The following is a 70,180-nucleotide window of genomic DNA, read 5'->3' as shown; positions in this document are numbered from 1 at the left end:
TCATGGGACGTGTTGTTTAAAGGGACGCTCCTCTTGTTGATTTGGGGATTTAGGATGCAGACTGTTCTCCAAACAGCCTGGCTGTGTCCGTACCTCCTGTTGTTGACGTGATTGAGTAATGTGTGTGACACACACGTAACCTGTGGACCAGCTGGATGGCTACGTTTGTGTCCCAAATGGCCCCCCAGAGGGAGACTGGGGGGAGAGGGAGACTGGGGGGAGAGGGAGACTGGGGGAGAGGGAGACTGGGGGGAGAGGGAGACTGGGGGAAGAGAGAGACTGGGGAAGAAAGAAAGAGACGGGGGAAGAGAGACGGCTCACCTCACCACCGTCTCCTCTAGCACCTCACACTCTTGAGTGTGGATCTCATTTCCATTGAACACACACATTCCTTAGTGTAGGCCATTTCATTGATCTGATTGGAAATGGCTGGATGCCTGACACTAACCACCCCTCATCACGCTGAGACACCCCTTCAACCCTCTAACTTATGTTCCTGTATAAATACTGTTCCTCTCTTCATTCTCTCACTGTAGCTTGGTGAATAACTTTTAGAATTTGGTGAAGAACTTTTAGAACTTGGTGAAGACCTATTTAGAACTTGGTGAAGACCCTTTTAGAACTTGGTGATGAACTTTTATCCCCCAGTTGTGGAAAGTAAGTTCCCTCTGATAGCCAGCCAGCTACAGATACATGGCCTTAGTGTTTAGTGCTGACTTTACCCACCTAGCTGACGGCGTTATGCCTGGGACAGTGTCAAACTGTAAACAAAGCGGGCCTCCCGAATGGTGCAGCAGTCTAAGGCACTGCATCACAGTGCTTGAGGCATCACTACAGACCCGGTTTCGATCCCAGGCTGTGTCGCAGCCGGCCGCGACCGGGAGACCCATGAGGCGGCGCTTAATTGGCCCAGCGTCGTCCGGGTTAGGGGAGGGTTTGGCCGGCCGGGATATCCTTGTCCCATCGCGCTCTAGCGACTCCTGTGGCAGGCCGGGCGCATACACGCTGACACGTTATACGGTGTTTCTTCCGACACATTGGTGCTTCCGGGTTAGGCGAGCAGTGTGTCAAGAAGTAGTGCGGCTTGGCAGGGTCGTGTTTCGGAGGACGCATGGCTCTCGACCTCCGCCTCTCCTGAGTCTGTACGGGAGTTGCAGCGATGGGACCAGACTGTAACTACCAACTGGGGAGAAAAAGGGGTAACGAGTACAAAAAAATGAACTGTAAACAAAGGCCAGATAACCACCCTCAGGCCGGGTGACGCACTCCGTGCTTTGACCCCCATAGAGATGACCCAAACCCAGCCCACACACACACACACGCACACACGGCCACATAAAACAGAAATAACACCACTAATCACATTAATACACTATCGCCCAAACTCCACAGAAAATAAAATCCCAGTGTTCTCTTCAGAAGGCCTGCTACGTTGGGTCAAGATTTTAATCTTGATCCAAATCCCCCCCCCCCCCCTCTAATTTACAGAGTATTTACTTGTGAATTTGAACCAGCCCTGGAGTCAGTCTCTAGCTAGCTTCTTTCAATAAAAGACAGAGAGAGGAGGAAGTCTTCATCCGGTTAAAAGACGGAGCCTCTGTGGTTAGGGCTGAGGAGGGTTTGATCTCTGGGTGTGTGTAATGCCTACAGCCTCGTAGCCACACTCTTTGTCTTGCAGGGCCACTTTTATCCCTGACAAACGCTTATCAGATGAGCTCTCCTCTAAGCCCCTGTTTTCAGACTAAGCGCCGTTCCGCCGGCCCGCTGCAAAGTGTGTGGCCCGGCCCTGTGGTGCTCTCCGTGTGTGTGTCTGTCTGTCTGTCTTTGCATGTGGGGCTATTACCATTTTATCCTATAATCTCCACAAGTCCGCATATCTCAATCAGACCATGAAGGCTGTATTGTAGATCTGTGATGGTGATTGAGCAATTGTTCTATTCCCTTTTTTCAGTCTGCTGTTAAGCCAGGTGTTCAGTATTCGCTCTGTCGTTAAGCCAGGTGTTCAGTATTCTCTCTGTCGTTAAGCCAGGTGTTCAGTATTCTCTCTGTCGTTAAGCCAGGTGTTCAGTATTCTCTCTGTCGTTAAGCCAGGTGTTCAGTATTCTCTCTGTCGTTAAGCCAGGTGTTCAGTATTCTCTCTGTCGTTAAGCCAGGTGTTCAGTATTCTCTCTGTCGTTAAGCCAGGTGTTCAGTATTCTCTCTGTCGTTAAGCCAGGTGTTCAGGATTCTCTCTGTCGTTAAGCCAGGTGTTTTGGATTCTCTCTGTCGTTAAGCCAGGTGTTCAGGATTCTCTCTGTCGTTAAGCCAGGTGTTCAGTATTCTCTTTGTCGTTAAGCCAGGTGTTCAGTATTCGCTCTGTCGTTAAGCCAGGTGTTCAGTATTCTCTTTGTCGTTAAGCCAGGTGTTCAGTATTCTCTCTGTCGTTAAGCCAGGTGTTCAGTATTCTCTCTGTCGTTAAGCCAGGTGTTCAGTATTCTCTCTGTCGTTAAGCCAGGTGTTCAGGATTCGCTCTGCTTAGCTCACTATATTGCTTGTTGAATTTGTTGGTGGTGAAATACAAATGTGGGGAAGTTGGATTAAGATTGTCTTTCTTTGCCTCCTTCCCTCTCTATCCTTTTTCTTTCTCCCCCCCATCTTCCCCCTCTTCCCTCCCTCCCTGTGTCCCTCCCTGTGTCCTTCAGTCCTCTCCATGCGGTGGGCTTTGCCTTAGCCTGTGGGGTCCCTGGTATCACCCTGTTGACCCTGGCTGTGAACCCTCTAACAGGGGCCTTGGGGGCCCTCAACATCTTCCTCTACACCTGCTGTTACACCCCCCTGAAGAGGCTCAGCATCACCAACACCTGGGTGGGGGCTGTGGTGGGGGCCATTCCCCCCGTCATGGGCTGGACGGCTGCTACAGGTGCTCTGGATCCAGGTACTGAACTGGAGGACACGCTGTACGCACACACACACACACACTAACCACCTCTGTCTGCTGGATCCTATGGTCCTCTCCAACACACATAGTCATGATACTAGGTCCTATGGGTCTCTATCTCTCTCACACACACTGATACACCCACTCTTATATTTCACGATGAAGCAGTGGGTTTATGACAAGCTGTTCAAACAGAATGTTGTTAAATGTGGGATTGAGGAGACAATATAAGGATACACCCACACTTGTTCTTCCAACTTTGTGCTTAAGAGCAGCTATGGTCTGTTAGAAAGTTAATATGGCCATGTTAGGCTCTGTGTAATACATTGGCATTTGTTCCTACAGTTACTTATGTTAAACTCTGATAAACTGGATCAAATCTGACTCTTCAGAGCGAATCAGACGTGGATTATTGTTTTCCAAACTAGATATCCAGCTAGTGAGAAAGATGGTGTTTATCACAACCTGAAGTAACATGCTGTGTGGTCACTCCCAGGAGAGTTAGGAGCTAGGCTGTAGTTTAGGTTTTAAAATGCCCTCAAGTCTGTCTCCACTGAACTGAAGCTATTATATAGGTAGAATGATGTTTCTACAGTTTGTCTTGTCATAACACTTTGTCTCTGTTTGACTCCCTGAGACCTCTTTCACAACTGACATTCAACACAACAGAGTGCATGTCTTTCACTGGGTTGACGAGGACCTCTATGACCAGGCCTGACCCCCCCCCACTACGACCAGCCTTTTATTTACATACTCAACCACCGAGAGTATCACACTGATAACACATGCATACAGCGTCAAGGCTTTGTGCGTGTGTGTGTCTGTGTTTGTGCGCTTGCGTGTGTGTGTGCGGAAGAACAAGCGGGCGGGCAGACATGTTTGGCAGACATGTTAAGTGTTCTGTTATGGCAACTGGGAACTGTGTTGCAGCTTGTCACCGGGGTCTCTCACTACGGAACACACTAGTTTACACTCTCCAAGCCAATATCTTGGGACTTGCTCTCAACAACATGTTAATCATGAATCTTTGGGCTTTTCATGTGGGAGTGAATGCATTTTATTGCAGTTTAACACTTCCGCTGGGGGATTTTTGTTGATGGCCTTTGCATTTAACGACGGCTCTCACGTTATACAATACCATTCATACCCTTTACGGAAAACATACCCCCTCAGCTGTAAGTTGGCCTGTGACTTGGAAATTGGTCAATTGGACCTGTCAAGACAATATAATGAATACAAGTCTAAACTGACAATAGTTACTATCATCAGTCAAGAAAATACTCTGCCCTGTGTGTTGCTACAATATGCTACACGCTAGTCCTGTTAGATCACTGTGTTTAGGTGGGACAGGAGAGGTTTGCAGTACAGCAGCGCTACAGATTCCAATTCCCATAGCTCTGTCTGTCGCTGCTGCAAGGCCCTGTGTTGTCCTCAGGGATTTAGCCCTGTGTGCTACACGCATGTTTACAAAACGCAAGACGACCCGAGTAAAACACAAGGAAACCCTGTACATGACACTCTGCAGCGCTGTCTTTGTGCCGTGGCGGCCGGGCGGTTCTCCTGTTTCTGTCTCTGGTTGCGTGTTTACAGATTATACACAACGCCTCATCGTGACCCCCAGGCTGTCTGTTGCCCCACCCAACACACACACACCACACACTACACACACACACACACACACGATTTGAAAGGCGAGCCGATGGATGGATGGATCTCCTCTCTGTTAACTACAGGTCTAAGAGGAACAGAGAGTGACTGGGAGATTCCTTCTCTCTGTCTGGTGTCCACATCCATGTTCTCGTATTCAGTCACCCATTCATTCACCTCACAACCTATCCTGTACAAAGACCATGTCATAGGCTCAGGACAGTGACATGTCCACAATGGAGAAGTTGATTGTTGATGCAGTCAGATGAAGTGCAACACCATGAGTTTTGTGAATTCCTTATTTAGTCATTAACAATGTTTCTTTTTCTATTCTTCATCTTATTTTCCTTCTGTCTCTCTCTCTCTCTCTCTCTCTCTCTCTCTCTCTCTCTCTCTCTCTCTCTCTCTCTCTCTCTCTGTCTCTGTCTCTGTCTCTGTCTCTGTCTCTCTCTCTGTCTCTCTCTCTGTCTCTCTCTCTCTCTGTCTCTCTCGCTCTGTCTCTGTGGCTCTCTCTCGCTCTCTCTCTGTCTCTCTCTCTGTCTCTCTCTCTGTCTGTCTCTCTGTCTGTCTCTCTCTGTCTGTCTCTCTGTCTGTCTCTCTCTGTCTAGGTGCTCTGTTGCTTGGTGGCTTCCTGTACTGCTGGCAGTTCCCCCACTTCAACGCTCTGAGCTGGAACCTGCGTGAGGACTATTCCCGGGGGGGCTACCGCATGATGTCTGTCACCCACCCGGGCATGTGTAAGAGGGTGGCCCTGCGCCACAGTTTGGGTCTGATCGGTCTCTCGGCCATGGGCCCCGTGCTGGACGTCACCACCTGGACCTTCCCTCTGGTCTCCCTGCCCATCAACCTCTACATCAGTTATCTGGCTTTCTGCTTCTACCAGAAGGGAGACCGCAGCTCCGCCCGCAAGCTCTTCTTCTGCAGTCTGTGGCACCTGCCTATGTTGTTGCTGCTGGCGCTCACCTGTAAGAAGTCCTGGACTGACCCAGAGGGCGTGGCTAAGACCTCAACCCTGCCCCTCACCCTGCAGCACTAAAGTAGCCCCTCAGACCCCCACCACCACGTGCAACCTCCAACTCCCAACACACTGGCCGTTACTTTTTCCAACCTCCCCTCGTACAATTGGAGGTAATCTCTTACGTTGTCTCCCTCCCTCTGCCTCTATCCTGAGAGGGAGACTAGGGACACACATTTAATCTGCGTCTGAGTGTGTACATATGTCTGTCGACTTATGGTGGTCACTAACTGCAACTCTCCAAGACAAAGGGACGGGGTGGAAGCAACATGGCTGAAATGGTTGATCAACAAAAACCACACACAAATTGTGAATTCCTGAAATGACTTCAGGGTGTAATTAATCATTTCAGTGTGTGTGTGTGTATATATAATGTATTTATATTGGAAGGCTGCCCTCTAGTCCCTGTCCATGTTGTACATGACTGTTGTTAATAAGGTTGTATAAATTTAAAATAAGGTACAGTATCAATTGCTCCTATGGGTTCGCAATAGGGCAACAATCTGCAAAGAAACCCATGCATTATATCAAACCAAGATGATGTAAACAAAGAAACCCATGCATTATATCAAACCAAGATGATGTAAACAAAGAAACCCATGCATTATATCAAACCAAGATGATGTAAACAAAGAAACCCATGCATTATATCAAACCAAGATGATGTAAACAAAGAAAAGCTAGAAAACTTTAATGGCCACAACGACGTGTAAGATAAATGAGGGACAACAGTAAAGATTTGTTCATCAATCTTTGAAATAAACGAATAAGGAAAGCAACCAAGCCACTGAAATGCAATTAGAACTTGTTTCTTGATTTTAGCTATTGCTAATGTTACTTGACTGTAACGATTGTCTATATGCCTCTTGGTTTTTGCTGTTCAGCAAACTCATTGGAGGGTATTATTCTGTCTGCTACATACTGCTCAAACTCTACACGGTTCACCTGCACCAAAACACAAGAGAACAGTTGACCTTTTAAGAGAGACAAAATGGTTACGAATGTTCTCTTACAATAAACGTCTTATGATTTAGCCAGTTGATTTGATTGACTTTTGAGTTGAGCCCATTTCAATTCATTGTCTGATTGTTCCGTACAGTATCATGGTGTTGTGTGTAATAGGTGTGTTGTGAGTCACATTCAAGCATAGAAATCATTGTGTTATCCCTATTTTCATATGGATAACACAATGCTTTCTAGGCTTGAATGTGACTCACAAATCAAATGAAATTGTATTTGCCACAAGCGCCAAATACAACAGGTGTAGACATTACAGTGAAATGCTTACTTACAAGCCCTTAACCAACAATGCCATTTTTAAAGTTTTTTTTTTTTTTTAAGTGTTAAGTTAAAGAAAATAACGCAAACAACTAAAGAGCAGCAGTAAAACAGTAGGGAGGCTATATACAGGGGGGTACCGTTGCAGAGTCAATGTGCGGGGGCACCGGCTAGTCGAGGTATTTGAGGTAATATGTACATGTGGGTAGAGTTAAAGTGACTATGCATAAATAATAGACAGAGTCGCAGCAGCGTAAAAGGTGGGGGTGCAGTGCAAATAGTCCGGGTAGCAATGATTAGCTGTTCAGGAGTCTTAGCCTTTTGGACCTAGACTTGGCACTCCGGTACCGCTTGCCATGCGGTAGCAGAGAGAAGTCTATGACTAGGGTGGCTGGAGTCTTTGACAATTTTGAGGGCCTTCCTCTGACACCGCCTGGTATAGAGGTTCTGGATGGCAGGAAGCTTGGCCCCAGTGACGTACTGGGCCGTACGCACTACCCTCTGTAGTGCCTTGCGGTCGGAGGCCGAGCAGTTGCCATACTAGGCGGTGATGCAACCAGTCAGGATGCTCTCGATGGTGCAGCTGTAGAACTTTTTGAGGAAAAGAGGGGCTTTCATGATTGAAATCAAATCTTGATATTGATTTGAGTGGGAGGGCATTGTCTTCCAACAGGTGGCGTTGTTCCTACGCGACGGGCAGTCCTCAGCGCAACGACTGTCGTTTTTTTTTTTTTTTTTTAGCAGACGCTCTTATCCAGAGCGACTTACAGTTAGTGAGTGCATACATTTTTCATACTGGCTTTCAGTTGAGGACTGCCCCTTCGCGTAGGAACAACGCCACCTGTCGGAAGACAATGCCCTCCCCCCATTGTCTTATGTCAGATAGCGCAACGACTGTACTTTAAGTTATCTGACATAAGAGAATGGGGGTAGGGAGGAGTCTTACAGATTTGTGTAGATACAGTGCATTCAGAAAGTATTCAGACCTCTTCACTTTTTCCACATTTTGTTACATTGTTTTTTTTCCCTCAATCTACACACCAGTACCCCATAATGACAAAGAAAAAACAGGTTTTTAGAAATTTTAATTTACATAACTGTTCAGACCCTTTATTCAGTTGAATCACCTTTGGCAGCAATTACAGCCTTGAGTCTTGGGTATGACGCTACAAGCTTGACACACCTGTTGCCAGTCCTACGTTGTCTTGGCTGTGTGCTTAGGGTCATTGTCCTGTTGGATGGTGAACCTTCACCCAAGTCTGAGGTCCTGATCGCTCTGGAGCAGGTTTTCATCAAGGATCTCTCTGTACTTTGCTCTGTTAATCTTTCCCTCGATCCTGACTAGTCTCCCAGTCCCTGCCGCTGAAAAATTGTTTTGGTACCCTTCCCCAGGTCTGTGCCTCGACACAATCCTGTCTCGGCGCTCTACAGACAATTCCTTCGTCCACATGGCTTGGTTTTTGCTCTGACATGCACTGTCAACTGTTGGACGTTATATAGACAGGTGTGTGCCTTTCCAAATCATGTCCAATCAATTGAATTTACCCCACAGGTAGACTCCAATCAAGTTGTAGCAACATCTCAATGATGATCAATGGAAACAGGATGCACCTGAGCTCAATTTCGAGTCTCATAGCAAAGGGTCTGAATACTTAAGGTATTTCTGTTTTTTATTTTTAATAAATTTGCAAAAAAAATCTAAAAACCTATTTTCTCTTTGTCATTATGGGATATTGTGTGTAGATTGATTCGGGAAAATTTATTTAATCAATTTTAAAATGTGGAAAAAGTGAAGGAGTCTGAATACTTTCTGAATGCACTGTATAACACACACACCACCAACACGTTCCACTAGCTAGATAGTTGTGTTGACATGGGCATAGACGTTGGTAATGTCCAGATGAAGGTCAACATAGCCTTAGTGGACTACTGTCCTGTTAGATCATCACATCAATATCACCCAATACCTTCTATTTAGCAACAACTAACCTGCACCTGTCACTTAGTCCAACACATTGTCCCCTTCCGCTCTTTTCCCTTAGTTTTGGTTCTTGTTTACATTTTACATCGCCCACTTCCATCAAACAATGGATTTGTCCCAAATGGCATCCTACATTGAGGGAAAAAAGTATTTGATCCCCTGCTGATTTTGTACGTTTGCCCACTGACAAATAAATGATCAGTCTATAATTTTAATGGTAGGTTTATTTGAACAGTGAGAGACAGAATAACAACAACAAAATCCAGAAAAAAGCATGTCAAACATTTTATAAATTGATTTGCATTTTAATGAGGTAAATAAGAATTTGACCCCCTCTCAATCAGAAAGATTTCTGGCTCCCAGGTGTCTTTTAAACAGGTAACAAGCTGAGATTAGGAGCACACTCTTAAAGGGAGTGATCCTAATCTCAGTTTGTTACCTGTATAAAAGACACCTGTCCACAGAAGCAATCAATCAATCAATCAGATTCCAAACTCTCCACCATGGCCAAGACCAAAGAGCTCTCCAAGGATGTCAGGGACAAGATTGTAGACCTACACAAGGCTGGAATGGGCTACAAGACCATCGCCAAGCAGCTTGGTGAGAAGGTGACAACAGTTGGTGCGATTTATTCGCAAATGGAAGAAACACAAAATAACTGTCAATCTCCCTCGGCCTGGGGCTCCATGCAAGATCTCACCTCGTGGAGTTGCAATGATCATGAGAACGGTTAGGAATCAGCCCAGAACTACACGGGAAGATCTTCTCAATGATCTCAAGGCAGCTGGGACCATAGTCACCAAGAAAACAATTGGCAACACACTACGCCGTGAAGGACTGAAATCCTGCAGCGCCCGCAAGGTCCCCCTGCTCAAGAAAGCACATATACATACCCGTCTGAAGTTTGCCAATGAACATCTGAATGATTCAGAGGAGAACTGGGTGAACGTGTTGTGGTCAGATGAGACCAAAATCGAGCTCTTTGGCATCAACTCAACTCGCCATGTTTGGAGGAGGAGGAATGCTGCCTATGACCCCAAGAACACCATCCCCACCGTCAAACATGGAGGTGGAAACATTATGCTTTTGCCGTGTTTTTCTGCTAAGGGGACAGAACAACTTCACTGTATCAAAGGAAAGATGGACGGGGCCATGTACCATCAAATCTTGGGTGAGAACCTCCTTCCCTCAGCCAGGGCATTGAAAATGGGTCGTGGATGGGTATCCCAGCATAACAATGACCCAAAACAGATGGCCAAGGCTACAAAGGAGTGGCTCAAGAAGAAGCACATTAAGGTCCTGAAGTGGCCTAGCCAGTCTCCAGACCTTAATCCCATAGAAAATCTGTGGAGGGAGCTGAAGGTTCGAGTTGCCAAACGTCAGCCTCGAAACCTTAATGACTTGGAAAAGATCTGCAAAGAGGAGTGGGACAAAATCCCTCCTGAGATGTGTGCAAACCTGGTGGCCAACTACAAGAAACGTCTGACCTCTGATTGCCAACAAGGGTTTTGCCACCAAGTACTAAGTCATGTTTTGCAGAGGGGTCAAATACTTATTTCCCTCATTAAAATGCAAATCAATTTATAACATTTTTGACATGCATTTTTCTGGACTTTTTTGTTGTTATTCTGTCTGACTGTTCAAATAAACCTACCATTAAAATTATAGACTGATTATTTCTTTGTCAGTGGGCAAACGTACAAAATCAGCAGGGGATCAAATACTTTTTTCCCTCACTGTATTTCCTATATAGTGCACTACTTTTGACCCGGGCCCATAGGTCTCTGATCAAAAGTAGTGACTATATAGGGAATAGGGTGCTATTTGGGACACATCTTCTCTTTCTCTCCCCTTCCTTAACAAAGGGGGCTGTGGGATTTGTCCCATGCAGGTTGCTAGAGGAACACAATGGGGTAGTATCCTCCTAAAGGGTTCAGACCGGACACAGTTTTTCATATCAGAGATGGGCCACAGCTGTTACAGTACAGGCTGAAAAAACACCCCCCCAACCTGTGTTTTTCTCGGTCTCTCTCTTGCTCTCGCTGCATGTCTGTGTACAGTCGTGGTCAAACGTTTTGAGAATGACACAAGTATTGCTCTTCACAAAGATTGCTGCTTCAGTGTTTTTAAATATTTTTGTCAGATGTTACTATGGTATACTGAAGTATAATTACAAGCATTCCATAAGTGTCAAAGGCTTTTATTGACAATTACATTAAGTTTATTCAAAGAGTCAATATTTGCAGTGTTGACCCTTCTTTTTCAAGACCTCTGCAATCCGCCCTGGCATGCTGTCAATTAACTTCTAGGCCACATCCTGACTGATGGCAGCCCATTCTTGCATAATCAATGCTTGGAGTTTGTCAGAATTTGTGGGTTTTTGTTTGTCCACCCGCCTCTTGAGGATCGACCACAAGTTCTCAATGGGATTAAGGTCTGGAGAGTTTCCTGGCCATGGACCCAACATTTCGATGTTTTGTTCCCCGAGCCACTTAGTTATCACTTTTGCCTTATGGCAAGGTGCTCCATCATGCTGGAAAAGGCATTGTTCGTCACCAAACTGTTCTTGGATGGTTGGGAGAAGTTGCTAGTTGCTCTCGGAGGATGTGTTGGTACCATTCTTTATTCATGGCTGTGTTCTTAGGCAAAATTGTGAGTGAGCCCACTCCCTTGGCTGAGAAGCAACCCCACACGTGAATGGTCTCAGGATGCTTTACTGTTGGCATGACACAGGATTGATGGTAGCGCTCACCTTGTCTTCTCCGGACAAGCTTTTTTCCGGATGCCCCAAACAATTGGAAAGGGGATTCATCAGAAAAAATGACTTTACCCCAGACCTCAGCAGACCAATCCCTGTACCTTTTGCAGAATATCAGTCTGTCCCTGATGTTTTTCCTGGAGAGAAGTGGCTTCCTTGCTGCCCTTCTTGACACCAGGCCATCCTCCAAAAGTCTTCGCCTCACTGTGCGTGCAGATGCACTCACACCTGCCTGCTGCCATTCCTGAGCAAGCTCTGCACTGGTGGTGCCCCGATCCCGCAGCTGAATCAACTTTAGGAGACAGTCCTGGCGCTTGCTTGACTTTCTTGGGTGCCCTGAAGCCTTCTTCACAACAATTGAACCTCTCTCCTTGAAGTTCTTGATGATCCGATAAATGGTTGATTTAGGTGCAATCTTACTAGCAGCAATATCCTTGCCTGTGAAGCCCTTTTTGAGCAAAGCAATGATGAAGGCACATGTTTCCTTGCAGGTAACCATGGTTAACAGAGGAAGAACAATGATTTCAAGCACCACCCTCCTTTTAAAGCTTACAGTCTGTTACTCTAATTCAATCAGCATGACAGAGTGCTCTCCAGCCTTGTCCTCGTCAACACTCTCACCTGTGTTAACGAGAGAATCACTGACATGTCAGCTGGTCCTTTTGTGGCAGGTCTGAAATGCAGTGGAAATGTTTTTTTGAGATTAAGTTCATTTTCATGGCAAAGAGGGACTTTGCAATTGATTGCAATTAATCTGATCACTCTTCATAACATTCTGGAGTATATGCAAATTGCCATCATAAAAACTGAGGGAGCAGACTTTGTGAAAATTAATATTTGTGTCATTCTCAAGACTTTAGACCACGACTGTAGATGAAATGTCAGTTGCCAACCTTCTCGCGATTCCGTCCATGGTGAGGTAAGGGGGTCTGCCCTGCCCTCCCCTCTCTCCTTTCCCCTGCTTGGGTTTCCCCTCACCCCTGTATTGCTCCACAATGGCACCCTATTCCTTACATAGTGCACTACTTTTCACCAGAACCCTATGGCCCTGGATAAAAGGTAGTGCAATAATTAGGGAATGTGGTGCCATTTGGCATGCAGACATAGACCTCTACTTCACTCTCCCTTACCAGCTCAGATGCCGTCTCACCCGTTGCCTCTGACAAGTGTATAGCTATGAGTCCTATTACCAGACCCACCCCCCCCCCTCCTCTCTGAGATGCCTACAGTCCTGTTACCTGGAGCTCCCTTCGCTGATAGATCTGGTCACACCAGGACCTGTGGTCTTTTTTAACAGGTAAATTACATCCTCCTTTGAGGATAACAATGTTTCATCTTTAGTAGGCTAGTCTGGATTCTGGAATAAACAGGATAATGGTCTTCTAAAAATGAATAGCTCTGAGTTATTGTCTTACAATAAAGTATATTTATCTTATTGTCTTCCATATTGTCCTTATGTTTTATTGCATATAAGTATTTCAGCACTATTTGTTCCCTTTATTTGGAATCAGGCATGTGGGAGATGTATCGAAATGTGGTTTGGTATGATTTCATGAAATAGCAGTATTTCATCATCAGAAGAATACCCTTATTTCATCCCGAAGTTATGCATGCATAATAACTCATTTGAAGGGAGTCGCTCCTATTATGCATCCCAAATGGCACTATTTAGTACACTACATAGGGAATAATGTGCAATTTGGGACTTAAAAACCCTATTCAGCAAAGTGACATCACCCTTTAAATCACATTTATTCCTCTCATAACTGGGCTGGAGGCACCAGAGATTCAGGTAGCAGGCCCGTTCCCAGAGAATGCAGAAGGAACTCACAATCCACAGTGAACCCATGCTGGCTTTTACGTCCATAATGACCCGACATCTGGGCTTTCTGATCTCAGGGAATTAAATGACAAATGGCTCACATTCCAGGACAACCTACTGTCGCTGGGTGTAGCCTATAGTAAAATACTTTATAGTCTTTGTCTTCTACTTTACTATCGGAGGACATCGAGGCTTTTCGTGTTCTGTACATTTCTAACTGGGATGGGATCGATCCTTCAATGTTATTTGGTCGATGATGTTCACTAGTAGGTTATTTTGTGTGGTATCGATGAAGGTATTTGATTGGAGAATGGGGATTATTATAATACAGACCATAATACACACACACACACTTACACACATATACACACACTCACTTTGTTTACTCATGTTATAGCCAACTCTTGACTTTTGAATGAATTATTTTTAATAAAATATTTGTATCTAGTTGTCAGGTATTCATTATCTTTTAACTGGTTAAATGTTTGCATGTTTCAGTAATGATTAACATGACTAAATAGTCATAAATCTCTGCTTGATTTAGCTTTTGGTATATTTTGCATTTTTATATAAATTCTGTATTGCCACTGAAGAAAGCAATAATTAATCAACACTACTATAAATAAATGGACACTACCTGTTATAAAACGGAAATTGCTCTCCGTTAATAAATGGTGAGAAATGTTCAGTCTGAAGCTATTCGGCTATGGGTTTCACAGCCCTGTAATGTAATGATACAAGTTATATCACCTTAAAAATGATTTATTTACAACCTCTGGGGTTGTAAAAATATTAAATCCATCTCATTAGATCAGAACAGGATGGATCAACAGTGATTCATATTACTGGATTGCATTACTGGAAAACAAGGGTAGTTGTGCTTTGCTGTATAACACACATTATTTGTCTATCCATATGATGTGGATCATTGTCAGGTTATTTGATATATAAGCTTCAGTAACAAAAGAAAACCATGGTTGTAATAACACTTTAAACAGGTAGTTTATAAATGTGTAGAATGTGTTTGTTTTGAGTCCACACTGGTCAGTTAACTTATGCATTCGGAAAGTATTCAGACCCCTTGACTTTTTCCACATTTTGTTAAGTTACAACCTTATTCTAGAATAGATTAAATGAAATGTGTTCCTCAACAATCTACACACAATACCCCATAATGACAAAGTGAAAACAGGTTTTTATAAGTTTTTGCAAATGTATTACAAATAAAAAATAAAACGTATTTACTTAAGTATTCAGACCCTTTGCTATGAGACTCATAATTGAGCTCAGGTGCATCCTGTTTCCATTGATCATCCTTGATGTTTCTACAACTTGATTGGAGACCACCTGTGGTAAATTCAATTGATTTGAAAAATTTTGGAAAGGACACACCTGTCTATATAAGGTCCCACAGTTGACAGTGCATGTTAGAGCAAAAACCAAGCCATGAGGTCGAAGGAATTGTCCGTAGAGCTCCGAGACAGGATTGTGTGGAGGCACAGATATGGGGAAGGGTACCAAATAATTTCTGCAGCATTGAATGTCCCCAAGAACACAGTGGCCTCCATCATTCTTAAATGGAAGAAGTTTGGAACCACCAAGACTCTTCCTAGAACTGACTGCCCAGCCAAACTGAACAATTGGGGAGAAGGGCTTTGGTCATGGAGGTGACCGAGAACATGATGGAGAACCTTCCAGAAGGACAACCATCTCTCCAAGCGGGCCTTTATTGTAGAGTGGCCAGATGGAAGCCACTCCTCAGTAAAAGGCACATGACTGCCTGCTTGGAGTTTGCCAAGAGGTACCTAAAGGACTCTGAGACCATTAGAAACAACATTCTCTGGTCTGATGAAACCAAGATTGAACTCTTTGGCCTGAATGCCAAGCGTCATGCCTGGAGGAAACCTGGCACCATCCCTACAGTGAAGCATCATGCTGTGGGGATGTTTTTCAGCGGCAGGGACCGGGAGACTAGTCATGATCGAGGGAAAGATGAACGGAACAAAGTACAGAGAGATCCTTGATGAAAACCTGCTCCAGAGCGCTCAGGACCTCAGACTGGGGGCAAAGGTTCACCTTCCAACAGGACAACAACCATAAGCACACAGCCAAGACAATGCATGAGTGGCTTTGGGACAAGTCTCTGAATGTCCTTGAGTGGCCCAGTCAGAGCCCTGACTTGAACCTGATCGAACATCTCTGGAGAGACCTGAAAATAGCTGTTCAGCGAAACTCCCCAACCAACCTGACAGAGCTTGAGAGGATCTGCAGAGAAGAATTGGATAAACTCCACAAATACAGGTGTGCCAAGCTATTAGCATCATACTCAAGGCTGTAATCGCTGCCAAATGTGTTTCAACAAAGTACTGAGTAAAGGGTCTGAATACTTATGTAAATGTAATATTTTTATTTTTTATACATTTGCTAACATTTCTAAACCGGTTTTTGCACTGTCATGGGGTATTGTGTGTAGATTGATAAGGCTGTAATGTAACAAAATGTGGAAAAAGTCAAGGGATCTGAATACTGTCCGAATGCACAGTACACGACCGTAATAATCATCATGAAACAGCCTTGGATGTGCCATAAGTGTAAGCCAACATAATTCATTATTTTACATTAACCTGTTTAACTGCATTGATAGTCCAGCCCCGTTATAGATGCAAATACCATGCAGTTGCACCAGGGGAATTTAAACCAAACAGATTTTTTTTTGCAGGTCTTCTGTTTTCCCACATTTATTGACAAATTCATTTCCCATCATGAAAATGTATCCCCATTCCCCAATCAAATACCTTCATTGATACCACAAAAAAACTGACAAATACAGATATTTTACTCCAATCTGGCAACCCTCATAAATTCTGACATAGCACCAGTATCCCAAAGTATTAAGCGAAAACAAGCATCGAAAACAGCATTTGAAATAATAAATAAAAAATGTAAGACTAATATTATAAGTGTTTCGTTGACAACCTGGCTGATTAACAATATTGGGTTGATAACACGTTTGTTTTTTAATGTAAATAAAAGTGGGACACAAAAAAAGGCAATGTAGAACACGATTGCCCAAAATGCATTGCTCTAATAACTTTTAAAAAGTATGTTCCTGAAGTTTGCCCAAAAAAACTGTATTTTCCTGTGAATGAAGTTGCACAATATTTTTTGTATTTTCCTACAAATTAATTAGCACCATTTTTTTTTTTTTTCACATTAAGCCACACAGAAATGCACGAAATCTGCTGAAATATTTTTTGTACATATTTGCAGGAATTGAGTGTGAGATTGTGTTGCTATAGGCTACCACCAACAGAAGATATACTGAGTGTACAAAACATTAGGAACACCTGCTCTTTCCATGAGATAGACTGACCAGGTGAATCCAGGTGAACGCTATGATCCCTTATTGATGTCACTTGTTAAATCCACTTCAATCAGTGTAGATGAAGGGGAGGATTTTTAATCCTTGAGACAATTGAGACATGGATTGTGTATGTGTGGCATTGAGGGTGAATGTGCAAGACAAAATACTTAAGTGCCTTTGAACAGAGTATGGTAGTAGGTGCCAGGTACACCGGTTTGTGTGTCAAGAACTGCAACGCTGCTGTGTTTTTCACGCTCAACAGTTTCCGGTGTGTATCAAGAATGGTCCAACACCCAAAGGACATCCAGCCAACTTCACACAACGGTGGGAAACATTGGAGCCAACATGGGCCAGCCTCCCTGTGGAACGCTTTCGACACCTTGTAGAGTCCATGCCCTGACGACTTGAGGCCGTTCTGAAGGTGTTCTTAATGTATTGTACACTCAGTGTATAGTCCTACTCCCCGGACTCCCGAACGAGGACCGAGTTTGTTCTTCACGGTAACATCTGGCAGAGTCTCCCCGCGCGGCCGTATTGTGTCTGGCCAGTCATGTAAAGTGGCTTACTCTTGGTATCATGGACCTCCAATCCCTCAGTAAGGTAGCAAACTTTTAAAAGTCACTTTGTGGCCTTTAAACAGATCATGGCCGATTTTACTTGGTCTTGTACGAAATGTATTTAGGACTTGTGAGATATTCAGGCTCAAGATACAAAAACACTAAGTATTGCAAAGATTTAATTGACTCGAAAGGATTGAATTGTATCCTAGACTGTCTTTTTCATGGTGGCCTGTAAATTATGTAGCATAAACATTACTGAAATATTTGCAATGTGAAGTGTCTTTGTCAAATGTTCAGGCTAAAGTAGGCTCTTTGTTTTATCATTTGATTTATCAGTTATTCATTTGAAGAAGAAGAAGAAGAAGAAGAAGAAGAAGAAACTCCTACAATAACAGTATGGTTTCCAGTACCTTCGGTGCTAGGACCCCTAATTAATGTGATTTTACATAGAATTTAGATGTCCTTTGAAGTTAAATTAAACTATTTTAGGGTTGTCATTGAGTTATGTCTGCCTTGCAAAGTTGTGTTAAAATATTGCTAAACACATATCTATCTTTATGAATGAGTATTCATATGTTGCTCCAAAAACTTAAATAATGTTTAATCCACATTATAACATTCATATCCATGTGAGAGTGAAAAAGTTCTCAACAGCTATACAAATGCGTTTATTTAATCATGAATAGCCACCTTGTCAGCGCGAGCAGAAAGTCTGGGGACTTGTTGGCAAACTGGATCGAAAGTTCCAGCACACACAGTTTTCGTTTAAAGTCGACATTTCTCTGTGTATTTACATTGAATTTAGGCCAACATGTGGTATTTACCGTTGACATAAAAGTAGTTTAACATTAACAAATAACAAACGGATAGGCCAAAGTCCTCAACGAATGAAGACGTTTTTTTCTTACAACTTACATAACTCAAAATTAATTACCGTGTTGTCGTTTTCGATTACAATAATAATAATAATAATAATAATAATAATAATAAATACTAATACTAATAATAGCCTAATATATATATATATATATATATATATATATATATATATATATATTTATTGTTATTGTTGTTATCAATAATAAAGGTATGAACCATTGTTATTAATAATTAATTAATGGATATTTATGTTCACTGTAAAGAAAATACAAAAATAATCAAGTGGCTAAGGATACTAACTATTCCTGTGATAACAACCGCACATTTCTTCATCTAAAATGACTTGCAAGTTGATTTCACAAAGGTTTCATCTTCATTATTGTCAAGCATATAGCTACTATTTTCTCCAAGTTCTCTGCTAAAACAATTGGGTATAGACATTGTCATGACTACTTTTTGTTATGAATACTAATTTGTGGCCTATATCTCGATGTAACTTTCTTTAAAAAACACAATAATCGAAGTGTTTTTCTAATCGAAAATATGGAAGAAAATATTTAACGTATAATGCAGCCTATATACTGTGCTTCGCACAACCGATGGCCTATATGTTTGGCAATGCAGAAGATCTGTGCCAGCAACAATTATATCAGTTGATATTGAGTTTGAGATGACAAGATGGATCATAACTGTAACAGAGTTATGCATAATAAATCATGTGTTGTCGTAGGCCTGTTGGCTATATGACACAGAACCAGAGCAGACTACCCTATCCAGTCCAATGTGTTAATATACCATGGTATATCAGACAGGTATACGTTGGTAACCCGTTTATAATAGCAATAAGGCACCTCGGGGGGTTGTGGTATATGGCCAATGTGGTATATTATTACCAATGCTAAGGGCTGTATCCAGGCACTCTGCGTTGCGTCTTGCATATAACACACCCCGTCGGGCATTATTGTTTAATTATACCATGGCATTGTTGAATACTTGTTTCTGATTGGCTTGAAGCTTCTGATTGGCATTATAGAGCGTGCATTATTTCCCTATAAGGCACAGTATATTTGCACAGTAGAATTCAATGGCTATAGTTACTTTTTACATGTTTTGTTTGAGCTGCTTTTGGCATTGTTGAATTTGATGTTCATCATAGCAAGCTAGGACTGATGGGTTGGTTAGCTAAACTAGCAAGTCTGTTTGTTTGGTTACCACGAAAACTACGGTCGTTATCTAGTAAACTTTCTAGCTACTTCAGTGGATGTTGAACACATTTCTACCGGCAAATGAACACATTTGTAGCAGCAAATGTGTTCAATTATAGCCATGGTATAAAAGGGATTATCAACTCGGGGCTCTATGCGTTCTCTGGAAAATAATGCAACTCCGTGGAAGGTCAGTTCCACGTCGTTCATTATTTTCCACAGAACGCAAAGCCCCTCGTTGACGGACAGTTACTTAATCATCTCTACCAGGATTCCACGCGAGCGCCCTCCCGCAATCTCCTGTGATAGGTCAGTTTAGCTTGTTATTTCGCTTGCGTGCGTCAATTGGCCATGGTGACTGTCAATCAGACGTATAGATACGCCCCTCGCGGTGTAAAAGGTCTAGTCCTCCGCAGAAGCCTCTGACTCTAGCAGTTGCTTGATGGGTTGGTGACGGTGGTGCGTGTGGAGAGAGACGGCTGGGGCTTGGAGTAGCACCACTGAAATGCACCAGTCGTTCGTATCAATTTCGGAATTCTTTCCCGAGGCTCTTGTGAATAACAATTACAGCATGCAATGACTTTACAATTACAGCATGCAATGACTTTTCACCCGTGGATACATCATCCGCTTTAGTTTATTTGCTTGCTTTATTTAGTTTTTCGTTTTAGGTGAATGGCGAGGATACTTGAGGTACCATCGAGAGTGAGTGGTTTTGGCAATATGTGTTGCTGCAATATGGTATGCAACCGCAAGGCTTATGGAATATAGCCTGATTTGTCACAATCTGTATGCGTTCTCATTCAGCCCGGTGAAAAATAAACTCTTTCTGCTCGGCATCATGTTTTTACTCTGGGTATATATGCTTTACTACTGCGTTGGCTACTGTGCCACCATGCCTAGTTTGGTCGTGGACAATTACCGGGGAAAAGAGACTGTGACGGGGTCCGTGGTCGGTAAAAGGACAGAGAATAACGGCAGAGAGGACCTCATGTCCAGACTGCTCCCTAAACTCCAAACCTGGGTGGATATAGAATCCGATTACGACGAACCATCCGTCCGGACCTCCTCCAGAGACTTGCTCAATAAAGAGATAGACGCGTACAGAGGAGCCGAGGACTGGGATGAGATGAGGGGTGAGGGGCAGAGAGCTCCTGAGCCCGATGCGATGTCAAGTTTCTCCAACGGCTTGGGGAGCAAGAAACTGCCGCAGGCGATCATCATCGGGGTGAAGAAAGGAGGGACGCGCGCACTGCTCGAGTTCCTCCGGGTGCATCCAGACATCAGAGCCGTGGGAGCCGAGCCGCACTTCTTCGACCGCAACTTCGAGAACGGACTGGAGTGGTACAGGTAAATACATCTACATTGTATGCTCTCACATTCGATGTGCATTAAAGATAGGCTATTAGACGTACATCAATGATTCCCATAGATGAACCAGCGCTATACAAGAAACGGTGAGAGAATAGGCATTACGGTCATAGCTATCCATCCAGTTATTAGAGCTCAACTTCCAATAGTTGTCCATAGCAGCCTATTGCTTTTCGTTTCATTGCCTGAATCTTCCACAAACATTATATTGGTTTGCAAACTTTGAAGGGTTTCTTTGCATTAAAACATTATAATATTGACTTAGAATGGTATACTTGACAATGTATTAAAATGACAGGAAAAGTTTGATTGTCTTATTTATTACATAGTTATAACCATTATATAATTAAACAATGCATGTAAAGGATTCGATAGTATAATTGAGGCTAATTATATCTGTGCGTTTTAGTAATATGATTTGTATTAATAATTTATGAAATAAAACTAAATATGTCCCCAAACTAAATTTAGTTAGCTCCATAATACGTAATAATAGGCCTTGATCATATCTTATTCGCTATTTGCAACAGAAGTTTATTCTGAATAAATGTTTAGAGATGATGTCAGTGACCATATTTAGGCCAATATAATATCTCTATAAGCTACAGTTAGTGACTATTATTCCAATAGATTTTTTGTTCTATATTTGTTAGTAGGGTGCTTTTCAAAACTCCAAGCAGTCTTGACATCAACGTGGACATATGATCATCCAGTATTCAAACCTGAGTAAAACTGTAGGGTCATTGAATAGCATTAGTGAGAACAAATTCATATTTTTGTATATATCTTTCTCCATGATCCGGTAGTAGGCTAGGCTATGCCTGAATAATGAACCAATGCACCGTCACCGTTACAAAGGCTATGGTATGGGCTGTGCGGTTTCCACGTTGTGCAGTGGTCTCTATTGGACACAGTGCAACATGGCAAGATAACAGGTTACTTTTCAGCGCTGTTAAATTGAGTTTAACCTTTGTTAATATTAAAAATAATGAGTTCATTATAAGCTAGTAATACATGTGTTTCTTATACTACAATGCTGAAAAGGTTAGGCAATGTGCAAGTTGTTGTTTAATGTGGGAAATGTAATGAATTCTAGATCGAGAAATTATAGGCCTAATGTGTTAAAAATAAGCTGTGCTTGATTACTTTAATTATCAATTACATTTTTTTTCTATTTACAACTTCAATGTAAATAAATATGCAATGTCAGGCTATACTTATTATTTTAGAAATACATAATAAATGCACTCGAATGGAACATTAATTAATCTACAACACAATAGCACTGAGCTGCTTTGAGAACAACAATCAAACAAAAACGATTCAAACGTTTCTTAAGATGGTATCTAAGTAACCTTTATACCTGCCATTTACATGTTAACAGACAATGAGTGGGAGGAGGACTAATAAATAATTAAAAATCATAAATTAATGCAAAATCCCACCAACAGTATGAGCGCTATTCCTTGATCAATATTTTGAAATACATGACCCACCCTCTCCCTCCCTCTCATATATTCTTCATGCATAATTGAACATTATAAACAACGGGCATAGCAAGTGTGACTTCTGACATAAATAATGAGGCCTCTACCTCGCGTTGCATTCTCTTGACTCGGCCTATAAAATAAGTAGGGCCTACTCATTTGATGGCGCTTGCATTAGTAATATAATTTAGACGTGTTATTCAGTAGGCAACTATAGTCAACGACGACTCGGCAATGGCAACTCACATCCAGTCAATATGAGTGGAACATTATGTAGCCTAATCATCGTACCTAATTCAATTAGTCAAAACAAAACTTTAAAAGAATGAAGTTAATGGATGAAATATTGAAATATGTGCATTTAAAATTTAAGTGTAATATCGCTGTGAAATGTAGCCGAAAATAACTGTTGAAGGTCTTTGCAGCAAAATCAGGGAGCATAGTGGTTGGTTTCCTTCTCGCCGTAACCCCGGGGACATTGCTTAGTTTAGGGAGAGTTTCTCCCTCTCTTTTCCCTGGACGCGGAGCAGAACTAATAGCTTATCTGTCAAGTTGATAAAAACACTTCTGGATTGCATGCCCCTCTGAATAACCGGATTTGGTGCAGTGTGGTGTGAAGAGCCGGGTTGTTAAATATGCGAGGTGGTTGAGGGCCCCAACTAAAGTAAAGCAGTGAAATGAAAGAAAAAGCGCCATGAGAATCCTGGGTGTTTAGAGGGGGTGACGGGCTATATGGATTTGATTCATAATAAAAACACAGTCTGCCGCCCAATGTATTATTCAGGGAGGGATGCAACTTGAACTTTTGAATTTGCATTGATAGCCATAGCCTAGAAGTAGGCTATTTATTAAACTGTGCACACTTTGGCTGAAACACGTTATCCAAATGGTGCTAGTTATATCATGTTATTTACATTTTCCATGAACCCAATTTCCTCTTCATCATTGCATAATTTTAGAAAGAACAAACACGGGTAATAGGGAACATTGAACCGTTTTTGATGACGGTAATGTGGACAATGGCTGCGGTGGATTCTTTTGGGTCGGTTTTGCAACCATAGAGATCCTATTAAGGGTGTGTTCGTAAATTCAATCTGGAGTGCCAGAGTGCGCTCAGACTGAGCTCTGGGCGTTCGTAAATTCAGACCGTTGTCAGATTGCCCGTTCGTAAATTCAGAGCGTTGGTGACTGTAACTGTGCTGCTGGCAACAATGTAATTACGCTTTTTTTGCCTATGTTTACTGACACCGGCCATATTCAACGGGTGTTGAGCGTTCGTAAATTCATCAGTTTATATGTCAGAAAATATGTAATAGAATTATTGTCAACCTAAAATATTGTCATAAAATTATAAATACAGTTTATACGGGTTTTATACACATTTTCTGTATAAATAGCCTCTAAAATATATGTGCAGACAATAAATGTCTCAGTTTTGTTTTCCTGGAAAGCTGTGAGTGCTATTACATGATACAATATCAGTAATTGTTGCATTTATAACTTGTTACAGTCCTATCATCAACTGATTTCAGACAGTGTATGTCTGTGGATTGACTGCATTGTTTAAATGGAATGTTGGCATATTGGCAGTTAATTTGAAAAATGAATGTAATCATTCCTCTACAACTGTCTGGCTAGCTAGCTAACAAACATACAGTGCAGATAAATTCTTCAAATTCAATATTTTACACTATTTTATCACAGCACTGGCAAACCATGGTTGACCAACTCCCTGACCAAAATGGCTGACCTTAATCCCATCATAAGAAGGTTAATGTCCATTCTAGTATTCTAATTCCTAATTCTATGGATGCAACCCTTTCTCTGACCGCTGTTTACAGAGAAAACATGATGCAAGGGCTGCCTGCTGGCGGGCACCATGTGAGGAACGGATAAAATAAACACAAATGCACCTACGTTTTATCTGCTCCTGGCTGTGTTTTATCTGGGCTCCTAGCTGTGTTTTATCTGGGCTCCTGGCTGTATTATGTCTGGGCTCCTGGCTATGTTATATCTGGGCTCCTGGCTGTGTTTTATCTGGGCTCCTGGCTGTGTTATGTCTGGGCTCCTGGCTGTGTTATGTCTGGGCTCCTGGCTATGTTATATCTGGGCTCCTGGCTGTGTTTTATCTGGGCTCCTGGCTGTGTTTTATCTGGGCTCCTGGCTGTGTTTTATCTGGGCTCCTGGCTGTGTGGCCCATAAACCCTAGCTATCTGTCTCTTTAGGCTTATCATTTGATGGGACAATAGTAGCAATATTGGAACACAGTGTAGTTTGATATGTGGACAAAGGTGCGCACACACACACACACACACACACACACACACACACACACACACACACACACACACACACACACACACACACACACACACACACACACACACACACACACACACACACACACACACACACACACACACTGTTCAACTGACTGAAAAGTTCAGCTGAGCTTTTCTATCTAACCCAGTTTGTCAGAAAGCATATCATGTTTTTAGTAAGCTGTAGTGACTCCTCCTCTCATGCAATCACAAATGTCTATATCTGGGCACTGGTGGTTTTGGCCCAAGACACAAACGCCACCCAAACAAACTGAGGAGTTGTTTTGTTGCTGTACCTCTGTCTGTCCTGCTCTTATTTAACTTTATGATGTGAAACTCAGTCTGGATGCCTTAAGATATGTGTGGGTCATTTATGAAGGGTTTTGCAATAGTGTAAAGGGATTGTGTAATGCCATGATGTTCATTTGCACAATACTACTGTACCTTCTGTTCTACATATCAGAGAGAGAGAGAGAGAGAGAGAGAGAGAGAGAGAGAGAGAGAGAGAGAGAGAGAGAGAGAGAGAGAGAGAGAGAGAGAGAGAGAGAGAGAGAGAGACTCTGGATAACATAAACACAGCCTAACCAGCGCTGCTAGGGCGATGGTCAGAGTGAGGTGTTATCTCATTTGTGTCTGGAAGTAGCTAGCCAATGTTAGCTTGATGGTCAGAGTGAGGTCAGAACGCTCAGATCAACCCTACTCCTCGGCCAGAGCGTCCAGTGTGCGCTCTGATTGCTTCGAGAGCGAAACACTCTGAATTTACGAACGCCCAGAGGAACGGAACCTTCATGTGGATTTGATTGTCAAATTGATTGCAACTCCGCGATTATGACAGTTTGTGGTGGTGGTGCTTCTATTTCTGTGTTCATATTCCATATAGATGTATTGGTTATGAAGGGGCTTTGATATATAATTACTGGTTCTGTGGTTTGCTACTGTGTGGTGGGCTTTCATCTCAGCTGCCTGTCAGCTCTATGCAGCGCTGTACTGTGCTCTTTCACTGCTCCTCCCCAAAAGCGTTTTTATGGTTTAACAAGTAGTTCTGAACACTTATAGCCACAAGGCTCCTAACTTTCAAGCTCTAGATATGGAATCTGTCACTCTTGTGTGTATGAATAACTGAGGAAAGATCGATCTGTGCTTCTGCATAATCTCCCCAGCCTCTCCCTATAAGAAAGAGAATAGTTGAGCTTTGTCTGAACAAAAGTTTATCTTGAGTTTCTGGCATTCAAACTTTTTTGTCATGAAAATGAAGTGTATTCTTGCCTTGAACTGGAGCTCTTGGGGAATGTGCAACATTCATTTGTTGACCTTTACTGTCTGTGGTTAGTGATTGTACATATGATACTTGTAAACTGTCACATTTATTATTATACATTAGTGAATGAGGGCTGTTTTGAGCCTCTCTGGAGACTGTTTGCTCAGAACAATGACAGCACCATGGAGAGCTGAGGTGGTGTAAACATCTATATAATGGTCATGCATTACAAAATGGCCCTTAGTTCACCATTATGTAATAGTAGTGCCATTCCCATATAGCGATTACAATCCATTCATGTGCTATATTAAATCAATCTACATAACTCATATATAACTCATAGTTGATCATTGAGACCCCAAAATATCACCAATGTGGATGGGCTTTCTCAGCCATGCCAAGTTAATCTGGCTGCTGTTTTGTTTGCAGTGGTTGATCAAAGGTTATGCTTCAGTCTTCTGTTGAAGGACTAGTTGGACTGAAATGGGGCCATCCCTGAGCAGGGTGTCTTTGTGGGCCATTGAACCTTTGTTTCCCCCCACTCCATGATAAAGAACCAAAGAAGTAAACACTTAATGGCAGCTAGCTTTGGTTAGCTAGTTAGGGCCTGCTTAGAAACTCCACCACAACAAAGGGACAAGTGGAGCATTGTTCAAAAAGGGGGCTTCAGAGGGGAAAAATCCTGTTACGCTATCAAACTGGAGATGGTTGCGGAAGTCGGTGAGATGATAGTTATCTATGGGCCGGTCTGTCCAGCCCCCTGTTTCCAGAGACCAGACAGGGGCTCCTGTCTGTGTCAGGACAGTTCTGGTTGGATGCCTCTTCTTTATCTCTTCACCCCAGGAGCACTCCTCCTGTTTCCATGTAGGTGACCCTACACACTCTCCTCTCCACTGACTTCTCCTTCCTCACACTGGCAGGCAGAATGGCTGAAAGGCCTCTCCCTCCTCTCTCTGGCAGAAAGAATGGCTGAAAGGCCTCTCCCTCCTCTCTGGCAGGCAGAATTCCTGAAAGGCCTCTCCCTCCTCTCTGGCAGGCAGCATGGCTGAAAGGCCTCTCCCTCCTCTCTCTGGCAGGCAGCATGGCTGAAAGGCCTCTCCCTCCTCTCTGGCAGGCAGAATGTCTGAAAGGCCTCTCCCTCGTCTCCGCGCTGAGGCCTCTCCCTCCTCTCTGGCAGGCAGAATGTCTGAAAGGCCTCTCCCTCCTCTCTCTGGCAGGCAGCATGGCTGAAAGGCCTCTCCCTCCTCTCTGGCAGGCAGAATGTCTGAAAGGCCTCTCCCTCCTCTCTCTGGCAGGCAGAATGGCTGAAAGGCCTCTCCCTCCTCTCTGGCAGGCAGCATGGCTGAAAGGCCTCTCCCTCCTCTCTGGCAGGCAGAATGGCTGAAAGGCCTCTCCCTCTTCTCTGGCAGGCAGAATGGCTGAAAGGCCTCTCCCTCCTCTCTGGCAGGCAGAATGTCTGAAAGGCCTCTCCCTCCTCTCTCTGGCAGGCAGAATGTATGAAAGGCCTCGCCCTCCTCTCTGGCAGGCAGAATGTATGAAAGGCCTCTCCCTCCTCTCTGGCAGGCAGAATGGCTGAAAGGCCTCTCCCTCTTCTCTGGCAGGCAGAATGGCTGAAAGGCCTCTCCCTCTTCTCTAGCAGGCAGAATGTCTGAAAGACAACCTGGTTATAGTGCCACACTGGCAAAGTTGAAACTAACATGATCGATGACAAAAAGTCTGGAATGAATGTGAGTGTTGTCCAAAACAAATAGAAACTAAATGGAGAATGTTGGAGTTAGTCAACTGGTTTTAAAGTCTTCTCCTGTGACGACGAAGGGCTTTGAGACGCAGCTGTGAAACACATTCATTTTTTTCTCTAGTCAAAAGAATGGTCAACACACACACACACACACACACACACACACACACACACACACACACACACACACACACACACACACACACACACACACACACAGACAGACACCAGACACACACAGATGACACAAAGCCCTGTCCCTGGGTCCTTAGGGAGTAGTGTGTATTGATGAGTCTGGCCTGATTGGAGGTGAAGCATGTAGAAGGGTTAAGGGCCTTTGACTGGAAGCCAGTGTGGCTGCTGCTGACCATCTGCAGAGCAGGAAAACACTGCTGGACCCTACAGGGCTGCTGGACCCTACAGGGCTGACTCTACAGGTCCCATTGGGTATTCCAAGTCTTTTCACTCCCCCAGTCCACACAGGGAAATATGGTTAGTTATGTTGATTTACAGACTAACCTGCTAAGTATCCACTATCAACACAATATTTTTTTTTTTGTTATGTCGACATACAAACCAACATGCTGAATTAAGGAACCTGACTGTCCAACTGTGAAACAGGAAATGTATTCACTGTAAAGGATTTGTCTGATGAAGTCATTGACAGAGCAGTAGCTGAAATCTTCTGTGAAACCCGAAACTGGAAACGGCTGCTATTATGTTGTAGTTATAGCTAGAAAGGAATGTTGACTCTGCGACGGTCTGATACTTTGGCGCTGTGATGACTTCCTGTATCCTACATCCTTCCCTCCCTCCACCTCTCCCCTCCTCAGGGGCCAACATGGCCGGCCAGCCAACCGTACCGCTGACAGCAGGTTGACATCCCCTCCTCAAAGAGCGAGAGCCGCAAACATAAAAACAAGTTGCTTGAAACCATTCCTCAGTATTGGATAAACTTCCCCAGTGGTCCCAAATGAGAGCAGATTATTTCCTTTGTGGTCAGGCTTCAACCCTCAACTCTGGCTGCCCCCCCCCAACCCCCCACACCAAAATAACCCATCCTCTCTTTTATGAACCTCCTTTCTCCATTCTCCAGCTGTGCACTCCGTCTATTGACGAATAAGAATAGTGTCACATGTCGTGCTCTGTCATCCTGATCCTGGCGGGTCTCCCTGCAGGCCTCAATGACTACGAGTGGCCCTCTCCCAGAGAGCCCTTTGGTCAGCACGGAAGGGGAGGAGAGGCCCTCGCTGCCTAAGCTGGCATGGCCCTACTGAATAGAACGGAGAATAGGGAGGAGGTGGAGGAGGTGGTGGTGGTGGTGGAGGAGGAGGAGGAGGAGGTGGTGAAGGATATGGTGGTGGAGGAGGAGGTGGAGGAGGAGGGGGGAGGAGGTGGTGGGGGGAGGTGGAGGGGAGGAGGTGGTGGTGGAGGAGGAAGGAGGTGGTGGAGGAGGAGGAGGGGAGGGGGGAGGAGGAGGTGGTGGTGGTGGAGGTGGTGGTAGAGGAGGAGGAGGAGGGGTGGTGGTGGTGGAGGTGGTGGTAGGGAGGGGAGGGAGGTAGAGGAGGTGGGGGAGGAGGAGGTAGAGGAGGTGGGGGAGGAGGAGGTAGAGGTGGTGGAGGAGGAGGAGGTGGTGGAGGAGGAGGAGGAGGTGGGGGAGGTGGTGGTGGAGGAGGTGGTGGTAGTAGAGGAGGAGGTGGTGGAGGAGGAGGAGGTGGTGGAGATGGTGGAGGAGGGGGCTGGATGCTGGAGAAAGGCAGCTTTGAGCTTTCATCCCCAAATTACCACCGGCTAATGTGAAAAGGGTGACCTGTGGAGAGGGGAGTGGCAGTTAGCTAGCGCAGCGCTGCGGTGGCCTGGTGGCCCATGTGAGACCCTATTGAGGACTGCCCACAACATTGGGAAGAAGTTGGCCGCCACAGTCAGGAACCTCCTGCTGGAACTGTGGATAAAGGACACTGAGCCTGACAGGAACTCAGTGTCGCATGCACGCACGCAAACACACACACACAGAAAATAAAGTTTTAAAAACTCAATTGTTTGCGCTCATTCATTCACTCTGGATGAGGAGAGCAGATGCTTGTTTGTCTCTTGATGCCATTTTATCTCCTTTTTGAGAAATAATTGACGTATTCCCCTCGGGACTGGAGTCAAAGCTAGACGAGGGAGGCAAGGATGAAAAGAGTTGGGAGAAGAATAAATAATCGAAGAAGGAGAAAATAAGCTATGGTCTTCTGAGGATGTTTTCACCCTTTCTCTTTCTCTCTCCTTCTCTCCTTCTCTCTCCTTCTCTCTCTTTCTCTCTCCTTCTCTCTCTTTCTCTCTCCTTGTGTACAGACCCTCCCTCTGTGACGCTGGTGAATATTTAATGAGGCGATAAGTTGGATGTGGGAACACATGTCAGAGCAATACCAGACCTCCTCCCTCCTGAGTTAACGGTCATTCATTGCTGCTAAATAAACACTGTTTGGCACATTAAAAGGAGCCCAGGGGCTTGGAGTTAGAGAAAAAAAACACATAAGCTTTCCTATATGCTTTGTTAATCATTAGCCTCTATCTTACACAGCTTTCCTTCAAACACCATGGTCAGTCAGTGTTCTGTTGGCTTTGCTCCCCCAGATATTAAGAGACGAGAGTGGTAGGTGAGAAAGGGGTGGGCGTAGAGGAGGAGGAGGAAAAAGCGATGACAGTAAACCTGTAAACCTCGACTTGTCCCAGGTATTAAGTCCCGTAGGTAACCATTAGGGTGTGGTTGAGTGTGGCAGGGGCTGGGGCTGTGAGAAGGACAGTGAGAGTTAGGTAGCAAGTACTAGGAGGTGTTCTATTAACCCTCAGCCATAAAACAGCACACCTCATTAGGAGCCCTGAGTGGTTTCTCTCTCTCGACAGTGAATGGGCCTCAGAGGAGAACAGCTCAGCTCCAAGGCAACCCAGCCAATCAAACCAAGGGGCCAAACTCCCATTGGCTCTCTCTCACTCTCTCTCTCTCTCTCCTTAATTTCCTTCTGATCGAAGCACTGGGTGGAGTTAGCATTCTTTACCTGCAAAGTTATAAAGCTACACTATAGCAGTTTTCCAAACTGAACATCTAACATAAAAAGTTCAGAGAAACAGTTTTAGCCTGGACCATATTCCCCCTCTGTGTGTTCAGTAGGACTGTTTGAAGTTAATATGCAGGTTGTTCCTATAAGAGAGAGCAGAGTTGAGTGGAGCTTTGCGAACTGGTGTACAAATCCCAGGACTATGTTGATTTACCCAGCAGCAAGGTGTGCACCTCTACCTCTGCAAACCTCCACCAGAACAATTTGATTAAAATAAATACACAAATAAGATACAGCAGGGGTATTCAACCAGGAGTTCGCTGGCCCCTAGGGGTCCAACACAAAATGTTTTAATAATAATATAAACACTGAACAAAAATATAAACGCAATATTTAAAGTGGTTCCATGTTTCATGAGCAAAAATAAAAGATCCCAGAAATTTTCCATATACTCACAAAAAGCTTATTTCTCTCAAATGTTGTGGACAAATGTGTTTACATCCCCTTTAGTGAGAATTTCTCCTTTGTCAAGATAATTTTACATTGACATTTTAGTCATTTAGCAGACACTCTTATCCAGAGCGACTTACAGTAGTGAGTGCATACATTTTCGTACTAGTCCCCCGTGGGAATTGAACCCACAACCCTGGCGTTGCAAGCACCATGCTCTACCAACTGAGCCACACGGGAACACCTGACAGGTGGTGCATATAAAGAAGCTGATTAAACAGGTGCACCTTGTGCTGGGGACAATAAAATGGCACTCTAAAATGTGCAGTTTTGTCACTCAACACAATGCCACAGATGTCTGAAGTTTTGAGGGAGTGTTGCCAGAGAATTGAATGTTAATTTCTCTACAATAAGCCGCCTCCAACGTCAGAGAATTTCTGAGAATTTGGCAGTACGTCCAACCAGCCTCACAAGCGCAGACCACGTGTAACCATGCCATCCCAGGACCTCCACATCCGGCTTCTTCACCTGTAGGATCGTCTGAGACCAGCCACCCGGACAGCTGATGAAACTGAGGAGTACTTCTGTCTGTAATAAAGCCCATTTGTGGGGAACAACTCATTGTGATTGGCTGGGCCTGGCTCCCAGGTGGGTGGGCCTTTTTCTTTTTTTTCTAACGTCCCTAGGTTGCCGGTTTGCCTGGGAGGGGGTCCCTGGGTAAGGAAAGGTTGAAGACCCCTGAGATACAGGACTGGACTAACTTTAGCAGGAGTAGTTTGAGTTTCCTAAATAATTGTGAGAAAAAAACCCTGATCATATAGTGAGACCACAGGATCTGATTATCCTGTAGAACTGAGCACAGAAAAGCACAGCCAGATGTCGGTGAGGTAAAAAGACAATGAAGAAATACAGTAAAACAGTTGAAAAGTCTTGTGAAAACAAACACTAAAGTGTTCTGTCCAAGGCTCACATATTTTGCTGGCAGGGCCCATTTCTCAAATGTCTTTTTCAAAATAATTTGGCTTGTCTTTCTGGCATGGAGTGCGAGCGGATCATGTTTCGCTGTGGAGGGTGAAAAGAAAAGATTTGTCATCGTGCTCCCGGTGGTTATCCGACATCCAAATGAAATAATGAAACCCTGAAATCTCGCTCCACCTTGGACATCAATGTTGGGCAATAACTGGAACTCACAGCAGTTGGTTAACAACGTGTGCCCCGACCAGCTCACCATACTTAACCGCAATTATCTATCATAGCAGACATTATCTAGGCTACCATCCAAGACGGAGCTTTAGAACTGCCTGAGGATCCAAGAGCACAACAACACTGCTGTCATTCTTCTCCTCACAAATGAACAGTTTAATTGTCACTTGTGTTACTATTGCTACACAACACTAATTATATGTTAGCCAGAGAGACAGCTTGCCTTGAGGAATTTGTACACCATTAACCCACACCACAGCTGTACTGTCTGGGAGTAATGGAAGAGAGACATGTAATGGTGAAAAGACACACATGAATATGGATCCCTGTACACTGACTGACAGGAAGGACATCCCCTCTCATGAATATGGATCCCTGTACACTGACTGACAGGGAGGACATCCCCTCTCTTTGTAGCTCACCTGCCTTTAAAAAGTGCTCAGGCAGTTATGGATGTCAGCCAATTCAAACACATATATAGACAGACTCATACACACACACGCGTATATATCTATATATCTGTCTAGGGGATGGGGGTGGTGACATGTATGTTCTTCTATAGTCTGTTTCATATTTTGTTCATCATGGCTGAGAGCCAGGGCTGTATCCAGACCAGAGAGCCAGGGCTGTATCCAGACCAGAGAACCAGGGCTGTATCTAGACCAGAGAGTCAGGGCTGTATCCAGACCAGAGAGTCAGGGCTGTATCCAGACCAGAGAGTCAGGGCTGTATCCAGACCAGAGAGTCAGGGCTGTATCCAGACCAGAGAGTCAGGGCTGTATCCAGACCAGAGAGTCAGGGCTGTATCCAGAACAGAGAGTCAGGGCTGTATCTAGACCAGAGAGTCAGGGCTGTATCCAGGACCAGAGAGTCAGGGCTGTATCCAGACCAGAGAGCCAGGGCTGTATCCAGACCAGAGAGTCAGGGCTGTATCCAGACCAGAGAGTCAGGGCTGTATCCAGACCAGATAGTCAGGGCTGTATCCAGACCAGAGAGTCAGGGCTGTATCTAGACCAGAGAGTCAGGGCTGTATCCAGACCAGATAGTCAGGGCTGTATCCAGACCAGAGAGCTAGGGCTGTATCTAGACCAGAGAGTCAGGGCTGTATCTAGACCAGAGAGTCAGGGCTGTATCTAGACCAGAGAGTCAGGGCTGTATCTAGACCAGAGAGCCAGGGCTGTATCCAGACCAGAGAGTCAGGGCTGTATCTAGACTAATTTATTGTTAAACTGCTTTCTTACTGTATACTGTGCTGCATGATCATAGGGGGTTTACTAACACGTTAGTTCTAGTAGCTATGTTGACTATGACTTGACAACGATGTAGGCTGTGTGTAGTGGTTAGGGGCCATGATATGTAGGTTTGGCTTGTAACTGATGTGTTGTGCATTGAAGTCCACAAGCGAAGGGAAAAGGTGAGAGGAGGAGAGCGCGTAGATAGTTGCGAGAAGGAATTACAGTGCCTTCGGAAAGTATTCAGACCCCATGACTTTTTCCAGATTTTGTTACATTTCAGCCTTATCCTAAAATGGATTAAATAAATAAAAAATCTCAGCAATCTACACAGAATACCCCATAATGACAAAGTAAAAACAGGTTTTTAGAAAAACTGAAATGCCTTATTTACATAAGTATTCAGACCCTTTGCTATGAGACTCGAAATTGAGCTCAGGTGCCTCCTGTTTCCATTGGTCATCCTTGAGATGTTTCTACAACTTGATTGGAGTCCACCTGTGGTAAATTCAATTGATTGGACATGATTTGGAAAGGCACACACCTGTCTATATAAGGTCCTACAGTTAACAATGCATGTCAGAGCAAAAACCAAGCCAAGAGGTCGATGGAATTGTCCATAGAGCTCTGAGACAGGATTGTGTCAAGGCACAGATCATGGGAATGGTACCAAAAAAATTCTGCAGCATTGAAGGTCCCCAAGAACACAGTGGCCTCCATCATTCTTAAATGGAAGAAGTTTGGAACCACCAAGACTCTTCCTAGAGCTGGCTGCCTGGCCAAACTGAGCAATCGGTGGAGAAGGGCCTTGGTCATGGAGGTCTCTGGAGAGACCTGAAAATAGCTGTGCAGCAACGCTCCCCATCCAACCTGACAGAGCTTGAGAGGATCTGCAGAGAAGAATGGGAGAAACTCCCCAAATACAGGTATACCAAGCTTGTAGCGTCATACCCAAGATGACTCGAGGCTGTAATCGCTGTCAAAGGTGCTTCAACAAAGTACTGACTAAAGGGTTTGAATACTTATGTAAATGTGATATTTAAGTTTTTTAAGTTTAATAAATTAGCTAGAATTTCTAAAATCCAGTTTTTGATTTGTCATGATGGGGTATGTGTGTAGATTGATGAGCAGGAAAAAAACTATTTTATCAATTTTAGAATAAGGCTGTAACCTAACAAAATGTGGGAAAAGTCAAGGGGTCTGAATACTTTCCGTATGCACTGTATATATACAACAACCAACGTGATCATGCTGTTTGTATGTGGCTGCTATGAAAGTGAACAGTGTTTGTGTGTAATCAGGGGTGTATTCATTCTGCCGATTCTGTTGAAAAACATTTCTTAAACGGAAGCAAACAGAATGAAACGGGGATAAACATACCTGAATTTGTCCAATAGAAACTCACATTTGCAACTGTTGGACTTATGATTACACCCTAGATCAGCTAGACGCAGGCAAGAGTGTGCAAGGTGGTATTGAATGTGTCAATGTCTGTCACCTTGATTACCCAAAATTATCTCGACCTGTGTGCACCTACGTTGTAATCTTTCATTCATATGCTTGGTTGTAGCAACCTCATGATGGGTATAGGGAAAGTTTGAGTATCATGTAGTAGCCTAAACCTATCGATGTTACATTGAACTGGGTGAATGGAATATGAATGACAGTTATCCAATATGCTGTAATAGAAATAAGGCCATGCTCATCTTAAACGGCACCGACCGCCACTGGTGTGTACTTGCAGAGGAAATGTCTGTGCCCGGAGTAGATTTACTTGTTGGCATGGCTCACTATTGCAGTGTCAGGTAGACCTTATCTTGTATCACATGTCAATCAAAGTGATGAGGTGTAGTGTTGTCTTACCCAAGGAACCAGTAGGACCTCCATCATTCTGAAAGGAATTGTGAAATAGAAGGACCCTTTTGGCATAGCTAGTCCTCATTCATCCTCCTTCAGCAGAAAACCACTTCTGTAAATGGAAACAGCTCTAGGTAGAGACTAGGGATGCATCCCAAATGGTACCCTATTCTCTAGTGCCTATGGGCCCTGGTCAAAAGTAGTGAACTATATAGGAAATAGGGTGCCACTTGGGACACAACCTAGGTGGGTATAATGTGTAAAGCATGCACGAGAGGAGGAGGTGAAGGAGGCACTTTCTATCCCACCACTCCCCCAGCCCCGACTCCCCCAGCCCAGACTCCCCCACCACCGTACTCTCCCACCACTCCCCTACTCCCCCACCCCCCTACTCCCCCACCACTCCCCTACTCCCCCACCATTCCCCTACTCCCCCACCATTCCCCTACTCCCCCACCATTCCCCTACTCCCCCACCACTCCCCTACTCCCCCACCACCGTACTCCCCTATCCCCAACCACTCCCCTACTCCCCCCACCACTCCCTTACTCCCCACCGCTCCCTACTCCACCCACCACTCCCCTACTCCGCCACCGCCCACCACTCCCCTACTCCCCCCACCATTCCCCTACTCCCCCACCACTCCCCTACTCCCCCCAACACTCCCTTACTCCCCCCACCACTCCCCTACACCCCCACCACTCCCCTACACCCCCACCACCGTACTCCCCCACCATCCTCACTGTTTTATTTATACCACATGGAGAGCTGCCTCTCCTTGTACCACAGTCATTTTATTAACACTCAGTAATGTCACTCACCCTGCATGTCCACAGGCCTGTAACTCCATGTGGCCCTCAGAGCAGAACAATGCCACTTTCTTACTGTTATTTTTCCTTCCAGAGGTGCTGAATAGCTGCAAATAAACCCGAAACAGACCGTGGAGAAAACCGTGAGCTATTGAATTGAGTGATTTGTGTGTGTCATGCTGTGGGGATGGTAACCCATCACAAAGGAACCACTGTGGTTGTGAGAAAGGGTTCTGGAGCACTCTAACCTCAGTTAAGTGTTTTCAGGGTAAAAACAGAGAGAAGGGTTGCGTTGTGGTTGCATTCCAGATAGCACCCTATTCCCTATAAAGTGCACTACTTTTAACAGGGCCCATAGAGCTCTGGTCCAAAGCAGTGCACTATGTAGGGAATAGGGTGCCATATGTAACGCAACCAATTATCTAAAGCTGGCGGTTACGATAATACAGTGTTGGTGTGTCTTTCTGACACTGCCTGAGATACAATCCCTCACTCTGTATGTGTCGGTTACTTTCTGTTGATTTACTCTTCTCTGCTAGTATCTGATGTTCCCTCCAAGAACCCAGCTGGTCCTTAACTAAAACCAGATAGACACTAGGAGTAAACATGCTTAGATAAGAATGCACTTTGTTGGCATATTTCTCCCTGTGATTTCAGTGATGTATGGGGCCGTTTAGGTTAATTGTTTGTTAACGTTGGAGCCGAAGGTCAATTCTTTCCTACGATGTTCTGAGAGTCTGACTGCTGGTATGCAGTAGAGGGTTGAAAGAGGCTGGGCTCTGCCAGCCAGCCAGCCAGGTCAGTGTGTCAGTGTATCTGTGAGGCTACGCCTGTCTACATTATTAATCTCTCCTCTTCAGTAGACCGCTCAGACAGCCTCTTCCAGGGGTGTGTGTGTGTGTGAGCCTGTGTGCGTGCTCCACCATCCAACCCGACATCTTACAGGGATCCAGTGACACCATTTATTCAGCGAGGTCTATTAATGAGTAGCTCCAGGCCTGGATGGAAAGCATCCTGACAGTCTGAAGAGGTGCTCCTTCTCATGGCTTAATGCTCCTTTAGTATCAAATAGGGTTCATCACCCACCCAGCCAGTCAGTCAGTCAGTTATTTACTCACAAACAGAGACTACACACACAATCAAGAGAATGCACGGACGTAAGAGCGAACGCAGGCATGCAATATCCTGGCCCTTAGGTTAAGAGGAGATCCCTGGATCTCTTCAAACAGGAAATGATGTCAGGAAACTCTAAATGGCCACATACCAGAACCTACCATCCTCTCCTCTCCTCTCCTCTCCTCTCCTCTCCTCTCCTCTCCTCTCCTCTCCTCTCCTCTCCTCTCCTCTCCTCTCCTCTCCTCTCTCCTCTCCTCTCCTCTCCTCTCCTCTCCTCTCCTCTCCTCTCCTCTCCTCTCCTCTCCTCTCATTGTCTCTTATCTCTCGTCTCCTCTCCTCTCCTCTCCGCTCCGCTCCTCTCCTCCTCTCCCTCCCTCTCCTCTCACACTCTCTATCGGTATGGCTCTAGTGCCTCTGCCATAAACCGTCACTTTATTGTTTTGAACCTTGCTCTGCGGTTAAATATAATGTCAGACTCCAGGTTCATTGGGGTATATCTCAAAACGTCTGGCTTCTGTGTGTGTCTCAACACTGCTTTGAAAATATGCATGCAGTGGTCCAGGAGAGTTGAGCTTGCCTGCCTGTCTGCTCAGTCAGTGGCATCCACTGTGTGTGTGTTACATAAACTACTTCTACTCATTTCAATCCCATTTCATAGACAGACAAGCTTCTCCTGCTGGGCCATTACAAACAGACTGTAATACATTACTTTCAGCACCCTATAGATGCTTCAATCTGTTGAATTTGTTCAAATTAGTCTTACAAAAACCGGTCAAATATAATATACTTTCCATTGTTGAATGGATCCTTCATCACCCATGCAGTGATCAATGGTGTTTATGAAAACAACCAGCTTTAATGTGTCCTCAGAGTCTAACAATGCAGAATGAGTCTTCTGAATTCAGAACAGAGAGAGGGGCACCAATAGAATACTTAATAGACCACTTTGAGCCCAGACTTAATTAATCACCCAGTTGTCTTGAACAGAGGTTAAATAGGTCTAATTTACAATAACCTCCAAACTTTGTGGCCAGTCAAGGAACAAGTGGGGCCCAATATGCCTATCTAACACAGCAGAAGAAAGACAAGTCTTTGTATTTTAGCAGACAACGTTGTAGCTACATCTCTCCTCCTCTCCTGTTCATCTGAAAAGCTTGGGTGAGAGGAGGAGAAAGAGACTGCTTCTCTCCCTCTCTCCTCTTGTGAACGGTCACGTATCTTCTCTCCCTCTCTCCTCTTGCGAAGGTTCACGTATCTTCTCTCCCTCTCTCCTCTTGTGAAGGGTCACGTATCTTCTCTCCCTCTCTCCTCTTGTGAAGGGTCACGTAGCTTCTCTCCCTCTCTCCTCTTGTGAAGGGTCACGTATCTTCTCTCCCTCTCTCCTCTTGCGAAGGGTCATGTTTCTTCTCTCCCTCTCTCCTCTTGTGAAGGGTCACGTATCTTCTCTCCCTCTCTCCTCTTGTGAAGGGTCACATATTTTCTCTCCCTCTCTCCTCTTGTGAAGGATCACGTAGCTTCTCTCCCTCTCTCCTCTTGTGAAGGGTCACGTATCTTCTCTCCCTCTCTCCTCTTGTGAAGGGTCACGTAGCTTCTCTCCCTCTCTCCCCTGTGAAGGGTCACGTATCTTCTCTCCCTCTCTCCCCTGTGAAGGGTCACGTAGCTTCTCTCCCTCTCTCCCCTGTGAAAGGTCACGTAGCTTCTCTCCCTCTTTCCTCTTGTGAAGGATCACGTAGCTTCTCTCCCTCTCTCCTCTTGTGAAGGGTCACGTATCTTCTCTCCCTCTCTCCTCTTGCGAAGGGTCACGTATCTTCTCTCCCTCTCTCCTCTTGTGAAGGGTCACGTATCTTCTCTCCCTCTCTCCTCTTGTGAAGGGTCACGTATTTTCTCTCCCTCTCTCCTCTTGTGAAGGATCACGTAGCTTCTCTCCCTCTCTCCTCTTGTGAAGGGTCACGTATCTTCTCTCCCTCTCTCCTCTTGTGAAGGGTCACGTAGCTTCTCTCCCTCTCTCCCCTGTGAAGGGTCACGTATCTTCTCTCCCTCTCTCCCCTGTGAAGGGTCACGTAGCTTCTCTCCCTCTCTCCCCTGTGAAAGGTCACGTAGCTTCTCTCCCTCTTTCCTCTTGTGAAGGGTCACGTAGCTTCTCTCCCTCTCTCCTCTTGCGATGGGTCACGTATCTTCTCTCCCTCTCTCCTCTTGTGAAGGGTCACGTATCTTCTCTCCCTCTCTCCTCTTGTGAAGGGTCACGTATCTTCTCTCCCTCTCTCCTCTTGTGAAAGGTCACGTAGCTTCTCTCCCTCTCTCCTCTTGTGAAGGGTCACATATCTTCTCTCCCTCTCTCCTCTTGTGAAGGGTCACGTATCTTCTCTCCCTCTCTCCTCTTGTGAAGGGTCACATAGCTTCTCTCCTCTTGTGAAGGGTCACGTAGCTTCTCTCCCTCTCTCCTCTTGTGAAGGTCACGTATCTTCTCTCCCTCTCTCCTCTTGTGAAGGGTCACGTATCTTCTCTCCCTCTCTCCCCTGTGAAGGGTCACATAGCTTCTCTCCCTCTCTCCCCTGTGAAGGGTCACGTAGCTTCTCTCCCTCTCCTCTTGTGAAGGGTCGCGTATCTTCTCTCCCTCTCTCCTCTTGCGAAGGGTCACGTAGCTTCTCTCCCTCTCTCCTCTTGTGAAGGGTCACGTATCTTCTCTCCCTCTCTCCTCTTGTGAAGGGTCACGTATCTTCTCTCCCTCTCTCCCCTGTGAAGGGTCACGTAGCTTCTCTCTCCTCTTGTGAAGGGTCACGTATCTTCTCTCCCTCTCTCCTCTTGTGAAGGGTCATGTAGCTTCTCTCCCTCTCTCCTATGAAGGGTCACGTAGCTTCTCTCCTCTTGTGAAGGGTCACGTAGCTTCTCTCCCTCTCTCCTCTTGTGAAGGTCACGTATCTTCTCTCCCTCTCTCCTCTTGTGAAGGGTCACGTATTTTCTCTCCCTCTCTCCCCTGTGAAGGGTCACATAGCTTCTCTCCCTCTCTCCCCTGTGAAGGGTCACGTAGCTTCTCTCCCTCTCCTCTTGTGAAGGGTCACGTAGCTTCTCTCCCTCTCTCCTCTTGTGAAGGGTCACGTATCTTCTCTCCCTCTCTCCCCTGTGAAGGGTCACGTAGTTTCTCTCTCCTCTTGTGAAGGGTCACGTATCTTCTCTCCCTCTCTCCTCTTGTGAAGGGTCACGTAGCTTCTCTCCCTCTCTCCTCTTGTGAAGGGTCACGTAGCTTCTCTCCTCTTGTGAAGGGTCACGTAGCTTCTCTCCCTCTCTCCTCTTGTGAAGGTCACGTATCTTCTCTCCCTCTCTCCTCTTGTGAAGGGTCACGTATCTTCTCTCCCCTGTGAAGGGTCACATAGCTTCTCTCCCTCTCTCCTCTTGTGAAGGGTCACGTATCTTCTCTCCCTCTCTCCCCTGTGAAGGGTCACGGATCTTCTCTCCCTCTCTCCCCTGTGAAGGGTCACGTAGCTTCTCTCTCCTCTTGTGAAGGGTCACGTAGCTTCTCTCCCTCTCTCCTCTTGTGAAGGGTCACTTAGGATGTCTCAGATATCCAGGCTGGTCTCTGACTGCCTGGCAGGCAGCCTGGGGTTTGGGCACTGCCCCTGATCAATAGCCTATGGAGTGTTGGGAGAGGAAGATGTGATAGTGTTTTAGTGACTATACAGGAAGTCTTTTCACTGGATAAAGTGCCACAGTAGAACCAAAAGGGCCAACATACTCTATATAAATGCAATAAACATGCTATAAACATACATGCAGTCTTTCACTTGAAGCTGCCACACTGGAACAGAGGCCACTCTATATCATAACTCGGATAACCATTATATTCATTCTAATTGTTCCTAGTCGTGTTAAGGTGAATGACCAATGACGTGGGGAGGAGACTGTCCCTTGAGGTCTGGAAATGATTGGCCCGCTAGCTTTGGTTTGTTTTGACTTCTCTTCTTTGGGTTTCTTGAAACAGTTCTACAGCTCCTTAGAGCCTAAGCTGTTTGTGTGTCTGGTGTTGCTGTTCTCTCTATGGGGAGTAGTCTACTCAACAACTGAAGGTGTGCATCAGTCTCTCCTGTCCCTAGTGGACCACAACTATCTCTCTTGATTTGCCTTTACACAAAATCCTACAAGGGATAGACAGGTTGAGCAACAAAGACTTTACATACAGGGACAGACAACCAACGCCACCTGAATCATGTAGACACCAAACAGGGAACACTGAAACAAGGCTACTTTTCTCTCTTCTGTCCTAGATCAAACCGGTCGTCATGTTGATACGGCTGTTATAGAAGCACTCCTTCAAAGGCATCTCTTATCGTCCAATCAAACGTAACAGGAGGTAGAGAGACAGAAATAACCCATCTTACCTGGGTTTATCAGTGTGTGTATGCGTGCATGCGTGAGGGTGTGCGGGCATGCGTGAGGGTGTGCAGGCATACGTGAGGGTGTTTATCTCTGATGGGATGTGGGCCCTTTAAACGCAGGCCACAGGGCCTCCAGTCCCCTGTTTGAAGTTGGCTCCTGCTTTGTGTCTTATATTAGTTTTGGGCATCCCTTTCAACTTGGAAAGAAAACCCTCGACGGAGGAGTGAGGGGGAGAGAGAAAGATGAGAGAAAGAATAGTACAATCTGATTCGTAACATATCATACAATTTGCAAAATGTGTAACATACAATATGACACAAAATGGATGAGGTAGTACACAATTGGATGACGTAGTACACAAACCCATATAAACCTGGCATTCTCTTCTGTGTTTGGAGGTTCAATTGAAGAGCAAGGGCAGTTTGCCCAAATGTTAAATGTCTCATGCAATTTTAAGATATCTAATATTTTTGTATGTCATGCTGTATTGAAGGGGACCTAAAGCATAAATAGATGTTAGTTGTTTAGTGGAAAGACATTTCTCCCATGTGGGACAGAGCAGAGAGCGGCAGTGGAACCCTCCTAGAGCTCCTGGAACCTGTGGTGGGGCAGCCAAGTGTTCCAGGGGGAATCTCTAGGCACACGTTCCACTCCAGAGCTCTCCAAAAGCTCCTCTCACTCAAAGCTGAGAGTGATCGAGAAGTGCTTCTACTCAGTCCTCAATAGGCACCCAGCCCCCACCTCACCCCTCCACCATCCACTCCCGCCCCATGGCCTGGCCACTGCCCTGTTCACCCCGCCCCCATGGCCTGGCCACTGCCCTGTTCACCCCGCCGCCAAAGGACAATGCCCTCGTTTTGAAAGGAAAGCAGGGAAAAAGAGGGGATTGTTGTCACAGACTTGGCGGTTTGCTGACAGAACTACCTCATAAATCATATTGAGCATAATAGGTACTCTTCCCACTGAACTGATACCCTCCTCCTCTGCTCTTTTCTTCTGCCCACTCCCTGTTCTGCTTCTCAGAGAGGACTGGGTCAAGTCATAGGTGAAGGTTTTTATTGAGGGGCATTGTGGTGGATTTGGCAGGTCTTGTCTTCCCACTCTCACTCTGTCCAAGTCTATCCTCCTTTTACCCCCTCCCTCCCTCCCTCCCTCCCTCCCTCCCTCCCTCCCTCCCTCCCTCCCTCCCTCCCTCCCTCCCTCCCTCCCTCCCTCCAACAATCCCTATCTCTTCCTATACCTCCCTATCCCTCCCTATACCTCCCTATACCTTCCTATACCTCCCTTTCCCTCCCTATACCTCCCAATACCTCCCCATACCTTCCTATCCCTCCCTATCCCTCCCTATACCTTCCTATACCTTCCTATACCTCCCTATCGCCAGGCCCCATTGTCACTTAGAAATTGGATTAGAATGAGAGCTGTTGTTTAGGTTCTAGGCACTTTATGCAGCATGTTAGCACTACATAAGACAAAAAGGTTGCAGGCTGTATAACCATCATTTCTAGAGAGAATTAGTGACTAATGCTTTGTATTTTAAGGCTGACTTTGGTTTATATTCCTTGAAGACATTCTAGAAGGCTGTATAAACACTTTAAGTGGGATCAACGCTCTTGAAGAAACAGTGGATTGGAGTGTGTTAGTGTGCATGTGTGCGGGCTCGCCTGTGTGTGTGTGTGTATATATAATCAGTCTGGCCTGTACTTCTCTCTTCTCTATCTAATAATGGTTCTGCTTAAGGGGAGATCTGACATGCTGTTGCAGAGAGAGATTCGGTGCATCCCCCTATCTCTTTTGATTTCAATAGGCAGGTAATGAGCTTTTGGAAGGTTCTCTTCTCTCTGCTCTCTCCTCCTCTTCTGATATGATCAGAATTAGATCACTGGCTGGCTCTTGAAATACTCTGTTGAAACTACTACACATATCTACCATTTCATGAGTTACCTCACACCACCCTGGGCTTTGTCTCTTATTTTATCATTCTCTCTCTCTCTCTCTCTCCCTCTCTACCCCCTCTCTCTAATGCCCCCCCCCTCTCTCTCAATTGAAGTAGATAATAAACAAAAGTGAAATAAACAATAAAAATGAACAGTAAACATTACACTCACAAAAGTTCCAAAAGAATAAAGACATTTCAAATGTCATATTATGTGCAAATAGTTAAAGTACAAAAGGGAAAATAAATAAACATAAATATGGGTTGTATTTACAATGGTGTTTGTTCTTCACTGGTTGCCCTTTTCTTGTGGCAACAGGTCACAAATCTTGCTGCTGTGATGGCACACTGTGGTATTTCACCCAATAGATATGGGAGTTTATCAAAATTGGGTTTGTTTTCGAAGTCTTTGTGGATCTGAGGGAAATACGTGTCTCTAATATGGTCATACATTTGGCAGGAAGTTAGGAAGTGCAGCTCAGTTTCCACCTCATCTCTCTCTCTCACTCCCTCTCTCTCCTCTCTCTCTCTCTCTCTCTCTAATAATGGTTCTGCTTAAGGGGAGATCTGACATGCTGTTGCAGAGAGAGATTCGGTGCATCCCCCTATCTCTTTTGATTTCAATAGGCAGTTAATGAGCTTTTGGAAGGTTCTCTTCTCTCTGCTCTCTCCTCCTCTTCTGATATGATCAGAATTAGATCACTGGCTGGCTCTTGAAATACTCTGTTGAAACTACTACACATATCTACCATTTCATGAGTTACCTCACACCACCCTGGGCTTTGTCTCTTATTTCATCATTCTCTCTCTCTCTCTCCCTCTCTCTCCCTCTCTACCCCCCCTCCTCTCTCTAATGCCCCCCCCTCTCTCAATTGAAGTAGATAATAAACAAAAGTGAAATAAACAATAAAAATGAACAGTAAACATTACACTCACAAAAGTTCCAAAAGAATAAAGACATTTCAAATGTCATAATATGTGCAAATAGTTAAAGTACAAAAGGGAAAATAAATAAACATAAATATGGGTTGTATTTACAATGGTGTTTGTTCTTCACTGGTTGCCCTTTTCTTGTGGCAACAGGTCACAAATCTTGCTGCTGTGATGGCACACTGTGGTATTTCACCCAATAGATATGGGAGTTTATCAAAATTGGATTTTTTTTCGAATTCTTTGTGGGTCTGTGTAATCTGAGGGAAATATGTGTCTCTAATATGGTGATACATTTGGCAGGAGGTTAGGAAGTGCAGCCAATCATCGAGAGAGGATTATGGTGAGGCGACAAGCGGGGCTTTGACGGACACCGGGACACGAATCCCCTCTCTCTCTCTCTCTCTCTCTCTCTCTCTCTCTCGCGCTCTCATTCAAGGTGTATTTCTGACTGATTTAAAAATGTAATAGTTCATAGTTGCAAGAGTCATGAGTCATAGATTTTCTTTGAACCCTATCCTCCTTTCTTCTCTTTAGGGAGCTGATGCCCAAGACCCTGGAGGGCCAGATCACCATGGAGAAGACCCCCAGCTACTTTGTGACCAGAGAGGCCCCGGCCCGGATCTCCGCCATGTCCCGGGACACCAAGCTGATCGTGGTGGTGAGGGACCCCGTCACCAGGGCCATCTCTGACTACACACAGACACTGTCCAAGAACCCAGACATTCCCACCTTCGAGAGCCTGACCTTCAGAAACAGGACTATGGGGCTAATCGACACGTCCTGGAGCGCCATCCAGATTGGCATCTATGCCAAGCACCTGGACAACTGGCTGCAGTACTTCCCCATGGGCCAGATCCTGTTTGTGAGCGGTGAGCGTCTGATCAGCGACCCAGCCGGAGAGCTGGGCCGGGTCCAGGACTTCCTGGGGCTCAAGAGGATCATCACAGACAAACACTTCTACTTCAACCAGACCAAGGGCTTCCCCTGCCTCAAGAAAGCTGAGGGCAGCAGCAAGCCCCACTGCCTGGGAAAAACCAAAGGGCGGACCCACCCCAACATCCACCCAGAGGTGGTGCAGAGGCTACAGGACTTCTACAGGCCTTTCAACATGAAGTTCTACCAGATGACGGGACATAACTTTGGTTGGGATTGATGGATGAGAATTTGGGAGGACACATTGTTTATTTTCTTCTCTGTAATTCAATGAATGGCAAATAAGACATGGGAGATGTTGCTATATATATGTAAAATGTACAGAAATCTATTTTATAATAATTTATTTTTTATTTCTAAGCAATTAATTCACTAAGCTGCCTAACCATATTTGTACATGCATAACATCTGGCCCACACATTGTTTTAGATTTTTTTACATTCCACATTTAATGTTTTGTTTCCTTACTCTTCCCTTCATGGTCCCTCATGTCAACTCAGTAGAGTTAAAATGGTCCCTCATGTCAACTCAGTAGAGTTAAAATGGTCCCTCATGTCAACTCAGTAGAGTTATAATGGTCCCTCATGTCAACTCAGTAGAGTTATAATGGTCCCTCATGTCAACTCAGTAGAGTTGAAATAAGAATAGAGGGATATTGATTAAGGCCCCGTTTTATGGGTATAGAGTGATTTAAACATTTAAACATTCATAATCAATAGCCATCATCAAACCCTTCCTCGATAGCCATCATCAAACCCTTCCTCAATAGCCATCATCAAACCCTTCCTCAATAGCCATTATCAAACCCTCCACCCCACATTGCTCATTGTCTAGTTATTCCTATCAGTTTCTGTTCCATCCACTCAAACATTGTGTTTCATTGAAATGAGGTCCTTTCAGTTACCACCAGTTACCCCCATCCACAACCCATTATCCTACCGTCCCATTGGCTTAACCAGCTGATCTCTTGCCCTGTCATTGGCCTAACCAGCTAATCTGATTTCTCTTTCACTTAATAACAGGTGGATCAATAGGCCTAACTGCTGCTGATTGTGTCAGCCATGGTTAAAGTGTGGCCTTCCTCTGCTAGTGCTAGGTCTAAATCCTATTTCTGACCGCATCACATTGATAGGGCTCCATGTTGACATGATGCTAATAGAAAACGTTACTGAGGCCCATCGATTCAGGTCTCCTCTCCGCTGTACTCTTGCACCAATTACAAGACACTGTTGGCTCAGAGCCAGGGTTCAAAGGTCATACACAATCAAATTTGCTCTGAGAGATGTTTTATTTGTTGAAGAGACAGAGAGGGGAGGACACTCTGGATCAGGGGAGGACTGTAGTATAGTCATTGAATGCATCCCAAATGGCACCCTATTCCCTATATAGTGCAGTTCTTTAGACCAGAGCCCTGTGGCCCCTTGGTGAAAAGTAGTGCACTATAAAGGGAATAGGGTGCCATTTGGGACTCCCATTGTCTTCATGGTACAGTGAGAATGCTTGGCCTGAGTTGATCTAGGATCTAGCTGCGGCGTATATGTCTGATACAGATGATAGAAAAGCCACGAGCTCTCTGCTTCACTGGAACACAGCATCAACAAACAGGATCGGCAGGCCTCAGATCAGATCTTTGGTATGCGTCCCAAATGGCACCGTGTTCCCTAGAGAGCACTGCTTTTGACCAGGTGTCAAATGGCAATACTTTCGGGCCTTGGTCTAAATTAGTTCACTATGTAGGGAAAAGGGTGCCATTTGGAACACATCCACAGACCAAAGGGAGAAGGAGGGTTTCTAAAGTGATGTCTGCGGGAACGGCCTCGGGCGGAGCTACAGAACAGAACATCACCGTTGTCATGATCAAACTTCATTATGGTATGGTCTATATAGTTCTACACCCTGTCATCATCACATTGTCTCAATTCTCTTCTACTTGTTGCCAAAAAAAGACATTTTCAGAGTATACAGCTCGTTACCTAGGTTACACACTAGCTTTTCTTTGTCTGTTGTTTTGTTTTCTTTGTTGTCGTTCTACTTGAATTCTTCATATGAGGAACAGTCTGTAGTTATGCTGGCCCATACCCTCGCAGGGAGGGGCTACTTCAAAGCCATCCTATCCTCTTTGGATTGTAAGAGTGCTGAATGTACGTCCCAAATGGCACCCTAGTCCCTACAGTGCACTACTTGTGATCAGGGCCCATTGGGCTTTGGTCAAAAGTAGTGCACTACAGTGGGGGGAAAAAAGTATTTAGTCAGCCACCAATTGTGCAAGTTCTCCCACTTAAAAAGATGAGAGAGGCCTGTAATTTTCATCATAGGTACATGTCAACTATGACAGACAAATTGTAGGATTTTTAATGAATTTATTTGCTAATTATGGTGGAAAATAAGTATTTGGTCACCTACAAACAAGCAAGATTTCTGGCTCTCACAGACCTGTAACTTCTTCTTTAAGAGGCTCCTCTGTCCTCCACTCGTTACCTGTATTAATGGCACCTGTTTGAACTTGTTATAAGTATAAAAGACACCTGTCCACAACCTCAAACAGTCACACTCCAAACTCCACTATGGCCAAGACCAAAGAGCTGTCAAAGGACACCAGAAACAAAATTGTAGACCTGCACCAGGCTGGGAAGACTGAATCAGCAATAGGTAAGCAGCGTGGTTTGAAGAAATCAACTGTGGGAGCAATTATTAGGAAATGGAAGACATACAAGACCACTGATAATCTCCCTCAATCTGGGGGTCCACGCAAGATCTCACCCCGTGGGGTCTAAATGATCACAAGAACGGTGAGCAAAAATCCCAGAACCACACGGGGGGACCTAGTGAATGACCTGCAGAGAGCTGAGACCAAAGTAACAAAGCCTACCATCAGTAACACTACGCCGCCAGGGACTCAAATCCTGCAATGCCAGACGTGTCCCCCTGCTTAAGCCAGTACACTTCCAGGCCCGTCTGAAGTTTGCTAGAGTGCATTTGGATGATCCAGAAGAGGATTGGGAGAATGTCATATGGTCAGATGAAACCAAAATATAACTTTTTGGTAAAAACTCAACTCGTCGTGTTTGGAGGACAAAGAATGCTGAGTTGCATCCAAAGAACACATACCTACTGTGAAGCATGGGGGTGGAAACATCATGCTTTGGGGCAGTTTTTCTGCAAAGGGACCAGGACGACTGATCTGTGTAAAGGAAAGAATGAATGGGGCCATGTATACGTGAGATTTTGAGTGAAAACCTCCTCCCATCAGCAAGGGCATTGAAGATGAAACGTGGCTGGGTCTTTCAGCATGACAATGATCCCAAACACACCGCCCGGGAACGAAGGAGTGGCTTCGTAAGAAGCATTTCAAGGTCCTGGAGTGGCCTAGCCAGTCTCCAGTTCTCAACCCCATAGAAAATCTTTGGAGGGAGTTGAAAGTCTGTGTTGCCCAGCGACAGCCCCAAAACATCACTGCTCTAGAGGAGATCTGCATGGAGGAATGGGCCAAAATACCAGCAACAGTGTGTGAAAACCTTGTGAAGACTTACAGAAAACGTTTGACCTGTGTCATTGCCAACAAAGGGTATATAACAAAGTATTGAGAAACTTTTGTTATTGACCAAATACTTATTTTCCACCATCATTTGCAAATAAATTCATTATAAATCCTACAATGTGATTTTCTGGAATTTTTTTTCTCATTTTGTCTGTCATAGTTGACGTGTACCTATGATGAAAATTACAGGCCTCTCTCATCTTTTTAAGTGGGAGAACTTGCACAATTGGTGGCTGACTAAATACTTTTTTCCCCCACTGTATATACGGAATAGGATACATTTTGGGTGGTAAGCCTAAGAGGGCAGAGTGTGGAGGGACCCAGAGAGAATGTACACATCCTTTCCGCTACACACTACACATTAAATTCCCTCCAATCAAATGCAGAGGTGAAGGTGTCTGTCACTGGCCATTGAAAAGTATGAAAAAAAGAAATACAGTATGTCACTTTTTTCACGTTTTAAGACAATGTTATGCCTCTAAACCACGCAGTCTAATGCAAATACCCAGCCTCTGTCTCAATTCAACAGTGTGGAACCAGTTATGAAGGTTGGATTTTAAACCAGTGGATGGTAGCAGTGGAGATGAGGGCTTGTCCTAACATTTTACCGGTCCCTTATTCACATATAGTGGCATTTCACACCAAGGAATGTACACTTATTTTCAATTATCATGCCTATATGGACAACGTCTCAATCTCCCCTTCTCTACTTATAGTGCAATGGTTGTTAAAATGGTTGTTAAAATGGTTGTTGAAAGCATTTAAAATGGCCTTGGTATAGAGCAGGACATTCTGAATCGGAATAATGTCAATCTTTCTCCCTGTAACGGTTGGAGTAGGGGAGGCTGGGGCAGTTGCCCCCTGTTACATTTACAGTCTCCCACTGATGCATTGGAATTATGGTCTTGTTCATGTTACAAAGAGTAGGGATTGCATCCTAAATGGCACTCTATTCCCTATTTAGTGCACTACTGTTGACCAGGGACCATAGGGCTCTCGTCAAAAGTAGTGCACTTTTTAGGGAATAGGGTTTCATTTGGGACACATACTATCTCAAAACCTTGCAATCATGGTCAGGATCCATGCTGCTGCATCCGTTCTGGTTGAGTTTTATTCAACCCTTTTAGAGATCTACAAAATATAATGATAGTGTTGTTGGTCTTACCCACCCCCGTCTGCATATCATATGGTTACTATTTTGAGGTTTAGCAGATTCTGTATGTTTAAGAATGAAAAATAACATGTAAATAAACGTTTGTGGTATCATGTACATCAAATGACTTTTACACAGTGAAAGAGCAAAATGGAAGAGATGTTTCTAGATAATGAAATGCTGAACATTCATACGATTTCTTTGTATGAAGAAATAAATCAAGTATATATTTTACCAAATCTTTGTCTAACTTTCTAAGTTCATCTTTTCAATTTAAATGTGGAAATATGAAAATAATATGAAATTGTCAATGTCAGAATATGAACATGTAAAATGTAAATAAAATTGAATATGGAATCTTTCCAAATCAAAATAACATAATTAAGTAACAATCTGTCATTCTCCACATGAAATGCACAAAATGCTAGTCTAGCTGTCTAGTAATTCCAGTAAGTAAGCTACTAAATAGTTGTTTAGTTACACTCAGACAGTAAATAGCTGTTCCTAGTGCACACAGTAAATAGTTGTTCATAGTGCACTCAGACAATAAATAGTTGTTCCTAGTGTATTCAGACAGTACATAGTTGTTCCTAGTGTATTCAGACAGTAAATAGTTGTTCCTAGTGCACTCACAGTAAATAGTTGTTCATAGTGCACTCACAGTAAATAGTTGTTCCTAGTGCACTCACAGCAAATAGTTGTTCCTAGTGCGCTCAGACGGTAAATAGTTGTTCCTAGTGCACTCAGACATTGCACAATTGGATCAATGGTACATTTCCTGTGGTGTACCTTTCCTCTACAATGGAGGCTTTCTGGGAAATGTCTCATTACTGTCAGAGGAGATATAGAGCAGACTGAAGCCATGTTCAGAAATGCCGTCCTCGCCCATACCCCTGTACCCTCTGTTGAAAGAGACACACTGTGTCCTAGTTACTAGTGTGGGCTAAGAAGATACACCTCTACCTCACTGGCTGTTTATTTATGGGGCTGTATGTGTGTGTGTATGGAACACCTCCATGTCTTAACAGGGCCCCATTCACCATGTCAGATGTGCCGTGTTTACCTGGCTGTGTTCTGACGGACATGCTGGAACTAGATTCCAAACCAGGGGCCTTCTTTCGCTCCATAACACTTCCACATGAAATATGTCAAACAAACATGCAAAATAGTAAACAGAAAACGAGCATGCAGTAGTAAAATAGTACAGTATTATGGCATCACATCTTGGAGGCTGTAAATCTGAACCTTATTAGGGTATGTTCCAAATGGCACCCTATTCCCTATAAAGTGCCCTATTTTTGATAGGGCTCTGGTAATCATTTGTTCCCTATGTACGGAAAATAGTGCCATTTGGGATGCAGGCTTGGTTAAAGTAAACACTAATGAAACAATATTTTCCAATCTGAACCGCCAAGAGGAGTTTTAAAATGCAATGAAAGCAGCAGAGAAAGACAGAGAAAAAGATTTAGAGACAGATACAGGGAGGCAGATACAGGGAGAAAGATACAGGCAGACAGACACAGGGAGACAGATACAGAGAGAAAGATACAGGGAGACAGATACAGGGAGAAATATACAGGGAGACAGATACAGAGAGACAGATACAGGGAAAAAGATACAGAGAGTCAGATACAGAGAGACAGATACAGAGACACAGATACAGGGAGCCAGATACAAAGATACAGATGCAGGGAGACAGATACAGAGAGACAGATGCAGAGAGTCGGATACAGGGAGACAGATACAGGGAGGCAGATACAGAGAGGTAGATGCAGAGAGACAGATATAGGGAGACAGATACAGAGAGACAGATACAGGGAGTCAGATACAGGGAGGCAGATACAGAGAGGTAGATGCAGAGAGACAGATATAGGGAGACAGATAAAGAGAGACAGATACAGGGAGACAGATACAGGGAGACAGATATAGGGAGACAGATACAGGGAGACAGATATAGGGAGACAGATACAGAGAGTCAGATAGGGAGACAGAGTTAGCTGCTGACACTCACCTGGGATACAGTGAGGTAAAAAAGTATTTGATCCCCTGCTGATTTTGTACGTTTGCCCACTGACAAAGACATGATCAGTCTATAATTTTAATGGTAGGTTTATTTGAACAGTGAGAGACAGAATAACAACAAAAAAATCCAGAAAAACGCATGTTTTCTCCTTCACACAAATTCAGACAGCTGATGTTCTGAAAGAGCTGCAAAATCTGGACCCTTATAAATCATCTGGGCTAGACAATCTGGACCCTTTCTTTCTAAAAATAGCCGCAAATTGTCGCAACCCCTATTACTAGCCTGTTCAACCTCTCTTTCGTAACGTCTTAGACCTCTTCAAAGGGGGTGACACTCTAGATCCAAACTGTTACAGACATATATCCATCCTGCCCTGCCTTTCGAAAGTTTTTGAAAGCCAAGTTAACAAACAGATCACCGACCATTTCGAGCTGGTCATGGGTGCACCTCAGCCACGCTCAAGGTCCTAAACGATATTATAACCGCGATCGATAATAGACAGTACTGTGCAGTCGTCTTCATCGACCTGGCCAAGGCTTTCGACTTTGTCAACCACCGCATTCTTATTGGCAGACTAAATAGCCTTGGTTTCTCAAATGACTGCCTCGCCTGGTTCACCAATTACTTCTCAGATAGAGTTCAATGTGTCAAATCGGAGGGCCTGTTGTCTGGACCTATGGCAGTCTCTATGGGGGTGCCACAGGGTTCAATTCTTGGGCCGACTTTTCTCCGTGTATATCAATGATGTCGCTCTTGCTGCTGGTGACTCTCAGATCCATCTCTACGCAGACGACACCATTTTGTATACATCTGGCCCTTCATTGGACACTGTGTTAACAAACCTCCAAACGAGCTTCAATGCCATACAACACTCCTTCCGTAGCATCCAACTGCTCTTAAACACTAGTAAAACTAAATGCATGCTCTTCAATCGAACGCTGCTGGCACCCGCCCACCCGACTAGAATCACTACTCTCGAAGGTTCTGACCTAGAGTATGTGGACAACTACAAATACCTAGGTGTCTGGTTAGACTGTAAATTCTCCTTCCAGACTCACATTAAGCATCTCCAATCCAAAGTTAAATCCAGAATCGGCTTCCTATTTCGCAACAAAGCCTCCTTCACTCATGCTGCCCTCGTAAAACTGACTATCCTACCGATCCTTGACTTCGGCGATGTCATTTACAAAATAGCCTCCAACACTCTACTCAACAAATTGGATGTAGTCTATCACAGTGCCATTCGTTTTGTCACCAAAGCCCCATATACTACCCACCACTGTGACCTGTACGCTCTTGTTGGCTAGTCCTCACTACATATTCGTCACCAAAGCCACAGGCTCCAGGCCATCTATAAATCACTGCTAGGCAAATCTCTGCCTTATCTTAGCTCATTGGTCACCATAGCAACGCCCACCCGTAGTATGCGCTCCAGCAGGTATATCTCACTGGTCATCCCCAAAGCCAACACCTCCTTTGGCCGCCATTCCTTCCAGTTCTCTGCTGCCAATGACTGGAATGAACTGCAAAAATCTCTGAAGCTGGAGACTCTCATCTCCCTCACTAACTTTAAGCATCAGTTGTCAGAGCACCTTACTGATCACTGCACCTGTACACAGCCCATCTGAAATTAGCCCACCCAACTACCTCATCCCCATATTGTTATTTATTTTGCTCATTTGCACCCCAGTATCTCTATTTGCACATCATCTCTTGCAGATCTATCATTCCAGTGTTAATACTAATTATTTTGCACTATGGCCTATTTATTGCCTTACCTCCATAACTTGCTACATTTGCACACACTGTATATATATTTTCTGTGGTATTTTTGACTTTATGTTTTGTTTTACCCCATATGTAACTCTGTGTTGTTGTTTTTATTGCACTGCTTTGCTTTATCTTGGCCAGGTCGCAGTTGTAAATGAGAACTTGTTCTCAACTGGCTTACCTGGTTAAATAAAATAAAATAAAAGTACTTTGCTCTGTTCATCTTTCTCTCAATCCTGACTAAACTCCCAGTCCCTGCCGCTGAAAAACATCCCTGCAGCATGATGCTGCCACCACCATTCTTCACCGTAGGGATGGTGCCAGGTTTCCTCCAGACGTGTCGCTTGGCATTCAGGCCAAAGAGTTCAATCTTGGTTTCATCAGACCAGAGAATCTTATTTCTCATGGTCTGAGAGTCCTTTAGGTGCCTTTTGGCAAACTCAAAGTGGCTGTCATGTGCCTTTTACTGAGGAGTGGCTTCCGTCTGGCCACTCTACCATAAAGGCCTGATTGGTGGAGAGCTGGTTGTCCTTCTGGAAGGTTCTCCCATCTCCACAGACAAACTCTGGAGCTCTGTCAGAGTGACCATCGGGTTCTTGGTCACCTCCCTGACCAAGGCCCTTTTCCCGCGATGGCTCAGTTTGGCTGGGCGGCCAGTTCTAGGAAGAGTCTTTGTGGTTCCAAATTTCTTCCATTTAAGAATGGCCAAGGCCACTGTGTTCTTGGGGACCGTCAATGCTGAATAAATGTTTTGGTACCCTTCCCCAGATCTGTGCCTCGACACAATCTTGTCTCGGAGATCTACAGACAATTCCTTTGACCTCATTGCTTGGTTTTTGCTCTGACATGCATTGTCAATTGTGGGACCTTATATACAGTCGTGGTCAAATGTTTTGAGAATTACACAAATATTGGTCTTCACAAAGTTTGCTGCTTCAGTGTCATGAGATATTTTTGTCAGATGTTACTATGGTATACTGAAGTATAATTACAAGCATTCCATAAGTGTCAAAGGCTTTTATTGACAATTACATTAAGTTTATGCAAAGATTCAATATTTGCAGTGTTGACCCTTCTTTTTCAAGACCTCTGCAATCCGCCCTGGCATGCTGTCAATTAACTTCTGGGCCACATCCTGACTGATGGCAGCCCATTCTTGCATAATCAATGCTTGGAGTTTGTCAGAATTTATGGGTTTTTGTTTGTCCACCCGCCTCTTGAGGATCGACCACAAGTTCTCAATGGGATTAAGGTCTGGGGTGTTTCCTGGCCATGGACCCAAAATGTTGATGTTTTGTTTCCCAAGCCACTTAGTTATCACTTTTGCCTTATGGCAAGGTGCTCCATCATGATGGAAAAGGCGTTGGTCGTCACCAAACTGTTCTTGGATGGTTGGGAGAAGTTGCTCTCAGAGGATGTGTTGGTACCATTCTTTATTCATGGCTGTGTTCTTAGGCAAAATTGTGAGTGAGCCCACTCCCTTGGCTGAGAAGCAACCCCACACATGAATGGTCTCAGGATGCTTTACTGTTGGCATGACACAGGATTGATGGTAGCGCTCACCTTGTCTTCTCCAGACAAGATGTTTTCTGGATGCCCCAAACAATCGAAAAGGGGATTCATCAGAGAAAATGACTTTATCCCAGTCCTCAGCAGTCCAATCCCTGTACCTTTTGCAGAATATCAATCTGTCCCTGATGTTTTTCCTGGAGAGAAGTGGCTTCTTTGCTGCCCTTCTTGACACCAGGCCATCCTCCAAAAGTCTTCGCCTCACTGTGCGTGCAGATGCACTCACACCTGCCTGCTGCCATTCCTGAGCAAGCTCTGCACTGGTGGTGCCCTGATCCCGCAGCTGAATCAACTTTAGGAGACGTCCTGGCGCGTGCTGGACTTTCTTGGGCGCCCTGACGCCTTCTTCACAACAATTGAACCTCTCTCTTTGAAGTTCTTGATGATCCGATAAATGGTTGATTTAGGTGCAATCTTACTAGAAGCAATATCCTTGCCTGTGAAGCCCTTTTTGTGCAAAGCAATGATGACGGCACGTGTTTCCTTGCAGGTAACCATGGTTAACAGAGGAAGAACAATGATTTCAAGCACCACCCTCCTTTTAAAGCTTCCAGTCTGTTATTCTAACTCAATCAGCATGACAGAGTGATCTCCAGCCTTGTCCTCGTCAACACTCTCACCTGTGTTAACAAGAGAATCACTGACATAATGGCAGCTGGTCCTTTTGTGGCAGGGCTGAAATGCAGTGGAAATGTTTTTTCGGGATTAAGTTCATTTTCATGGCAAAGAATGATTTTGCAATTAATTGCAATTAATCTGATCACTCTTCATAACATTCTGGAGTATATGCAAATTGCCATCATCAAAACTGAGGCAGCAGACTTTGTGAAAATAGTATTTGTGTCATTCTCAAAACTTTTGACCACGACTGTAGACAGGTGTGTGCCTTTCCAAATCATGTCCAATAAATTGAATTTACCACAGGTGGACTCCAATCAAGTTGTAGAAACAGCTCAAGGATGATCAATGGAAACAAGATGCACCTGAGCTCAATTTCGAGTCTCTTTGCAAAGGGTCTGAATACTTATGTAAATAAGGCATTTCTGTTTTTTATTTGTAATACATTTGCTAAAATGTAGAAAAACCTGTATTCACTTTGTCATTATGGGGTGTTGTGTGTAGATTGATGAGGAACATTTTTTATTTAATCAATTTTAGAATAAGGCTGTAACGTAACAAAATGTGGGAAAAGGGAAGGGGTCTTAATACTTTCCGAATGCATTGTATCTGCAATACAAAATGTATAATACCACCATAAAACAATATTGCAATGTACATGTGTGTAGAGTGCGTGTCTGTGCCTGTGTTTGTCTCTTCACAGTCCCCGCTGTTCCATGAGGTGTATTTTTTCTGCTTGCATCAGTTACCCGATGTGGAATAGAGTTCCATCTAGTCACGGCTCTATGTAGTACTGTTCACCTCCCATAGTCTGTTCTGGACTTGGGGATTGTGAACAGACCTCTGGTGGCATGTCTTGTGGGGTATGCATGAGTGTCCGAGCTGTGTGATAGTAGTTTAAACAGACAGCTCGGTACATTCAGCTTGTCAACACTTCTTACAAAAACAAGTAGTGATGAAGTCAATCTCTCCTCCACATTGAGCCAGGAGAGATTGACATGCAAAATATTATTAATGTTAGCTCTCTGTGTACTTTTAAGGGCCAGCTGTGCTGCCCTGTTCTGTGCCAATTGTAATGTTCCTAAGTCCCTCTTTGTGGCACCTGACCACACTACTGAACAGTAGTCCAGGTGCGACAAAACTAGGGCCTGTAGGACCTGCCTTGTTGATTGTGTTGTTAAGAAAAGAGCAGCACTTTCTTATGGACAGACTTCTCCCCATCTTAGCTACTGTTGTATCAATATGTTTTGACCATGACTGTTTACAATCCAGGGCTACTCCAACCAGTTTAGTCACCTCAACTTGCTCAATTTCCACATTATTCATTACAAGATTTAGTTGAGGTTTAGGGTTTAGTGAATGATTTGTCCCAAATACATTGCTTTTAGTTTTTGAAATATTTAGGACTAACTTATTCCTTGCCACCCATTCTGAAACTAACTGCAGCTCTTTGTTGTTGCAGTCATTTCAGTCGCTGTAGTAGCTGACGTGTATAGTGTTGAGTCATCCGCATACATAGACACACTGGCTTTACTCAAAGCCAGTGGCATTTCGTTAGTAAAGATTGAAAAAGGTAAGGGGCCTAGACAGCTGCCCTGGGGAATGCCTGATTCTACCTGGATTATGTTGGAGAGGCTTCCATTAAAGAACACGATCTGTGTTCTGTTAGACAGGTAACTCTTTATCCACAATATAGGAGGGGGTGTAAAGCCATAACACATACGTTTTTCCAGCAGCAGACTATGATCGATAATGTCAAACGCCACACTGAAGTCTAACAAAACAGCCCCCACAATCTTTTTATTATCAATTTCTCTCAGCCAATCATCAGTAATTTGTGTAAGTGCTGTGCTTGTTGAATGTCCTTCCCTATAAGCGTGCTGAAAGTCTGTTGTCAATTTGTTTACTGTAAAATAACATTGTATCTGGTCAAACACCATTTTTTCCAGAAGTTTCCTAAGGGTTGGTTAACAGGCTGATTGGTCAGCTATTTGAGCCAGTAAAGGGGCTTTACTATTCTTAGCTAGTGGAATGACATTTGCTTCCCTCCAGGCCTGAGGGCACACACTTTCTAGTAGGCTTAAATTGAAGATATGGCAAATAGGAGTGGCAATATCGTCCGCTATTGTCCTCAGTAATTTTCCATCCAGGTTGTCAGACCCTGGTGGCTTGTCATTGTTGATAGACAACAACAATTGTTTCACCTCTTCCACATTCACTTTACGGAATTCAAAAGTACAATGCTGGTCTTTCATATTTTGGTCAGATATACTTGGATGTGTAGTGTCAGCGTTTGTTGCTGTCATGCCGAAATTTGCTAATCTTGCCAATGAAAAAATCATTAAAGTAGTTGGCAATATCAGTGAGTTTTGTGATGAATGAGCCATCTGATTCAATGAATGATGGAGCCGAGTTTGCTTTTTTGCCCAAAATGTCATTTAAGGTGCTCCAAAGCTTTTTAATATCATTCTTTATATAATTTATTTTTGTTTCATGGTAGAGTTTATTTTGTATTTTATTTAGTTTAGTCACATGATTTCTCAATTTGCAGTACGTCTGCCAATCGGTTGTGCTGCCAGACTTATTTGCCATACCTTTTGCCTCATCCCTCTCAACCATAGAATTCTTCAATTCCTCATCAATCCAAGTGAATGTTTTTACAGCCATTTTCTTAATGGGTGCATGCTTATTAGTAACTGGAATAAGCAATGTCATAAATGTTTCAAGTGCGGCGTCTGGTTGCTCCTCAATACACACCACAAACCAGGAAATATTATTTACATCATCAACATAAGAATCCCTACAAAATGTATTGTATGACCTCTTATACACTATAGGCCCTGCCTTTGGAACTTTGTTTTTCCTAGATATGGCTACTATATTGTGATCACTACATCCGATGGATCTGGATACTGCTTTCAATCATATTTCTGCAGCATTAGTAAATATGTGATCCATACATGTTGATGATTTCATTCCTGTGCTGTTTGTAACTACCCTGGTAGGTTGACTGATAACCTGAACCAGGTTTTTCTTGAGTGGGCAGCTTCATGAAAGCCAGTCAATATTTAATATTTAAATCATCCAGAAAATATACCTCTCTGTTGATATCACATATATTATCAAGCATTTCACACATATTATCCAGCTACTGGAAGTTAGCACTTGGTGGATTATAGCAGCTTCCCACAAGAACGGGCTTTAGGTGAGGCAGATGAACCTGTAGCCATATTACTTCAACAGTATTTAACACGAGATCCTCTCTAAGCTTTACAGGAATGTGCTTCTGAATATAGACCGCAACACCGCCCCCATTGGCATTTCTGTATTTTCTGTAGATCTTATAATTGGTGGCTGGAGTGGTGGTTGGAGTGGTGGTTGGAGTGGTGGTTGAAGTGGAGCCGTTATGGCTTTGTCTCTCTGTTGGCATGCGCCCAGTTTCCTCCAGCTGAATCACAGACCCCTGTATTATTAAACAAATGGTTAATAACCTGATTAACGTGACAGAAAGATAGACAGAGAGAGGAAGAAATTGGACAGGCACTGGGATTGGGAAAGGGGTTTGTGTGGATCCAAAATGGCACCTTATTCCCTATATTCCCTATAGAATCCCTATATAGAGTCCCATGTGGACTATGGACAAATTAGTGGACTATATAGGGAATATGGTGCAATTTCAGACTTGGCCTGGGACTGTCAGATGTCATCAGGGCACGTTGCCAGGTCATCATCATCATCGTAGAGGAAACAGTTTGACTGGTCTAATCAACGTTGGAGCTGGAGCAAAATAAATGCAGTGTGGGTAATTGCAGTGTTCCCCGGGCAGCTGATGGCTATAGGGCTGCTGTTGTTGTGAGGTTTGGAGGTTTAGATCATGAGAGCCCAGCTAGACACCTGGCAGCCCTATAGACACACAAAGCCAAAACCCCATTCTCTCTCTCTCTCTCTCTCTCTCTCTCTCTCTCTCTCTCTCTCTCTCTCTCTCTCTCTCTCTCTCTCTCTCTCTCTCTCAATTCAATTCAATTCAATGTAAGGGCTTTATTGGCATGGGAAACGTGTGTTAACATTGCCAAAGCAAGTGAAGTAGATAGTAAACAAAAGTGAAATCAACAATAAATATTAACAGTAAACATTACACTCAGAAGTTTCAAAAGAATAAAGACATTTCAAATGTCATATTATGTATATATACAGTGTTGTAACAATGTGCAAATAGTTAAAGTACAAATGGGAAAACAAATAAACATAAATATGGGTTGTATTTACAATGGTGTTTGTTCTTCACTGGTTGCCCTTTTCTTGTGGCAACAGGTCACAAATCTTGCAGCTGTGATGGCACACTGTGGTTTTTCACCCAGTAGATAAGGGAGTTTATCAAAATTGGGTTTGTTTTCGAAATCTTTGTGGATCGCTGTAATCTGAGGGAAATATGTGTCTCTAATATGGTCATACATTTGGCATGAGGTTAGGAAGTGCAGCTCAGTTTCCACCTCATTTTGTGGGCAGTGTGCACATAGCCTGTCTTCTCTTGAGAGCCAGGTCTGCCTATGGCGGCCTTTCTCAATAGCAAGGCTATGCTCACTGAGTCTGTACATAGTCAAAGCTTTCCTTAAGTTTGGGTCAGTTACAGTGGTCAGGTATTCTGCCACTGTGTACTCTCTGTTTAGGGCCAAATAGCATTCTAGTTTGCTCAATTTTTTTGTTTGTTCTTTCCAATGTGTCAAGTAATTCTCTTTTTGTTTTCTCATGATTTGGTTGGGTCTAATTGTGTTGTTGTTGTTGTTGTTGTTGTTGTCCTGGGGCTGTGTGGGGGCTGTTTGTGTTTGTGAACAGAGCCCCAGGACAAGCTTACTTAGGGGACTCTTCTCCAAGTTCATCTCTCTGTTGGTGATAGCTTTGTTATGGAAGGTTTGGGAATCGCTTCCTTTTAAGTGGTTATAGAATTTAACGGCTCTTTTCTGGATTTTGAAAATTAGCGGGTATTGGCCTAATTCTGCTCTGCATGCATTATTTGGTGTTTTACGTTGTACACAGAGAATGTTTTTGCAGAATTCTGCATGCAGAGTCTCAATTTGGTGTTTGTCCCATTTTGTGAATTATTGGTTGGTGAGCGGACCCCAGACCTCAGAACCATAAAGGGCAATGGGTTCTATAACTGATTCAAGTATTTTTAGCCAGATCCTAATTGGTATGTCAAATTTTATGTTCCTTTTGATGGCATAGAAGGCCCTTCTTGCCTTGTCTCTCAGATCGTTCACAGCTTTGTGGAAGTTACCTGTGGCGCTGATGTTTAGGCCGAGGTATGTATAGTTTTTGTGTGCTCTAGGGCAACGGTGTCTAGATGGAATTTGTATTTGTGGTCCTGGCAACTGGACCTTTTTTGGAACACCATTATTTTTGTCTTACTGAGATTTACTGTCAGGGCCCAGGTCTGACAGAATATGTGCAGAAGATCTAGGTGCTGCTGTAGGCCCTCCTTGGTTGGTGACAGAAGCACCAGATCATCAGCAAACAGAAGACATTTGACTTCAGATTCTAGTAGGATGAGGCCGGGTGCTGCAGACTGTTCTAGTGCCCTCGCCAATTCGTTGATATATATATGTTGAAGAGGGTGGGGCTTAAACTGCATCCCTGTCTCACCCCACGGCCCTGTGGAAAGAAATGTCTGTGTTTTTTGCCAATTTTAACCGCACACTTGTTGTTTGTGTACATGGATTTTATAATGTCGTATGTTTTTCCCCCAACCCCGCTTTCCATCAATTTGTATAGCAGACCCTCATGCCAAATTGAGTCAAAAGCTTTTTTGAAATCAACAAAGCATGAGAAGACTTTGCCTTTGTTTTGGTTTGTTTGTTTGTCAATTAGGGTGTGCAGGGTGAATACGTGGTCTGTCGTATGGTAATTTGGTAAAAAGCCAATTTGACATTTGCTCAGTACATTGTTTTCACTGAGGAAATGAACTAGTCTGCTGTTAATGATAATGCAGAGGATTTTCCCAAGGTTGCTGTTGACGCATATCCCACGGTAGTTATTGGGGTCAAATTTGTCTCCAATTTTGTGGATTGGGGTGATCAGTCATTGGTTCCAAATATTGGGGAAGATGCCAGAGCTAAAGATGATGTTAAAGAGTTTAAGTATAGCTAATTGAAATTTGTGGTCTGTATATTTTATCATTTCATTGAGGATACCATCAACACCACAGGACTTTTTGGGTTGGAGGGTTTGTATTTTGTCCTGTAGTTCATTCAATGTAATTGGAGAATCCAGTGGGTTCTGGTAGTCTTTAATAGTTGATTCTAAGATGTGCATTTGATCATGTATATTTTTTTGCTGTTTGTTCTCTGTTATAGGGCCAAAAAGATTGGAGAAGTGGTTTACCCATACATCTCCATTTTGGATAGATAGCTCTTCGTGTTGTTGTTTGTTTAGTGTTTTCCAATTTTCCCAGAAGTGGTTAGAGTCTATGGATTCTTCAATTACATTGAGCTGATTTCTGACATGCTGTTCCTTCTTTTTCCGTAGTGTATTTCTGTATTGTTTTAGTGATTCACCATAGTGAAGGCGTAGGCTCAGGTTTTTGGTTGGATAGGTTTCTCAATTTCTTTCTTAGGTTTTTGCATTCTTCATCAAACCATTCATCACTGTTATTACTTTTCTTTGGTTTTCTGTTAGAGATTTTTAGATTTGATAGGGAAGCTGAGAGGTCAAATATACTGTTTAGGTTTTCTACTGCCAAGTTTACACCTTCACTATTACAGTGGAACGTTTTGTCCAGGAAGTTGTCTAGAATGGATTGAATTTGTTGTTTCCTAATTGTTTTTTGGTAGGTTTCAACACTACTTTCCTTCCATCTATAGCATTTCTTAATATTATTCAGTTCCTTTGGCTTTGATGCCTCATGATTGACTATTGCTCTGTTCAAGTTGACTGTGATTTTGCTGTGGTCTGATAGGGGTGTCAGTGGGCTGACTGTGAACGCTCTGAGAGACTCTGGGTTGAGGTCAGTGATAAAGTAGTCTACAGTACTACTGCCAAGAGATGAGCTATAGGTGTACCTACCATAGGAGTCCCCTCGAAGCCTACCATTGACTATGTACATACCCAGTGTGCGACAGAGCTGCAGGAGTCGTGACCCGTTTTTGTTGGTTATGTTGTCGTAGTTGTGCCTAGGGGGGCAAATGGGGGAGGGAATGCTGTCACCTCCAGGTAGGTGTTTGTCCCCCTGTGTGCTGAGGGTGTCAGGTTCTTGTCCATTTCTGGCATTTAGGTCGCCACAGACTAGTACATGTCCCTGGGTCTGGAAATGATTGATTTCGCCCTCCAGGATGGAGAAACTGTCTTCATTAAAGTATGGGGATTCTAGTGGGGGGATATAGGTAGCACACATCTTTGCCCCCCCTCTCCTCTCTCTCTCTCTCTCTCTCTCTCTCTCTCTCTCTCTGTTATCTTTTTTGCCCTTTTTTCTCACTCCCCCCCTCATTCCTCCTCCTCCCCTTTCGCAATCCCCTCGATCCCTCCCTCCCTGTCCCCCTCCCTCAATCCCCCTCCCTCACCCCTTCTCGTCTCCAGAGCGGGTTGCTACATGAGGTGTGTTTGATCTTATTAACTTCAAGCTGCAAAGCAATTGCACAATATCCAAACAGTCTTGTCACAATGGATGGAACACAGCCATGGGGCTGCAGGGGGGCCATCAATAATTTAGCCCACTGGCCCAGCTATCCTTTTAAAGCTCAACATCTATCCATACAAATGGCTGGAAGGAGGATGGATTGCCTCCCTCACACTCAAGATAAGCCCACCTCAACTGCTTGGTTGGAGGTATTTCTGGGGTTTTCAATTGATCCATTTAAATTGAGGGAGAGTGAAGGAGAGAGAACAGTAATGGTGAGGCTGTGAAGGAGTGAAGGAGTGAAGTGCGAGAAAGGGTGAGTCATATCCGATGAGACATATTTCTTGTTCGGTTCAGCCTCTTCCTGGAAGAACTAGCTTCTTGCTCTCTGGGAGCAAACAGGTTAAATGATACCAGCTCACTGATAATCCACCCACCAGCCATGCAACCATCCATACAGACAGTGTCATCCCCATTCACTAAAAGCCCCTTTAAATCTGGAGGCCTCTCTATCCATCTACTCCTCTACCCTTCCAGTGCCCCTTTCTGCCTGACAGATGTCAAACATGCTGAGACTGCTGGTCGACAGCTGTCAGAGAAACAGGTCGACTAATATGGAAAGAGGACGTCTATCTTATCATCTTATCACCTCAGGAGGAAATTGGCTGGCATACCTGAGGGGAGGAGATGTAATGCTGCACTAGGTAGTTTACACAAGGTAATGGCTGATTAAGCCATGCGGGGCTAAGGGGCTTTACAGGTGATACCGTATCCAGTTTGGCATCTACAAGATCATTGAATTACACTTTACCTCTGCTGGCCTCACCCCAACTCACGCCTGGCCTCCCTCACCCCAGCTCACGCCTGGCCTCACCCCAGCTCACGACTGGTATCACCCAAGCTCACGCCTGGCCTCCCTCACCCCAGCTCACACCTGGCCTCCCTAAACCCAGCTCACACCTGGTCTCCCTCGCCCAAGCTCACGCCTGGCCTCACCACAGCTCAAACCTGGTCTTACCCCAGCTCACGCCTGGCATCCCTCACCCCAGCTCACACCTGGCCTCACCCCAGCTCACGCCTGGCCTCACCCCAGCTCACATCTTTGCCTCACCCCAGCTCACGCCTGGCCTCCCTCACCCCAGTTCACACCTGGCCTCACCCCAGCTCACGCCTTGCCTCCCTCACCCCAGCTCACACCTGGCTTCCCTCACCCCAGCTCACGCCTGGTCTCACCCCAGCTCACGCCTGGCTTCCCTCACCCCAGCTCACGCCTGGTCTCAACCCAGCTCAAGCCTGGTCTCACCACAGCTCACGCCTGGTCTCACCCCAGTTCACGCCTGGCCTCCCTCAACCCAGCTAACACCTGGTCTCACCCCAGCTCACGCTTGACCTCACTCCAGCTCACACCTGGCCTTCCTCACCCCAGCTCACACCTGGCCTCACCCCAGCTAACGCCTGACCTCAACCAAGCTCACACCTGGCCTACCTCACCCCAGCTCATGCCTGGCCTCACCCCAGCTCACGCCTGACCTCAACCCAGCTCACAACTGGCCTCACCCCAGCTCATGCCTGGCCTCACCCCAGCTCACGCCTGTCTCACCCCAGCTCACGCCTGGTCTCACCCCAGCTCACGCCTTGTCTCACCCCTGCTCACGCCTGGCCTCCCTCACCCCAGCTCACACCTGGCCTCACCCCAGCTCACGCCTGGACTCACCCCAGCTCACATCTTGCCTCACCCCAGCTCACGCCTGGCCTCCCTCACCCCAGCTCACATCTTTGCCTCACCCCAGCTCACGCCTGGCCTCCCTCACCCCAGCTCACACCTGGCCTCACCCCAGCTCACGCCTTGCCTCCCTCACCCCAGCTCACACCTGGCTTCCCTCACCCCAGCTCACGCCTGGTCTCATCCCAGCTCATGCCTGGCCTCCCTCACCCCAGCTCACGCCTGGTCTCATCCCAGCTCACGCCTGACGTCACCCCAGCTCACACCTGGCCTCCCTCGCCCCAGCTCACACCTGGCCTCCCTCACCCCAACTCACGCCTGGCCTCACCCTACCTCACGTCTTCGCCTCACCCCAGCTCACGCCTGGTCTCACCCCAACTCATGTCTGGCCTCACCCCAACTCACGCCTGGCCTCACCCCAACTCACGCCTGGCCTCACCCCAGCTCACGCCTGGCCTCACCCCAACTCACGCCTGGCCTCACCCCAGCTCACGCCTGGTCTCACCCCAGCTCACGCCTGGCCTCACCCCAGCTCACGCCTGGCCTCACCCCAGCTCACGCCTGGCCTTACCCCAGCTCAAGCCTGGCCTTACCCCAGCTCATGCCTAGTCTCACCCCAGCTCACGCCTGGCCTCACCCCAGCTCACGCCTGGTCTCACCCCAGCTCACTCCTGGACTCACCCCAGCTCACGTCTGGCCTCACACCAGCTCACGCCTGGTCTCACCCCAGCTCACGCCTGCCCTCGCCCCAGCTCACGCCTGGCCTCACCCCAGCTCACGCCTGGCCTCACCCCAGCTCACGCCTGGTCTCACCCCAGCTCACGCCTGGCCTCCCTCACCCCAGCTCACGCCTGGTCTCACCCCAGCTCACGCCTGGTCTCACCCCAGCTCACGCCTGGCCTCACCCCAGCTCACGCCTGGCCTCACCCCAGCTCACGCCTGGTCTCACCCCAGCTCACGCCTGGCCTCACCCCAGCTCATGCCTGGCCTCACCCCAGCTCACGCCTGGCCTCACCCCAGCTCATGCCTGGCCTCACCCCAGCTCACGCCTGGCCTCACCCCAGCTCATTCCTGGTCTCACACCAGCTCACGCCTGGCATCCCTCACCCCAGCTCACACCTGGCCTCACCCCAGCTCATGCCTGGCCTCACCCCAGCTCACACCTTTGCCTCACCCCAGCTCACGCCTGGCCTCCCTCACCCCAGTTCACACCTGGCCTCACCCCAGCTCATGCCTGGCTTCCCTCACCCCAGCTCACGCCTGGATTCCCTCACCCCAGCTCACGTCTGGCCTCCCTCACCCCAGCTCACGCCTGGTCTCAACCCAGCTCAAGCCTGGTCTCACCCCAGCTCACGCCTGGTCTCACCCCAGCTCACGCCTGGCCTCCCTCACCCCAGCACACGCCTGGTCTCAACCCAGCTCAAGCCTGGTCTCACCCCAGCTCACGCCTGGCCTCACTCCAGCTCACGCCTGGCCTCACCCTAGCTCACGCCTGGTCTCACCCCAGCTCACGCCTGGCCTCACCCCAGCTCACACCTGGCCTCACCCCAGCTCACGCCTGGTCTCACCCCAGCTCATGCCTGGCCTCACCCCAGCTCATGCCTGGCCTCACCCCAGCTCATTCCTGGTCTCACCCCAGCTCACGCCTGGCATCCCTCACCCCAGCTCACACCTGGCCTCACCCCAGCTCACGCCTGGCCTCACCCCCAGCTCACATCTTTGCCTCACCCCAGCTCACGCCTGGCCTCCCTCACCCCAGTTCACACCTGGCCTCACCCCAGCTCACGCCTGGCCTCCCTCACCCCAGCTCACGCCTGGCTTCCCTCACCCCAGCTCACGCCTGGTCTCACCCCAGCTCACGCCTGGCCTCCCTCACCCCAGCTCACGCCTGGTCTCAACCCAGCTCAAGCCTGGTCTCACCCCAGCTCACGCCTGGCCTCACCCCAGCTCACGCCTGGCCTCACCCCAGCTCACGCCTGGCCTCACCCCAGCTCACGCCTGGTCTCACCCCAGCTCACCCTGGCCCCACCCCCAACTCACGCCTGGTCTCACCCCAGCTCATGCCTGGCCTCACCCCAGCTCACACCTGGTCTCACCCCAGCTCACGCCTGGCCTCCCTCACCCCCAGCTCACACCTGGCCTCACCCCCAGCTCACGCCTGGCCTCCCTCACCCCCAGCACACGCCTGGCCTCAACCCCAGCTCAAGCCTGGTCTCACCCCAGCTCACGCCTGGCCTCACCCCAGCTCATACCTGGCCTCACCCCAGCTCACGCCTGGTCTCACCCCAGCTCACGCCTGGCCTCACCCCAGCTCACGCCTGGCCTCACCCCAGCTCATTCCTGGTCTCACACCAGCTCACGCCTGGCATCCCTCACCCCAGCTCACACCTGGCCTCACCCCAGCTCATGCCTGGCCTCACCCCAGCTCACGCCTGGTCTCACCCCAGCTCACGCCTGGCCTCTCACCCCCAGCTCACGCCTGGCCTCACCCCAGCTCATGCCTGGTCCTCACCCCAACTCACGCCTGGCCCCACCCCAACTCACGCCTGGTCTCACCCCAGCTCATGCCTGGCCTCACCCCAGCTCATGCCTGGTTTCCCTCACCCCAGCTCACGCCTGGATTCCCTCACCCCAGCTCACGTCTGGCCTCCCTCACCCCAGCTCACGCCTGGTCTCAACCCAGCTCAAGCCTGGTCTCACCCCAGCTCACGCCTGGCCTCACCCCAGCTCACGCCTGGCCTCCCTCACCCCAGCTCACGCCTGGTCTCAACCCAGCTCAAGCCTGGTCTCACCCCAGCTCACGCCTGGCCTCACTCCAGCTCACGCCTGGCCTCACCCCTAGCTCACGCCTGGTCTCACCCCAGCTCACGCCTGGCCTCACCCCAGCTCACACCTGGCCTCACCCCAGCTCACGCCTGGTCTCACCCCAGCTCATGCCTGGCCTCACCCCAGCTCATGCCTGGCCTCACCCCAGCTCATTCCTGGTCTCACCCCAGCTCACGCCTGGCATCCCTCACCCCAGCTCACACCTGGCCTCACCCCAGCTCAAGCCTGGCCTCACCCCAGCTCACATCTTTGCCTCACCCCAGCTCACGCCTGGCCTCCCTCACCCCAGTTCACACCTGGCCTCACCCCAGCTCACGCCTTGCTTCCCTCACCCCAGCTCACGCCTGGATTCCCTCACCCCAGCTCACGCCTGGTCTCACCCCAGCTCACGCCTGGCCTCCCTCACCCTAGCTCACGCCTGGTCTCAACCCAGCTCAAGCCTGGTCTCACCCCAGCTCACGCCTGGCCTCACCCCAGCTCACGCCTGGCCTCACCCTAGCTCACGCCTGGTCTCACCCCAGCTCACGCCTGGCCTCACCCCAGCTCACACCTGGCCTCACCCCAGCTCACGCCTGGTCTCACCCCAGCTCACGCCTGGCCTCACCCCAGCTCACGCCTGGCCTCACCCCAGCTCATTCCTGGTCTCACCCCAGCTCACGCCTGGCATCCCTCACCCCAGCTCACACCTGGCCTCACCCCAGCTCACGCCTGGCCTCACCCCAGCTCACACATTTGCCTCACCCCAGCTCACGCCTGGCCTCCCTCACCCCAGTTCACACCTGGCCTCACCCCAGCTCACGCCTGGCCTCCCTCACCCCAGCTCACGCCTGGCTTCCCTCACCCCAGCTCACGCTTGGTCTCACCCCAGCTCACGCCTGGCCTCCCTCACACCAGCTCACGCCTGGTCTCAACCCAGCTCAAGCCTGGTCTCACCCCAGCTCACGCCTGGTCTCACCCCAGCTCACGCCTGGCCTCACCCCAGCTCACGCCTGGCCTCACCCCAGCTCATGCCTGGTCTCACCCCAACTCACGCCTGGCCCCACCCCAACTCACGCCTGGTCTCACCCCAGCTCATGCCTGGCCTCACACCAGCTCACACCTGGTCTCACCCCAGCTCATGCCTGGCCTCCCTCACCCCAGCTCACGCCTGGTCTCACCCCAGCTCATGCCTGGCCTCCCTCACCCCAGCTCACGCCTGGTCTCACCCCTCTTCCAGTTATTCTCTTTCCCCCTCTTTCCCTCCTTTACCCCCACCCCCCCACCATTTCTCCCTCCTTGCCATTTTATAAAAATACAATGATTTATTTTACAAGGTAAGTTGACTAAGAACACATTCTCATTTACAGCAACAACCTGGGCAATAGTTTCAGGGGAGAGGAAGGGGGATGAATGAACCAACTGGAAGCTGGGGATGATTTAGCAACCCTACTCTTAGGATACGTGCCATGGGATCCTTTATTGACCACAGAGAGTCACTGTGTCAAAAGTCACTTTGTTAACAATGTATCAAAATAACAATGTGGACATGTAGCCTAAGTAAGTGTTACAGTAAGGAGGAACCCAGTAGCCCAGGTGTTGGGTCTGGTAAGTGTTGTATTGGAGAATCCCTGTGGCCCAGGTGTTGGGTCTGGTAAGTGTTGTATTGGAGGATCCCTGTGGCCCAAGTGTTGGGCCTGTTAAGTGTTGTATTGGAGGATCCTTGTGGCCCAGGTGTTGGGTCTGGTAAGTGTTGTTGTATTCAGGATCCCTTTGGCCTAGGTGTTGGGCCTGTTAAGTGTTGTATTGGACGATCCCTGTGGCCCAGGTGTTGGGCCTGGTAAGTGTTGTATCGAGGATCCCTGTTGCCCAAGTGTTGGGTCTGGTAAGTGT

At 45.8% G+C, this 70,180-nt stretch overlaps 2 protein-coding genes and 1 long non-coding RNA gene across 3 annotated transcripts in view; all 3 read left to right on the top strand.

Moving 5' to 3' along the window:
* The window catches only part of LOC121577779 (protoheme IX farnesyltransferase, mitochondrial), a 74,322-nt gene extending 67,710 nt beyond the window's left edge, over positions 1-6,612 (top strand). The window contains exons 6-7 of the mRNA XM_041891664.2: positions 2,682-2,914; positions 5,173-6,612. Of these exons, the coding sequence (XP_041747598.2) occupies positions 2,682-2,914; positions 5,173-5,600 (661 nt within the window). The 3' untranslated portion in view covers positions 5,601-6,612. The remainder of the gene's footprint in view (positions 1-2,681; positions 2,915-5,172) is intronic.
* A 10,568-nt stretch (positions 6,613-17,180) lies between these two features.
* LOC121584589 lies at positions 17,181-17,888 on the top strand. The gene is made up of 2 exons (XR_006003740.1): positions 17,181-17,382; positions 17,679-17,888. It is a non-coding gene; the product is annotated as an uncharacterized LOC121584589 (long non-coding RNA).
* Positions 17,889-19,842: 1,954 nt separating this feature from the next.
* LOC121577770 (heparan sulfate glucosamine 3-O-sulfotransferase 3B1) lies at positions 19,843-47,470 on the top strand. Its single transcript, XM_041891651.2, has 2 exons — positions 19,843-20,776; positions 45,084-47,470. The coding sequence occupies exons 1-2, from the start codon at positions 20,187-20,189 to the stop codon at positions 45,700-45,702; spliced, it is 1,209 nt and encodes a 402-aa protein (XP_041747585.1). The 5' UTR covers positions 19,843-20,186; the 3' UTR covers positions 45,703-47,470.
* The last annotated feature ends 22,710 nt before the right edge of the window (positions 47,471-70,180 follow it).

This window comes from Coregonus clupeaformis, unplaced genomic scaffold, assembly GCF_020615455.1.
Source record: "Coregonus clupeaformis isolate EN_2021a unplaced genomic scaffold, ASM2061545v1 scaf0283, whole genome shotgun sequence".
NCBI classification, from domain to species: Eukaryota; Metazoa; Chordata; class Actinopteri; order Salmoniformes; family Salmonidae; genus Coregonus; species Coregonus clupeaformis.
This window is presented reverse-complemented; position numbering and strand designations above follow the sequence as displayed.

Coding starts and splice junctions, on each gene's coding strand:
- LOC121577770 (XM_041891651.2), top strand. CDS start 20,187: ATGGAATATAGCCTGATTTGTCACAATCTGTATGCGTTCTCATTCAGC. Junction 20,777..45,083: donor AACGGACTGGAGTGGTACAG/GTAAATACATCT, acceptor TCTTCTCTTTAG/GGAGCTGATGCCCAAGACCC.